This window comes from Rhipicephalus sanguineus, chromosome 2 (genome assembly GCF_013339695.2).
Source record: "Rhipicephalus sanguineus isolate Rsan-2018 chromosome 2, BIME_Rsan_1.4, whole genome shotgun sequence".
NCBI classification, from domain to species: Eukaryota; Metazoa; Arthropoda; class Arachnida; order Ixodida; family Ixodidae; genus Rhipicephalus; species Rhipicephalus sanguineus.
Window position 1 is genome coordinate 87753728 of NC_051177.1, and position 72089 is coordinate 87825816.

General features: G+C 46.0%; 2 protein-coding genes across 2 annotated transcripts; both read left to right on the forward strand.

Annotated features, from left to right (window-relative positions):
- The first annotated feature begins 6530 nt into the window (after positions 1-6530).
- On the forward strand, positions 6531-8235 carry LOC119383318 (elongation of very long chain fatty acids protein AAEL008004). Its single transcript, XM_037651397.2, has one exon. The coding sequence runs from the start codon at positions 6631-6633 to the stop codon at positions 7510-7512; it is 882 nt and encodes a 293-aa protein (XP_037507325.1). The 5' UTR covers positions 6531-6630; the 3' UTR covers positions 7513-8235.
- Positions 8236-27289: 19054 nt separating this feature from the next.
- On the forward strand, positions 27290-30250 carry LOC119383319 (elongation of very long chain fatty acids protein 7). The gene has a single exon (XM_037651398.2). The coding sequence runs from the start codon at positions 27486-27488 to the stop codon at positions 28431-28433; it is 948 nt and encodes a 315-aa protein (XP_037507326.1). The 5' UTR covers positions 27290-27485; the 3' UTR covers positions 28434-30250.
- The last annotated feature ends 41839 nt before the right edge of the window (positions 30251-72089 follow it).

Below are 72089 nucleotides of genomic sequence, written 5' to 3' on the forward strand. Positions count from 1 at the left end.
GAACCCCGTTTTTTATGCCGGTTTGTTTCCGAGGGACGATATTAGACAGAATTTAAAAAAACAAAAAACAAAAACAAAAGAAAACAGCTCTACTCGTATCTCAAGGGTGCGACCTCTGCATAAAAAAGGGTTGAGCAGGATATTTTGACATGGGTATATGTTTGATACCCCTGTGCTGTGTCACGGATTCAAGTGACGTTTCTTAGCGGTTTTTGTAACAAAGTGGTCAGTAACAGAGTGATTAGTAATAAAATGAGCATTTTCGAAAGCCTTCCAGGTTGCTTAAAAAATTGGCGAAGCTTGCACTAAGTCGCGCATGGCTTGAAACACCGAAGCTGAATGATTCTGAATGGTTGCTTCTAGGTTGTTGCTAAGCTTTAGATAGGCGATGCTAGGTTGTTTCTACGTTGATTCTCAGCGCAGAGAGGCTCGAGTTAAACCACAGACAGTCGCAGACACGACACGGATGTCCAAACTCCAGAGACAGAAACTCGCGCTGAAACCGAGCGTTCGCACCTCCTATAGATCTACGGGCACGTCGTCATCGCTTCGAGGTCCTCTCGCAGCCGCCGTTGCCCTTCCCGTTCCCTAGTATTCTCTCGTTGTACGAACCGCTGAAGCATTCCGTACAGTTGCTTCAACGAAGCTGAGACGTGCGGCCGCGGTGTTCATCACTGGGTAGTCCCGCGCGGTTTATTAAAGCTTGTTTCAAATGCTGGTTACGTCTGTCTAGAATCTTAATCAGTGTTTGCCACCTCTCTTGCTTTCTTCATACTTGGTGGACCAGCGGTGAGTAGTGGGATTTGCCTAATTTCATTGGCACATACTCGTTCATGATGATGATCGTGTTTTGTACACACCAAAGCTTTTACGGCCGGTTTAAACAGTTTCGCTGTCAAAAACACGTGGAAAGCTACTTGGTATAAGAAGGAGACGCAAGATACGTCTATTCGCCCGGCAGAATGCGCCAGTGGGTTGACAGGCCACGGCATTTGCTGTTAGAACCTGTTGCAAGTTACTTGGGAACTTGTTGGATGCGAAAATTCGGTATTCATGTATTGGTTCGCTGGGCCACGCATATAGAGTTGAAGGCAGGGCTACATGCAATACATGCAAACCTTGCCGGCCATAGACTTCACAGGGAAGTCTACTGGAAGTCTTCCGTTATATGGGACATACGCATTTTTTTTAGACCACCATGGGACTTCTTGCGTTGTTTTAGTGTAATGTGCTCTTAATGTACTCTAAGAAGTTTATGGCTAAGAGTGGCTTTCACAAAGTCATTCTCCTTTCGAATCGAAATGGCTGACAACCCGTTTTGGGACAACTGTGGTAGGCGAAGAGACACTACAGCACATCTTCTGCGACTGTAGTCGCTACAATGCGCAGAGAAAATCACTCGCAGTCGCTCTTGCTCGTATATATATCCCAGACCGATGACGACAGAAACCATTCTGGAATGTCGTCCTGAGAGGTCATCGCGGGTGAACGCGACGAAGGCAGTGCTCAACTTTTTGAAGGCATCAGACTTGCATCGGCGGTTATAGACTAACGACGTTAGCATGACTGTGAGATGTGTGTGACTTTTTGTGCGTGCGTGCTCTCCTTCTCTCTCTATCTTTATATCTCTCCCATCCCTTCCCCTAGTGCAGGGTAGCATACCGGTCCCTCTAGACTGGTTAACATCCCTGCCTTTCCTTTCTCTCCTATTCCTCAGAAAGCTGGCATATAAGTTGCTCTAAACTCTTATGTTGCCGCCCACGCTGCGTGTGAACTGTTGAAACTCCTATGTATAACATCGCAAGCACAAGTTCTTGGTTTTATCGTTTAAGCCCATTAGCGAACTAAGCGAAAATTTAACGTGTGAAGCTCCCGTCGAGTTGTCGTTCGCAGTGACCATTTTTCTTGGCTCAACCTGCACGTCTCACTTTCTTTTTGTCGTCTTAGCGCGCATTACACATGCTGCAACCGTGTTAACATGAGATACGCACGCGCTTCGCCGACAATGCGGGGACAGCAACAAACAATGCGAAGGAATCCCCGCGCCAGGTCGTTGACACCAGTTGGGATTGCCTGAGCTTGTCTACATCTGTACACGAAGGAATATATAAGCATACGCATACAATATAACAAAAGCAACGTTTACGTGAACGCGACAGCAAAGCGTCGCATTTTTTTCCTCTCTAGAACATGACATGACGGCATAATTACCATGCGTCAGCGTTTCCGTGTGCCTCATACGCCTTTGTCCTTAAGCTCACAGGGTCCCTTATGCACTCACCTAAGACGACTCGAAGGCGAAAGCCATCTTCTTCTTTTTCTTCTCAGTCATGTATTGATTCTCCCCCACCCCTTCCGAAAGTTTTCTGCGTGTGCGAATAGTGAAATTTCATCTCGAATCGAATAGTGCCGAATAGTGGCAGAAATATCGAATCGTATATTTAAAACGTATACCACCAGTTACAACAAGAGAAAGGAAAAATCAGGGACGCTGCGGCGTATGACAGCTTTATTAAGCGCTTGTTCGGGAGGGATCATTTTTTTTCCAGCTTTTATGGGTGCGCAGGCATGTTGATACAAGAGCCACCATTCGAGTCACCAACGGCACTCCTAACCTCTTAAGGGCTAACAGGGGGGGGGGGGGTGGTTTCTATTTTTTTCCCCTTATCGTTGCTCAATCCGGCTTATCTGACAACGGTAATGTTGTGCTTCCTCCTCATGAGTGCTCCGGGCCCAACAAACTTTGGGAGTCCGGCCTCGCAGCAATGTCCGTTTAGCCTCATTTTATAAACATAATAAATGCCCTCACTTCTTTAGCATTTGCGCTATGGCTTATGCTGCTGGCCATATGTCGAAGCACCACAGTACTTGCATAATAGTGATCTCACAAGCGATGTACCTGGAGCACTCCGTGACCTGGATACAACTTAGTCGCGCCATGAGGACTTGTGGTCGCATAAGAAGACTTTGTCTTCAGAAATAAGCATATATTGTCGAAGCGTTAGTCTCAGGGACACCCCTCGTTCGACCACACACTGTTGCTCACTTGAAGAGCCCATCTTCCTGTCGCGTTTGGAACGGCAGTGACATGTGCATGACAGGTCAATGCCACCACGAACTACGTCCTGTCATCTTCGAACGCGTTGGGCCCGGAATGCGTCGGTAACTTTGATTGCAGCCATCGCTTGGAAAACAACAGGAGTCGTGGCTATGGAAATCTGTGACTAATATGAGAGTCGGCCTCCTCTTCCAAGCGTTATCAGGCACCATACATTAACAACTGTTCGAGCCGGCCACTGTATGCGTGCACGAATGCGCGTGTTCTAGTAATGCTATTTCGTGACAACGTACTCGCTTCCCGCGAGCGCGTCTGTCATACGGCGCCGCTGCGCATGAACGCAACTCGAACGGGGAAGACAATGCCGGGAAGCACGGGGCTGCGGGTGTATTTACATTGTGAGCGCGAAGCAATGACCTACTGAGTTAAAAGGTGTGTTGTAGACGAGGCGTAGCGACGATTCTGTCAAGACAGCGGGCTGACGAAAAATAAGAGACGCGGTGAAGATGGGAGTGGCCTTGGCAACTTAACAATGGCTACCGTACTCGCCGCAGCCGCATGAAGAATGCGCACTTCCTCCCACTATAGTCGAATCGGGCCGCCACGTATCTGTTTATGCAATTAAACCGGAATAACCTACCCGTTGTTTTCAAATGCGCGGCCATTTCCATACTCTCTCACGCGAAGTGTGAACACGCAAGCACCAACTCGCACTCATTCACATACAATCTGCTGCTTAGTCCTTATATACACGAGTGTGTAGACACATGGTGTACACGCGAGAAGTTTTCTTAGCTTTGTATAGAATGTCTATCGAAGCAGTTCTACATGGACCGGTCTGCACACGAAGCACAGCGATACCGCTACGACTTCCGGCGCATTGGCTCTTTCGATGACGCATTATGGTTAACAGTATATTCTCCTGCGCAACGCAGTCCATTTTGACCATAGTCAGCGTTGACTAACAAAAGTGCACCTGTGAACGGAAGCAGCACCGTGCTATACTGCATCCAACGTGAGGAGGTCCCACCATATGTGCTATAGTGTGACAGGAGATTCAGCAGGACTTGTTTAATCGGTCGCCGTCTTTATATTACTGGCTTGTATATACGTAAAAATTTTTTACAGCTTGTACTGCCCTTGTTGCTGAAATGTGCCTTTGTAGCCCAAAACTCGATTAATCGTTTCCGTGATCGGTCTGGTCGACTAAGAGACTGGTCCTTCAGTGAACGCTATATCTTGTTGAAAACAATACCCGAAACCAATTTTCGCACGCACATTTCTGCAAGGCGACAAACATAATCCTACCGGAAACCCCAGTGGTACCGCTGAATCTTTGGAACACTTGTACGTGGTCCATACAAAGTCAGTTTAGTGAAAAGACGGAGATAGTTGAATCGACTTGTCTGTAGACGAAGGCAGTGTGGTATGCCCGGAAAGTCCTTAACGGCCCTTCAGTGTACGGCATGGTACTTGCCCAACGTGGTGATGTTTTTTTTCCCTCACAGTTCCGGACCATGTTAACGCTACTACTCTGCGTTAGCGCTAAGAGTGCTAGGAACCTCACAAAAAATAATTTTGGCTCATGTCTTCTCTGGCTATTTCGGTTAAAGACGGAGGTAGTTTCAGCCAAAGTATGCACCCTCATTACGTGCCAAGAAGCTCCGGGATTATAGTCGCCAATTAGCTAACGTAGAAGCTTCAGCGTGTTGGTGAAACATTGGAAAGAACACATCGCAATAAAAGATGGTGAGGAGGAAGAGCGACGCACGCGCAGCGCTGTTTGTGAGTCGTCCTTTCTTGTCCCCGTCTTCAATTGAGCTGTGTTCCTTCCAAATATAACGTTGAATTCTAGCTTTCGAAGCGCTTAATAATTTTAACAAATGAAATTGGAGTCTCTACATTGTTTCTGTGGGCAGAATTTAATCCAGCAGGTTAATTTACATTGGTGATTGGCGCAAAACCCGTTTGATTGACGAGATGGTCCTCTTTCAGCTTCGGAGATGTCGAGGAAAACATGTTTTTTCCGACGTCGAAGCACTGCTTACAGCTTCGCGAGAACAGAGAATGCAAAACAAGCAAATAAGCTCTAAAAAAAAAAAAGACAAACATTCAGGGAACTTCGCCAAGGGAAACTTTCAGACATTTTTTTATTGTTTTCTTTGGTGAAACTGGACAAGTTTCATCTAGCACTTTGACGTCACATTGCAGCTGGGTTAAGGCACACTTACTGCCCTTCTAAGTATAAATTACTCGAACAATGACGATGTTGACGCCTATCTTTAGGAAGTGAAACTTTTCTCTTTTGTTCTCGTGCGGAAGTTTACGTATTACCTCTTTTTTTTTAAACGTTTCATAAGAAGCTTAAAAACAATAGGCCTAGAAGTTGTCTCTCGAATCTATGTAGTCGAAGCTTCGACTTGTTCTTCAGGCACTATGAGAGAGAAGCTGCGCAATACTACGTTACAGATCCAAATTTTTATGACATAAAAACCGAGAGCGTTAGACCCCCCTCCCCCCTTGAACATAGCTGTCTGAAATTGGCAAAGTGTCAAGCGCCTCGCTAGTGGTGCTGGAGTGATGGAAACCAAATACGCCACATGACGTCAAGCCTCGCGTTTCGCTTCATGTACTTGAAAAATTCACATTGAAGGAAAGTTTAAAAGTTAGTTAAATTAGGCGTACTGGATACCACTAGGTAGGTAGACATTTTCTCAGACCAGTGGTGTCCATTGGTAAGAGCGGCAAACATCCTCCGGAGTGTTACATCGTGGTACAGGAAGTGAATACTGGAGTAAGGAAAAGTCCCTCGGGGAATTACAACCAACGAAATTAATTCAGAGGTAGCGTTGGCGTCACAAGCGCTAACGCTGGTTCAGTGACTGATACGTACTCTGCACTCCACGGTGTATAAGCGGCAAGTGAACTTTTAGTCGTCAGGCTCATGTTTCTACAACAAAAGAACAGAGATCACTCAAACGTTACGGACCCGAAATAGAGACGCTGAAACGAGCACGTCATAAGACGTGAGAGTTGCGTTAAGCCTGACATCTATTTATTATAATCTCCTTCGCGCGACTCTGCAAGTAAAAGAAAGACGTCTAGATGACGCTCTCCCTCTTTCACTTCCTTCGGCTAAACGGTCGGCAAATTTAAATCTCGCCGAGAGGAAAGAAAAAAAAAGTACGCAAGGCTTATTGTCTTCGAGGCGCAAAACGAGTTAAGCGTCGTCCTCGTGCGTGCGTACTTTCCAGGAGCACAAAAAAATAATAGTGCCTGTCCATGGACAAGCGTGTGCGCTACGCAAAAACACTCTTACCCAGTGCGGCTTTCTTTTGTTTGAAGCCAGCGGTGGCTGGTTGTTGGTGCGGCGCACGAGTTGGCATGTCACTGGCATAGCCCCCCCCCCCCCTCCTAGCTGCAATTGCAAGTGGTCATATAAGAGTGAGCGCTATGAATCTCTACCGTTGCTCAGCCCGCTTTCCTTCGCTGGGTGGACACTCGCGTGTCGCGGCAGTTCTCCAAAGTCTGTGACAGCTTGACGGGGCGCCTCCACGACCGCACCGGCCATCATGGAGCAAGGTATTGTGATGCACACCATACACCAGCTCATGACAATCAGGGATCCGCGCACCAAGGACTGGAAGTTGCTGCACAATCCAAGCTTCATCGTTGTCCTGCTGGGTGTTTACCTGTACATGGCCAAGGTGTGGGGCCCAAACTTCATGAAGCACCGGAAGCCGTACGATCTGAAGGGAATCATACGCATCTACAACCTGTTCCAGGTGGTGTCGAACATCTACTTCTTGTACAGGATCATCTACTATTCCTTCTGGGCGGCCGGATACAGTCTGTTCTGCCAGGGCCTGACCTACAAGGCGGACGAGAACTCTCGGAATCTCCTGAATGCCTACTACTGGTACTTCCTCGTGCGCGTGGCCGACTTTCTGGACACGCTGTTCTTCGTGCTCACCAAGAAGTTCTCCCACATATCGGTGCTTCACGTGACCCACCACACCATAGTCGTGTTCAACGGCTGGATGTTTCTGCAGTTCGGCCCCGACGGTCAGGCCGTGTTCGGTGTGTGCCTTAACGCGTTCGTGCACATCATCATGTACATCTACTACTTTCTTGCTTCCCTGGGTCCCTCCATCCAGAAGTACTTGTGGTGGAAGAGGTACCTGACGAGGATCCAGATTGTTCAGTTCTTCATAATGATCGTTCACGCTTCTATCCCCATCTTCGTGGACTGCGGTTATCCGGTCGTGTTGCTCTGCATCGGAATCCCACAAGTCATCCTTATTCTTGGCCTCTTCTTGAACTTCTACGTCCAGTCGTACCTGAGCCGCTCGTCGGGAGGTCCTCCTAAGATGCCGGCTCCTCAAGTGCACAGCCAAAATGGAGACAGTCATCACACTAATGGTGGCAACGTGGACGCCAAGAAAGAGCTGTAGAGAAACGACTCTCACGACGCGAGCACCTTTTTCTACCCTGTCCACTCTTTCAGTCAGAAAGTTCAAATGGGACCTGTGAGTTTTCACGTGCCGCTACGCCTACGGTCATGTCTTGTTTGGTGTTCCTTTTGTTCAGATTCTCCCATATATGTTCTTAAACCTGAAACCACCTAGGCATCGCCCAAGTGCTCTTGTGATAGGAGTGTGGCAGAACGTGTTTTACGGCCGTGTAAAACATTCTACGGAGCATGTTTTCTGTCGCTGCGACCGAATTGCGCTTGGACTCCTTGTCAGCAATATCCGTAAGGGAATCACTTCACATGTTATTCCCCATATGTGACGAGGCCACGCGGCAGTGTAAATAAGCTTGTTTTTAGCGCATTGTGGAAGGTATATTTGCCACAGGCACTCTTTGAGACAGTGTCATCAAGGTGATCACTGAGAATTTCACCCTTCTTGTGTTTTATCTATTATCCCACTTGAGCACTGAAGCCAAGATGTTTCGTGCATGCTGCAAATGGTGTACTATGGCTTGCCAAAGAACCGATGTAAAAGAACGACAGCATGGTTTTTGTCGCATTGTTGGGACTAATTTTCCCACTGAAGTAGAATAGTCAAGAAAAAAGGTTTGCAGGCTTTATAACTCCCAAATATTGTTTATTGAAGAGAGAACACTTCTGCAGCTTTTTACATTGCTGATTACAATGCTGGTGTCGCTGTACATTGTGGACTTCAATAATCCCCCGCGAAATATATATATATATATATATATATATATATATATATATATATATATATATATATATATATATATATATATATATTGCGATGAAATAGCCAGTGCAAGTTTGGCGGTTACAGGAACGATGAGCTTTACATAATGTGTATTGTGGCCATATGAAGGTCGATATTGACACCTGACTATGCATTGGCGATAGCTGTCAGTTGTACTGCTATTGTCGAACTTTGCTTACAATATCAGCGCTGCTGTTGGCGCTTGAAGATCTTTTCGTGGCTACACATTCGTTACGGAGTGAACGAAGGAAATAGTCCGTGCGGTGTTTATAGAGACTGTTCGGGTGATAGCGCTTCTCTTGCATTACATGTGTGATATGTAAATAAAATGTACATTAGCGAGTCACATCCTTTTTTAGCAGATAATATCAACGCATGCTTGCAATTACAGAGGAAGCATTCGGATACACAAACCCGTCCCTCGTACCAATCCCGTGCTCTGTAGCAGGAACTACAGAGCGGCGCTGTGCCCACTGATAGAATGCCCTTATCCTGCACGCCATATTCTAAGGAAACATTGCCGGAAGTGTTCTGAAATTACAAACCGGGGAGTGTTACTCATGCAAGGAACCCAACATAACGGAAAATAGCGTTCGTCGACATGTGACTAGCGGGACGAATGATAATAATGAAAACACGCACATTCATACACACACACACCCATAGCGAGAGAGACATAAAGAGAGAGAGAAGACAATTACGCTGAACTGTAAATGAAAAACAATAAATTTTTATACTTTCATAGAAGGTTAGTAGAACGCGATAGCGTAATCGGACCGTGTTCGTATCACTTTCCCAATCGCTAGCCTCGCTTCGCTTCTCGAGGGACATCTAAACCGTGGCCGCGAGGAAAGTCAAAGTGCGGACGCCCTCCGGCTCCTATATCCATTGATGCGGAGCGAAGAAACACGGCGAGGCGCTGCCGTTTAAAGTGAGTTATTCAATCATACCAGTTACGATACTGCGTTCTGAAACCTAGCCCAATGGTCGATTCCGCCGGGCTTGCAGACTGTCGCGCCATCTGGGCGCAGCAGTGCAAAGCATAAACATGCCGCGGCTTTATGCACTGCCATGTTGTTTGACAGTATGCGGCGGCGCTCACGGCAGCGCAACGTTAGATATACCGTTTATTAGCTTATTTTTTTGTCAACAGATGACGCTACAATCAGCATACCCCCGCGATTTTGGCGAATGGCGAGTTCGGATTTTGATACACGGGGGGCTCATGGCTAGCTTCGCAACTCGTATGATTGAAGAACTCTGGTTTAAAGCGCGCCCGTGGGCCTTTTGCGCCATCTCGCGAGGGATAGTCAAGCCTCTGCCACGCTGAAGCACCTCCGAGATGTGCGTACCACCAACGGTAAATGGTGTATATAGATAGCTCGCCGTTAGTATGCTAGGGGATGTATGCGTATTGGCCAGGCGGCGAAACTCATCGCGCCATGGAACGATTAGGTCGCAGGTTCGAATCCATGGTCCCGTTTGAACAGCAGATTTTTTATTAATTCTTTATTTTCATCTTTCTCGATTTTTCGCTCACAACTAACGACGCCGACGTCGACACCGGAATTTCTGCGAAATGAGCTCTTTACGCTATCGCGTTAAAACACGCAATAATAATTCCAGACACTGCAGCACCCAGCTTCACAGTGGCTGCATTGACTCCGGGGCTAGGCGTGTATGTTGTCCCCTTAGAGCCATTTCTTATACCGTTGAAAAAAAAAATGAACATGGAATTTTGCTGGAGCCCATGTTTCGACAAGCGGGAAAGTCCACTTGAACGGGACGTTGACTGCAGCGACAGTCCATGTTCAAAAATTTTGTCATCTTTTGAAGCCTCTGTCTTCCCCCTGAACTTCTGTCTTTGATTTTTGTACTGCTGTCGTTCGCTAGCACATTTTTATTCTGCGCCTGCTAACTCCTTAATATTATATCACCACCTTTGGCTCTGTCGCGCTACTGCGTTTTCCATACCTTGGCACACAGTCAGCCAGTCTAAAAGACACACTTATTCTCTGTTTAAACATTAGTTTTCGAGAAGAAAATTTAGCAGGCGTGCCCTGCACTGGTAAGACAGACATATTCCCTAAGAAGTGCAGACAGAGTCCGCAATAACAGAAAGAAAGAAAAGAAAACGGCGTTCTTCCCTCTAGCGGATATAGAGTTTCTTTCCATTATCTATTTTGGGCTATGAACGAATAGATAGATAGATAGATAGATAGATAGATAGATAGATAGATAGATAGATAGATAGATAGATAGATAGATAGATAGATAGATAGATAGATAGATAGATAGATAGATAGATAGATAGATAGATAGATACCAATGTGCACTGAAAGGGAGAACATGAGTGTGGAAGTAAGCATAAATAATTGACAGTACTCTTCCTCTGTCAAAGCGGTCATGTGTATTGAAAGCTTTATAAAGAAGAAAAAGAAATGCGAGGGTAAGGTATAACGAATAGGCACATGAAAGATGGCGATATCGGAAAAAGTAAGAACTCTTTTATAGTCATTTGACATGAAAACGAAGACATGATATGTTTTAGTCAAAAGTAATTGGGAAAGTAAGAGTAATTTTCTTGAAGTAACTAATTACTTTAATAAATTATCAGCCCGCTAAACTCATTCATTACAGCAGTAATTGCCTCAAGAACTTAATTACTGTACTTTAATTACGCTAATTTCATTACTGCCAAGTCGGTTTACCGCTGTATCGTGACGCCCCACCGATGTCATGGCGTGCATCGGGATCATGCATAATCACGCGTGTGTCCACCGCAAGGAGCGATTGTGTGGCTCATCGCGGTCCAGTGAGGTGGCGTAGGCCGGGGATTAAACGAAAACTGAGAATCCTGTCGCTACTTCAACCGTGGGACTTTCCTATGCAAGAACCCAACAGTGAGGCAGCATACACTCATCATAAGCGTGTATGTTGTCCCCTTAGAGCCATTTCTTATACCGTTGAAAAAAAAAAAAATGAACATGGAATTTTGCTGGAGCCCATGTTTCGACAAGCGGGAAAGTCCACTTGAACGGGACGTTGACTGCAGCGACAGTCCATGTTCAAAAATTTTGTCATCTTTTGAAGCCTCTGTCTTCCCCCTGAACTTCTGTCTTTGATTTTTGTACTGCTGTCGTTCGCTAGCACATTTTTATTCTGCGCCTGCTAACTCCTTAATATTATATCACCACCTTTGGCTCTGTCGCGCTACTGCGTTTTCCATACCTTGGCACACAGTCAGCCAGTCTAAAAGACACACTTATTCTCTGTTTAAACATTAGTTTTCCCTGCTAGACTCATCTTTTGCCTCTTAATCTGAGCGAGGAAGTCAACTACTCGCGTCTACTCCTTAATTCACCAGTGTTTCTCTTAGCCTTACATCTATGACATTTTATTACGCCGTACGCCATGTAGTCCTTAGCTTCCTAGAGTTCTTTGGTGTCGTCAAAATTTCGGCCCCGTAATTTAACGATAGGCATGCTTTATAGCTTCCTTTTTATTCTTTTGGTAAGCCACTGTGTTTGTGAGTCGGGATGCCAGGCAACGTGCTCCCCAACTAAATTTTGTTCGTCTGGTGGGTCCATACCCCCCACCCCCTGAAAGGAATATTTAAACTTCAAATCGTCCTCTGAAAGGGGTATTTATACTTCGCGCCTAAATTATTTCCCTTATTAATTGCCTACATCATTACCTTCATCTGGCTTCTGTCAAAACAGTTTCTATGATCCTTTTCTAGATTGCCTTGGTGAATAGTGGCAGCAAGGAGCAGTAGATATATCCATGCCTATTTCTTAAAGGATAAAGGATCGTTTTTTTTTTTTCGTAAATACCTGCCTCCATTGTGATTTCGTATAAGATTACCTAGCAGAGAGTGCCATCTGTCTACCCAGTATGGTGCTCGCATAGCTAGTAATACCTCCGTCCAGTGCTAAAGTTGCAACAGAACTAAGTCACTCGCCCGTAAAGCTGAACCAAATGACTGGAACTCTGCAGCAAGTTTTCGGTACGCAATAGAGATGGCGCCACAGGGGAGTAGGCTGCAGAGCCGTAAATTCTATATGGTCCTGGCAAGTCCACTATCATTTCTCCCTAGCATTGTTTATATTGCAGTTCTTCTTCATTAGTTTCAGTGTCTGTGGGTTCCTCTTCTCGTCCACGAGACGGCTTGCTGCATCATGATCAATGACGAGTGATAGGCAGCGTGTGACTGGAGCACGTATTTCGAAATCCCACTAACGAGCGAACCAAAGGGACAGGTTGGGTCATGTTTGGTACTATGCAAGGCGTTCACTGTAGTCCTCGCTTCCTGTGTTACTTACTAGGAATCTATTTACGTCTCCGAGGGCATGCGACAAGAATGGGTCGGAGGAGCGTTGGCACACGTGTACGTCTCTGATTGCATCAAATGGCCGCACGAAACTGCTGGCTAGAAGAAAATTATTTTTCCACTGTACCACACAGTTCCATGGAAGCCGGATGAAAAATAACTAGGTTTCGTAAGCTTTCTTCGTGTCGTTGGACGAACTTTTACTGACATTGCGTCAACCAGACGCACTCACGAGCCTCTCACGTGAATGCATGGTCGGTGGCGCACGCAGAACTCGATATCAGGGTGATTTGCATACAGACAATTGCGGCTTCAAGGATGACGTCATCTGTGCGGTGAAAATGCTAATCCGTGCAGTGTGAAAAACCTTTGTTTTCGTCCGTGTTTTACAACTCAAGATTCAAAAAAAAAAAAAAAGAAAAACACAGCATTGCGTTACGAGCTTTTTGTATCATTCTTTACCTGCTTTGTACCGTGCATGATAAGGGTCACTCCTGCGGTTTTACATACACGATCATGCAAATATCAGGTAAAGTGGAACAGGCTTCCTCAGTTAGTACAAACAAATCTGCCGTTTTTTGCTGGACGGGACTAATAACTGCATTATGTTTAGGCAGAAACGAATGTAGTACAAGGTTAAAAACTTAAGATAAGACGCCTCTCTTTGTCCACACTTTGCAAGAGTCTTCCGGTAATAGACGGCGCGCAATCTCCGTATTTTGCGGACATGCGTGATGCATTTCACGAGGCACGCACTTGTACTCGTTGCATACTTCAATGCGTGACATTTCTTTGTATGCATATGTCGACAGAAATCCCGCTTTTCGAAGCCAAATAAATCAGCGAGAGCCGCTTTATAGCTTACTTATTCTTGCGTCGCCGTTAAGCCAGGTGAATACATCTAAACTAAATACAGCCAATACGCGCTTCTTTAAGTTTGTGAGCGGCACGTACTACATGTCGTGAACGAAAAAGAAAATACTACAAGTGAAAAGGCCTGAACACAGTGCTGCAGTGTAACATGTAGCGTGTGATTAGAGCATTCGCTTCCTGTCTTACTCACCGTTCTCACTGTGCATAGTAACAGAGTCCTTCTAGGACTACACTCGGGGGTATCCTGAATATATACACAGCAAAAAACAAATCATTTACGGAAGCAAGAAATATCAGTTGTGCTATACAGCCTTCTGGGCATGCACGTATTCATGCCGCCTTTTAGGGAGCCATATACAGAACTTATACTACAGTATATAAATAAGTAATTACGAAGTTACGGAGATTCTGTGCTTACGGGAGATTTAATTCCGCCATTACAATATGGGAAGTAATGTCAACAACTAAAGATTGTTTATTATTGTTGCGAACACGAAAGTCATTGACCATGATTTCAATGTTTGTGAAGCTCACCGCGACTCTAATGCTTCCGAAAAAAAAAATGTGGGGGTTACTTATCTCCTGCCTTGTCTCCAAGAATTACTTACCCCTGCAACCTTGGCAACAGCGTCGAGTAACGCTCAATGTAGGATCATATTTTTCACGAACTGCCGATAACCTGCTTCGATCGCTAATGGCCTGTTCACCTGCCCCATAGGCGCTCGACCTAAATGTTGGCTGAGTGCCAGAATACGAACTAGCTCTCTAAGGCCTACAAATAATTGTCCTTGCTTGTGCCCTGAAAATAGCAAAAACTAAGCCTCGCGTATTTTCGTCATAGTGCCCCTCTTTCGTTTCCGATCTTAAAACTGCACAAGCTTCTATACTATTTGCTCGATCTCATCTCGGGATAGTGAGCGGGCCCTATTCCATCGAACACGGCGTTGGAGTGCTCCCAAGTACAACGTACGTGGCTGTCGCAACCGCAGCTATTTGTTTTCTGTTCGAACCCCCCCCCCCCTTTCTCCGTGCACTAGAAAAGGCCACTAGCCTTCTGTTTGGTAGGAGAATGTGCATCAAGCAATCAGCTCATTAATCGCCTCATACGCCGCAGCGCCGCCTGTTCCCTCCTAAAGAATCGATACATTCATTTCCGCGAGGTAATCAAGTGCGTTGTGACGTCAAAGCGTACAACTCCGGCCACCGCTTGCGCCAACGTCTCGGAGGTGAACAGCCCCGTTTGTAAACGTTGCTTCAGGCTCGCAATAATCCATCCGTTTGCCTTAGCTACGCGAATCCGCCGTGGCATCTTAGTATAGGTAAAGTGTTAACGCACGCTGTTAAGCTCGAGGACTCGGGTTCGATTCCCGTCCCCGGCGGCCGCATTTAGATGGGGGCGAAATGCAAAGAACACCCGTGCACTTAGATTTAGGGGCATATTAAAGAACCCCAGATGGTCATAATTAATCCTGGGTCCCCCACTGGGGCGTGCGTCATAATCGTATCACGGTTCTCGCGAGGGAAACCCAATAAATTATTAAGGCGAGAGCTTTAGATGCCTCGTTAAACATGAAAAGTAAAAGTGACCGTCAGCGTAAGTGTCAACACGAGTGATGCAAAAAATCATCATGTGATGAAGTCACTTTATCGCCAGAATCTGTGACATCATCATGATGTCATAGGGACGTCACACGATGAAGTCATCACATGACATCTTCGCTTAGTCATGGGAGGGCCGATCCCGGAGGCACGTGAGGTGCAGAAAGCCTGCAATGCCTTCGATCCCGGAGGCCGTTCAAAATCACGCTATGTGCAGAAATCTTTCGGGGGGGGGGGGATATAATTGTTAGAGTTTAACGTCCCAAAACCACGATATGATTATGAGGAATGCCGTAGTGGAGGGCTCCGGAAATTTCGAGCCCTTGTGGTTCTTTAATGTGCACCTAAATCTAAGTACACGGGCCTCAAGCATTTCCGCCTCCATCGAAAATGCCGCCGCCGCGGCCGGGATTTCGGAGATGGGGACATCAATAGAATCGACGGAGAAGAAAAGAAGGTGGCTTTCGCCTTCGAGTCATCTTAGGTGAATGCATGAGGAACCCTGTGAGTTTTCAATCTTCGCTGCACGCGATGAAGAGACCGTCGCCAAGGTTTTGCTCGTTCGCGCCAACCGTAGTGTGAAGCACCTCTCAACGCTTTTCCTAAAGCTTTATTGCCTCGAGAAAGAGAGAGGGAAAGAGATTAAAAGACAGGTAGGCTAAGCATGCACAAGTCTTGTTTAATGCCATGAGTTAGAGGGCAAAGCGGAGAAAAGTGAATGCAATGTAGAGACGCAGCTTACAGTAACTTTATTGCGTGGAAGAGGTCCATTTAGTGTATGATCAGCCACATGTAATCGGTGTTGGGCATTTCCAGTTTCAGTGCTCAACTAGGAATGTGGTAACAATATATTCGTCTGCGTCTGAGCTAGAGTACTTGCTCGCACGTTAGGCGCTTATTTATTTAGTTATTTATTTAGTTATTTAATATTTTCCCAGCCTGAAATATTTACTTATTAAAAACACTTTCAGGGCCCGAAGACACTACAGAAAGGAGTAGGCTGTCGCACATAATGAGAAAAAGATATCCAGGACCAAGCGGGATTTCAACCCAGGCCCCTAGCGTGGCTGTCGAGTATTTTACCACGGAGCCACGCCGATGCTCGAACCTCCTTCGCAAAAAGCTCCTCTACAGGCATCATGTCGGGCATGGAATTGCGTTAAAAAATGCAATATAGCATGGCAGAATAGTAACTTAACAACCAGGTGTCACACAATATGAATTGCCTAAGGAGTGTGTGGATTAAAGCCTGTCATCAATTACAAAAGGGTTAGCCATAATTTTTCATCATCACTAGGCACAGCATCAACAAAGTGCATATAATGCCCTACAGGTGTTTAGCGGGTACCTCGCGTCTCCGTAGAATGACGAATAATGACCTAGCGGATACTTCCAGCGGCGTAGGTAGAATGTGGTTCGGGGGCGGGGGGGGGGGGGGGGGTGACCCCCATGATACGACGTGGGGTCCGGGCAGGTAAGTGTGGTCGAGTGTCATTCAGTGCTCTATCCCACGGGAGAAAAATCCTAGAGGGAGGGGGGGGGGAGGTGGAGGGCCCGGACGCGGTGTGCCGTCCCCTTGCTACGCCACTGGGTGCTTACATAGTTTGCAAAATTATGATGTATGGCGTAGTGGGTACCCTAACTGTAGTTGTAGCAGTCGTTCCAAGAGAGTTTGCAAATAACTCTAGAAAGGCAGCTCCTCCAGCTTTTGCTGTGACTGTGCTGCGTGTTCCACGCAAGTCTGGCATTTTGTTTCTTTTTTGTTTGTTCATGACTAGTTCACTAATGCGTAACAGCTGCGCTTGTCCGGATTTCTTTGCAAGTTCTGTTAGTTTCCTCGTCGAGTTTCACGTATTTCTGCAAGAAATCTTCGCTAGCCGATACACCATTTCCTTTGAGCTCGTGATTCGAATCACGAGCTCAAGGCTATCTTGGCGCAGATCTGCGCCAAGATAGCACTCCTGGCTTTAGGCGTCGAAAATTTGATGATAATTGGTCGAGTCTTAATCGGCACATGACTAACCTGTGCGCTCGACAAACTTCCCAGTGAGAAATTTGCAATTTAAGATGACGAGACAATACATCGTCAGGAAGGCCTTCCGACTGGACCTGGGTATCCCAAAGAACAGTAAGTTATCTAAGTTATCTCGTCTGGACCTTTCTTCAATATCGTCCAGTTGTGCATTGAGTGCCTGGCCTTGCATCCTGACAGTTTTAATGACTAGACGTGGTACCCCAGGGTGTCGCCTGCAGAACCTTGAAATGATTCAACGAAAGATCAAACCACCCATTACTTTACTGTTAAGTCAGAGACAGTTTGTGCTAGCGCATCCTGTTTTGTCTTAAGGTCGGCAAGAACTGCCATTACTTCATCATGACGGTGGTAAACTTTTCCAGAAAGTCTAGCGATGGCATCTGGGATTTCTTTGTTAGTACTTGCGGGGCCGCGGTTTAGTTCAGCGTCTCCGTAACATAGTAGAAGCTTTGTCATAAGCACGCATGCGCATAAGCGCTCAAATAATACATCTGGGCACGGTAGGAGCAGCAGTCAGACCTTGCTAGTCCGCTCACTGTAAAGAGAGGGAGGTTTACTAACCTGCGCAAAAAGCAAGAACGGATTTTTGAGCGCCCGCATTGTTGCAGCTCCACCATGCCCACTGAAGAAACAGAGGAATTCTGTGGTGTTTATATCCTCTTCCGTCGCTGTAGGCGCCAGCAGTGCTGTCGACCAGCTGGCGATGGAAGTAAGGTTACCGTTTAGACAGGGCTGGTGACACGAACGCGTATCATCGAAGTTCGGGGCCGTCAGCAACACTGGCGTCGAGTAGCTGGCAGCCGTTGGAGCTGCAAGTTCTAGCCACGTAACAAATTGGGATATAAACTGCACAAAAAGCAACATCGGATTTTTTAGCGGTCGCATCTTGCCGCTTCACCATGCCCACTGAAGGAACGGATGAATTTTGTGGGCTTTATATTCTACCGCGTCGCTGTTGTCAAGGTGCTGTAGTCGCCAGCAGTGTTTTCGACCAGTTGACCATGGAAGGAATGTCACCGTTTTAATTAGACAGGCCTAATGAGACGAGGGTGTATCAGTGAAGATCGGGGCAATACTGGCGTCGAATGAATGAATTAATTAAAAAAAGAAAACTTTATTGCGGCAAGGAAATTATTCCTGTCGACTAGTCGGCAGTCGCTGGATCCGTAAGTTGTAGCCACATGCCATCTCTGGCGATAAAGAGCAACAAAAAGCACGATTGGATTTATGAGCGGCCGCACCGTTGCATGTCCATCGTGCTCAGTCCATAAACACGATAGAAGTGCCGCATTACCAATTAATTTTGCTCTTCAAACGTTAATTGTATAAAATAAAGAAAATTTTTTCCTCTGCATGTGTCCTATGTGTCCTTGATTACCCGTGCTTTTTGAATGGTGTGGTAACATTGCTATTCTAGGCACCTACGTGCCGCGGTGGTCGAGTGGTTATGGGGCTCGATACTGCCATGAAGGGCGCAGGATCGAATCCCAGCAGCGGTGGCCGCATGCCATGGAAGAAAAATGCCTGAGGCCCGTGTGCTTAGATTGAGGTGCACGTTAAAGAACCCCAGGCGGTCGAAATTTCCGGAGGCCTCCACTACGGCGTCTCTCATAATCGTATCGTGGTTCTGGGACGTATAAAACCCCAGAAATCATCATCTATTCCTGACAGCTGTGAGTAAGGGCCGTAAGGCTGGCAACCTTCTTGGGGATATGAACGTCTACCGTGATTGCGAAGCTCGTAATTAAGATGGATATTGTGATTCACCGGTAGATTGCCTGCCATGTTGTTTCACCTGCAACGAAATTGAAATGGACACTAGCGGCATCAAAAAGTGGGCATGTCTATTTGTTCATAGTGATCACCCTGCAGAACGAGCGTCTTGGCGTCAGAGTAGGTTATTGCTTGCATGAGCAAATATTGAGAAACGAACTGAATGCCGAATTATAACGGCGGTGCGCAACGGGCCTGTTGACTATCTTTCCCATTAACACTTCGTCAGTGACATGCACAGCTCACAGAGGTATTAATCAAGTGCCTCTTCTGGACAAGCCCACGGTGTAATAGAAGTCTCTTGACTCCTTTCTGCGCGAGTAAAATGATTAAGTTGGCACATCTCGCGGTCCGTTTGCGATCCGTTACCCGAAGTGTGGCATCTGCAACGAACACTCGAGTTACATTCGGCCGCGTGTCATGTCGTTTTATAACGGTCGTTCGAGTCGTAATGTAATCGCCACAAACTAAGCTAAAACGCAGAATTGTTGATTCATAACACAGATAAAACGCCATCAGTTCGATTGCTACTATACAGAAGTGCACCGACATTCCACCACTGTGACGTCAGAATGTTATCTCCTTTCGGACATGCCTAGAATTTAACGGTCGGCACGAGACTTTCTTCCCTCCACACAGAACACGTGGCATTTATAATGGCCTCATATCTTCGTTGCCATCGTTACTCTTCGCCACGTGGTTGAGATCGAAGTTTCTCGACCTCCCATAGGAGTAGCTGCCGTTTTGTCTTTGCGTTTTTTCGCAGTACGGTTAAACGTTTTGCAAAACACGTGCTGTCTTGTTTTCTATGTGTACTGCGGAGAAAAACAAGGCGCAGGCGAAGACCTCCATCGCTCGGTCATTGCATCTACACGCACGTGGTTTTTTAAGCGTGCGATGGTCGTACACACGAGCCGACGTGAGCCATCACACGGAGGACTCAATGACACGACCTCTGATGGAAACGGGTAGCAACGAAAACTTCAACTCTGTTATTCAGCGATTAAAGGAGAGTGATATCCAGCCTAAGATGACCACTGCAACCTTAGGCTGTTCACCCGAAAGAGCGCTCGACTCGTGTGGTTTGTGTGGAAATTATTCGGTCCGGAAGGGGTATGGAGCAGCACAGGGAGAAGGTATCGAGATTGCGGGCGTGATACGCAAGCAGAATTTCGCGGGGTGTATCGCCGAGGTAGGGGCGGATGAAAATTCATGCCTCGTACCTTGTTTGATATTTCGTGACTTTAAAAGGCATCCGTCTCGACGGCAGCAGATATAATTCGAGTCTGCCTCAATGGTACAAACAGTCTCGATAGCAGCAAGTATAAGAATAATTTAAGTCTGCTTCGACGTACAAAGAAGAAGAAAAAGAGGACTTAAAATTACAACGCTGACTTTAGGTTGTACAGGGCGCACTCACATTGTGGTCTCAAACTTGGTCCCAGTGTTATGATGTGGGACAGGCTGTTTCCTCAAGTGTTGTCCTACGTGACTTCTTGCGCTGTTCTATACGTGACCGTTGACCGGTGTAAGACAGAGCGGATAGTTCCTAAAATATCTTTTTGCAGTCCCTTGCAGGGACGGCGTTCATTCTCAACCTGAAAACACTTCTAGACGGATAACCGAAGCTCAGGATCACGAAGTTTCATTTGGGGAACTGGCTAACAGAGACGACGAAAGAACAGACTGGGATATAAGCGCACACTAGCTACTGAAATTTCGTTGAAGAGAAAGAGACAATATAAATAAAAAAAGTGCAGCGGCAACTGCGCTGCAGCATAATTGACAATAGGTAATCTAACATACCATGACTGCACTAACCGTGAACTCTGGGCGAAGCAAAAAAGACAGAGCCACAGATCCATAGTCCACACATCCGTAAGTTCAGTCAGTGTTTTTAAGAGAGCCCACCATAAAGGAGTTCTGACCCTTCCCTACCTTCCGTGAAGCAGCCATTAGTAAACACCTTCGCAGTGAACGCCATTCCTGTGAAAAACGTTCTGTAAAAGTTCATAAAATAGTTTGTTCATTTCAGATCAGGCTATCTGGATTAGACCTGTGCACGGGCCGTATTTCCGAGCCCGAGCCCGGCCAGGGCCCGCTGACTTTGTCGAAGGCCCTCCCGAGCCCGACGGCAAAGGGCTGCGAGCCCGCCCGGCCCGGCCCGACGTTCGAAAACACAATCCCGGGCCCTGCCCGACTTTTTCAACGACATTTGAACGAGCAGGTAATGCATTTCTATATCGAGCGATTTTTTCACAGAATGAAGGCATTTTTTTTTATTGTCCTTTTTACCGGGCTTGGCTGGCAGAGGAAAAACGGAACGCGAGACAGCCGGCTAGTCACATCCACTATTCTTGCGTGCTGCCAGAGTTCGCGTAGAGTAGTTACGAGCAAAAGCCAAACCCCATATGCGCCAAAATGCACGCGACAGCGACGAGCGACGAAACGGGCCGTTCGCGCGATGTATCGCGTGCTCGAAATCGCGCGATCGCTCGGTTTTTTCACATTTGGAAACCATCGCTCATCACCCGGAAGTCACAAAACACCCGAACCGGATGTACATCAGCGACGTACTAAGCAATGTACTAAGCACATCAGCTGTACACCAACAAATAATGTAATAATTATCCCACGTGCATATAAAAAGTACTGCGAGGCAACGGTAAACGTTTTACGTACCAACATGCAACAAATATTTTATTTGCATTGCATACCTGCGACAGCGCGGCACTTTTGATATACAAGTACACGGCCCCATGCCAGCAACAATGGAGTTCACTCGCCAAAGCCGTCACGAGTATGGGGTATGCCCATGCAAGCGTCAGCTTGCACGAAGGCGATCTACATCGGGTCGCTCGTCGCTGTCGCGTGCATTTTCACTCATATCGGATTTGGCCTTAAATCTATCGCGAACAGTCGGGTGGCGCCGTCACTAGCTCAGGTGGTGTTACTTCTCTGTTCGTCGGAGTGCAACAGACGCAGTGCTTTACCTGCTCCCCTTTTGTTTAAAGCAGCGAATGGAAAAGAAAAGCGGTAAAGGGCGGTCGCGGAAAAGGCGCTGTGCGCGTGCTGGAAAACAATTCCCGCTCATTCTCTATATTTCGGGCTTGAGTCGGGCTTCGCGCCGCGCCCGAGCCCGGCCCGATGAAACTCCAAGTAGCCCGAGCCCGGCCCGGGCCCGAGGTGAAAATACGTCGGCCCGCCCGAGCCCGGCCCGCGGGCCGGGTCGCGCTCGGGCTTTCGGGCTACCCGGAGCCCGTGCACACCTCTAATCTGGATACAACCGGACAGGCGGTGAAGCAAAGCCAATAACTGGCGGCTAACGAGGCTATGCAATCAGCGCACGTAGAAATAGACAGTCCATTTAGCGGACTCTCAAGGAGTTCCGCCCCAGGTGTTTGAGTACACAAAGTCAAAAGACATTGCTAGTGCCAGTTAACACAGCTCTATTCTTTGAACTGGATCGTTCAAAGAAGTGGACATGCACAGTAAATCAATGCATATTTCACTCATGGTTTTCCTAATTAGATCTGCAACTATTTATATTGCGTCACAAATTGTAACTAAAGAATTGCAGCCCGTAAGTTTGCATGGCATGTGAACCGGGAAGTGTTTCTGGGGAGGTCACTGGTTCCAAGATATGCGCTGTCAAACTGCACTAAATGAGGTTGTTCTTCCACACACTACTTCGGTGAAAGGCAGTTTTATGCAATGGAGCACAAAAATAACTGAAACACTAACGTATTTGGTCTCACACTTCGTTAATGTCTCGAAAATGGCGTCATCTTGAGACTATAATCGAGGTTCCATAGCCCTACTACCCGGTGTTTTGTAATGTTCTTTATTTTTTGTAAGTGCTTCGTTAGCACTTTTTTCTCTCTCTCTCTATCCCAGAAGCCAGCAGCTCAGAATACAAATTCGTAGACCTTGACTAACCCAGAGCGTGCATCGGGCGCAGTATATGCTTCCCTGCTATTATTGACTCGATTTCTAATATTTGCATCATATTTAGCGTCATATTTACACTGACGGCTCTGTTACGCCTACATCATCTGTCAATGGTGCGTGGATTCCGTCTGCGAATGTCACCGTCTCTGCCACTCTCAGACACCGCACTTCATCTACAACCACTTAACTGACTCTTTTAACTACGTCGTAGACCAGACAGCTGAGTCTTGGGTCATCTTTACCGACTCAAGAGCGGCCCTGCAGTCCCTGAAGTCCCCACGCGCGCAGCAACGACTCGTAATGAAAAAATCAAACGCCTATGCAACAAAGCCTGCGAACTGCATCGCCGCATTGTTATGAAATGAATGCCAAGACACTGCGGAATACAAGGCAACGTCCAGGCCGATCGTGCTGCCAAAGCTGCAGACGACGCCTAGGGACAAATGGTCGAGATATCTTTCTCGATAAAAAAACGCGGCGACACTCGCATCGCACACGCTTGGCGCTTCCAGCGATCCCTCTGGACAGATCCAAAATTGATCCATTGTGCTACTTCTACATGCCGCGCTACTTTAACAGACAAGATTAAACATGCCTGCACTGCGTCAGATTAAACGTTGCCTATACGAATTACTTTAAGAGCAAGATTAAACTGTCTGACTCACCACTATGCATTCAATGTAACGCCTCAGAAGACCTGAAACATGTCCTGTGTGCAGGCGATAAGTATCAGAGAGACAGTCTCTGAAGGCGGCATCACACCTTCGATGAGACTCGTGCTTAGAACTGAGACGTATGCTGGGCCCACGGCAAAGCACCACCTGTGCGTTACGTGCAACGGGAGCGCTGTTGACTTTAACGAGGGCCACGAACCTGAATGAAACTTTGTAAACCGCGTAATCTATGTGTGTGTGGCTTTATGTGCTCTTATCTGTTTATCAGTGTATATATCATAATCATCACCCAGCACCTGGAGTAGCATGTCAGGCAAATAGCCAGACTAACATCACCAGCTTTTCATTAAAGCATTTCTCTCTCTCTCTCTCTCTCTCTCTCTCTCTCGATTCCTTGCATAACCGTACTAAATACTGACTCTACACGCCCAACGTCACCAGTACACCACACGACAAAGCAATCTGCTTCGATAAAAAAAATATACCTATAAATTCCTCTAGGAGCTTCGAAGCCACGCGCAACCATTCGCGCACTTTTTGCTTTCGTTAGCAATAGCTTTTTTTCTGTATTTTCTCGGTGCGATACCAGAGGTCATTCAACATCCTGATCGACACCACACAGATGCATAGAAGGTCATTGGGATCGAGCCTCCACATAGATGAGTGGCTGTGGATTTCACATCCACAGTACATTGGAAGTCATGGGTTCGACAGTACAGGAATTCCGGCTCGTAAACGCAGCAAACACACAGCAGGGATACGGCGAGACAGAGCATTAGCAAGTCAATGCAAGCGCGCGCTTTGTGGGAACATGTGCCAAGTGCATAGCTCGCCGTGCTGAACCTTGCGCCCCTGGAAAGCCCCTTTGTTTAAAACGCACGCAGCAATATAGCACGCAGGCGCGGCACGAACTTTATTCGCCACAATGAACTCTGTACGCTGTCTCATTTGAATCAACTTACGTAATGTGGACGTAAAGCTGGGCGCGTTGACACGGACAAACACATATGTCGCATTATTCCCCAGAGAGTGAGTGAAACAACTTTATTCGGTCCACAGTAGACGCGAGTAAACTCAACGTCACCTGGCTAGGCCCACTCGGTTTTTTTTTGTGCGTGTGTGTGTGTGAATAGCGCTTTGAGGTTCACAGACTCACAGGAAGCACATACCACATAGTCGAGCGCAGACACAGCCAGAGTTGAGTCTTTCGCTAGATTGTTCACAAAGCGTCGCTTATTTTCGTTTAATTTTGTTTCATTACTTTCTTTTTCGCTACTACAGCAGGTCAGCGCCCTCAAAAAATGGTTTCCCGCAACCGCTCGTCAGTTCTGTGACACTAAACAGAATGGCATTCGTGACCCACGTCATTTCGTCATCATCAGGCCTCCTCTTGAGCTTCATTGTCGAAAGGGGTGAAGGAAATGAAATTTTGTTTACAAGAACCATTACTGGGCGATTCCAACTGCAGCCACTGCAGCTTTGTGCACTTCGAAGTAGAACACGTAACTCTTCAGCATGTTGCGGAGCAACGTGAATTCTTGACAATTAGTGCTAGAGATCGACTCTTCATACAGACTCTGAGAGCCATGGCTTATTTTCCTGTGTTTCGGAAATCAGAACGAGCGATATGGCAGCTGACGGGGTTGACATTGTGTGCATGGTGTCGGATATGTCCTTTACAGGATGGCGGCACGCTGTCGTGCGATTCATCGCTGTCATGTTCCTGAAAATTACGTCAATGGCACACAAAAGACTCACATTACAGCAATTATGATGGACCTGGAACATGTCGCACGTACCCACAATGGAAGTGCAAATCTAGGTCGTTGGAATCGATGGATTCGATGTTGACAAACAATGACGTCGCAATGACAACGCCACGTAGTGTCTCACCTAGTAGGGTCATTCATTTCATAACCGCAAAGTGTCCTGCGAGTGTAGAGGATGAAAAAAAAAAAAAAAGATCTGTCGCTCAAATTTCTAAGAGGCGCAGTATATAGCTTCGCTTTTAAAGTTGTTTGACTTTCAGAACGACTCAGGGAGCCCGAAAAGCAGCAAGCCCCTAACGCAACAACCTCCTCATTATCACAACGATTTACAATGTTTGCGCATGTATTCGGACTTCCCCATATCGGATTACTGTGCCACGTAAAAATAATGTTGCGTGGCTAACTAGGAAGGTAGGGTCACATTGAGTCGCTTTTGCGCCCCCAATATCACATTATTCATAAATTCATTTAAATAATGAGTGGTCTATTTCATAGTGATCCCATTCATTGTTTCAGTAATGCATCATTCATTGACCAAATGCCGCTCTCCGCCTTCCCCCCCTCCCCTGAACCCACACACACGCACACACAAGCACACACTCCTATACTCACCAGCTGCCATACATATCCACTGTCTTCATGGATAGCCCCTAGTAGAGAACGAGTTCAAAGTTCTGAAAAATACGCAAACAGGCAAGAAAGAAAAATGTGGCAGTATTCATGCTTTTTTTATGCTGCTGTCACAGCGCATAGGTACTGAGCTGAAGAAGTCGGGGAAGCCGGCGGTTTTCTTTTTTTTTTTTGCCATTACGTAGAGAGAAGGCGGAAACAAAAACACAGCTCGTCGTACTGGGCGAGCGTGTTAACTGGAATGTTTAAATAGCCACATAGCGATCACCGGCTATGGTTAATACGCTCGAGTAATTTTGCTGTGAGCTCTTATATAAGCGCACATAAGAGTGAGAGTTCAGATTCTTCAGCTGACGGAGTCGGCTAAATCTTCGCACATGCCTCTTGGAGGATCTATCTTCTGCTCAGCCAGCTTCTGTTTTATCGCTGTCGAACAAAAATTCACGGCCAAAATAAAGTTTTCTTCTAAGTTGTAAAAGATTGCGCAGTCGATGCGTAGAGTGCGATCGAGCTATTGGCTCATTTCGCTGGTGAACGTGTGACTTTACTAGGCATGCGTGTCGTTTCACGGCGGCTGGTCATTGATCCTGAGACTGCTTTTACACGTGTGAAACCGGCCCGCGCCTGCCATCCTTGACCTCGAGACTGCGTGATGTTGGCTGTTTGGAAGCATCAGATGTTCTACTTTTGTACTTTTTTTGAAAATGCAGCAGCGATCAGCAGAGGAGCTGAGTGATTGATAGAGAGATTGGAGATGGTCTCACGTAAGGAGGATGGCCGATAACGTCGCTCCAAGATCGACAGCGTGCTGGTAGTGGATATTACCAATGCTGCACTCTCTCTCTCTCGTTCGGGATTCGGAGAGAACCTATGAGCAAGGATTCTGATGGAGAGGTCTCCGAACAACTGGCGCATCGCTCCCCAACTTCTCTCGTCGAAGATCGTGATCGCTATTGCTTTTCTTTTTGTATGTGTGTGTGTGATATACCAGCTCAGTGCCGGCACTACTGTTTCTTTATCCGGCATCGCCAAGAGGACTGCTGCCGGCCTGCGGATTGTCGTGCGTCATTTTCTGTCCGAGAAGCAAAAAACAATGCGAGCTTATGAGAAACGAGAGAAAAAAAAAAGGACCAAGGTTACGTCGGCGCACGCACACAACTCTGGGAAGCACACGGCTAGGCGAGGAGGGAGGGAGACGGGCGACAGGCCACTTTCACTCTCTCTGTATCGCCCTTTGTCCGACAACCAAGATTTTCTTTCCCCTTCCGCCACCAACGGCTGCAATTTTGCTGCTGACATCAGCGATCACGTGCTTACGCAGGTGAGTTCCCTTCCCTCTATTTTTTTAAGCTTTTATTTTTCGTGCACCGCCTCCTCTGGTTTCCAATCTAAGTCTTTTCGACTCCAATCACAGCATACGCGCGTCCCTAGTGGTGTTCCGGACGACGCGCCTACGCTTGGAGCATATATCCCGAGCTCAACCGCCAAAACCCGGGAGACTGCTGCCGCGCGTCGCGCGAGCTCCGCTGAGCACCGCAGCCATGGATTCCCTGACCCTGAAGCCGGCGAACGCCATCGACACGATCCTGGCCCTACGGGACCCGCGGACCAAGGACTGGATTACGTTACAGAACCCCATGTACATGGCGGTCCTGCTGGGCTCGTACTTGTACGTGGCCAAATCGTTCGGGCCGCGATTCATGAAGCACAAGGAGCCGTACTCTGTCAAGCGGGCCGTGATGGTGTACAACCTCTTCCAGGTTCTCGCCAACGTGTATTTCATGTGGCGCATATTCTACTACTCCTTCTGGGCAGCCGGCTACAGTGCCTACTGCCAGGGACTCACCTACAGCTCTGATCCACACGCGTTGAACCTGCTGGACTCGCTTTACTGGTACCTGTGGGTGCGCGTGGCCGACTTCATGGACACCGTGTTCTTCATCATGAAGAAGAAGTTCTCGCACATTAGCGTCCTCCACGTGGTGCACCACACCATCGTGGTGTTCAGCGGCTGGATGTTCATGCAGTTTGGCGCCGACGGACAGGTAGTGCTGGGCGTCTGCGTCAACTCGTTCGTGCACATCATCATGTACACGTACTACTTCCTCGCCTGCCTCGGGCCCTCGGTGCAGAAGTACCTGTGGTGGAAGAGGTACCTGACCAGGCTACAGATCGGGCAGTTCATACTGCTCATCGCGCATGCGTTTATCCCCATATTCGTGGACTGCGGCTATCCTCCCATCCTGCTGTACATTGCCATCCCACAGGTGGCGTTGGTTCTCGGACTCTTCGTCAATTTCTACATCCAGGCGTACAACACCCGAAAGACGGCGGCCGCCGCTGAGAAGGCTGAGAAGGCAGCGAATGGACATTCCAAACATCCCGAATATAATTCGTCGTCATCCGTTGCCAAAAACGAAGCTGCCAACGGAACTACTAACGGATCAGCAAACGGAACTGCGAATGGCAATGCGAAGAAAGTTGCTTGACGAAGATGCGTCGGTGTTTTGTAAATAGAAACGAGAAAGTTTGAGCGAGAACTGCCAACGTGCTGTTTGTCTTTTGCGGGACTGTTCCTTGAAAACGTTTTTCTTTGATGTGTGAGAGTCGCTGTCCGTTCGGCATGTCTTACAGGGTCGTTGCTCTCTTAGTGTCGGAATGAACTGGATGGGCTGCTGTGAAAACGTAATTCTGTCGGACGAATACCGCCTAACTGTACTCAGTATGGCAGTTTCTCACTAGAGAACATTGCGTCAATGCACGTGCGTGTGTCCTTGCCGTGTTGGGCTTCTCGTGTCTCAAAGTCAGTCTGTAAAATCTTACGGGAAGTATTTCTCTGTTATGGGCATCTGCGGCAGTTGGTCCAGATCCGTGAGAGAGCATGAGGAGACAAATAGTCGAGGGAACAGTGCAATCAATTGAACCATTCGTTGAAGGATCGAAATGTCGTTGTGTGATTATTCAGTTGTGCAGGCGAAAACGAGAAAACCAGCGCCGAGCATTGTGCCTAATACAGCCATCCGTATCAAAGTAAGAAAAACTAAAATACATTAATTTAGTTTGTATAGACATAGTGCTTCAATGTACCTGCGGTTTTGTTTGGATTGTTTTTATTTAATGTAATGTCAGAATGGCGCAATTCAGACAAAAATTATGAAAAGTGTGCCATCGCATTAACGCTGGCTCGCTGTCGCACAATTACCTCAGATTTTCACTTTTATTTTCTCCAGTCGACACTGGGCAGATACGTTCGTTTAATCGTATTTGATATTGTTATTACGGGTGTAAGTTTATACAGAAAGTTGTTTACACTCCTTCATGCATTCATGTACACATTTCAGAAGCAATTCTGCTCATTCACGTTATGCAATTTGTCATCATTATAGTCTGCTGACTAACGTCTTTCTCTTATAATGCGATATCAGCACTGTAATGTATATACCTCTAACCAGAAAGCAAAAAAAAAAAAAAAATCAAGAGAGGCAAGGCTTCTCATGACGTTACGATTGAGGTACACGTCTTGGTGGTTTAAGCCTGTGTGTCAAGTTTTTCCCCCGTGTATTCAGCTGCCGAATGATATTGATTGCGATATGTGGCTCTCTTGCTCGGAGAACCAAGTAAAAGGGAAATTATGGAGAATATATGCAGTATTATAAAAATGAAAGAGGTTGCTATAGCGTGGAGCCCTGCTCGAATATATGGTAGCAATTACGTGCGCGGTTATGCGAGCCTGCCGTAGGGCTGTGCAGTTAATCTCACGAGGCGCTCTTGACGGTGCTAGCATTTTGTTCGTAACTGTTGTTTGTTCCATGCAATGAGTGGTAAGAACATGCTTTTATGAAGACCTTATGTAAGAAGTCTTTGCAAATTCGGCTAGATTGCTTTATTTACAACGTCAACTGTTCTGGAGTGCGCGAATCTCTACGAGCTCCATGGCACTGCCACCAGGCACTACCGGTGCCGGTTTTTACAATGAAAGTGCCAACCATACCCGAAGGCAACCGTATTATTCTCTGATATAATGTTAAAGTCGTAACATGTGCAATGCTTTTTGTTTTATGCTACCGCGTCGACCTTAGTGCCTCTAGAGCGTACTGGCACATTGACTGCTTTGTTAAGCGGAAATGAGCTATCATTTGTAGATCATAACTACCTTTCCCTTTCATTGCTGTTCATTTACGTGGTGTAATATCCACGCTGTGATGATTCACTTCATGAAACTTACTTATTGTGTATGTCGTGTCCATCAGTAGATTCTTTGTGTATTTGCCTGTTTTACAAGTTGTCAATAAATGTCTTGTTTCTACGAAAATCGACATGTAGGACCTTCCTCGTTTCCCCCTCGAGAACACTGCCTCGAGCATAATGAGAAGAATTCTCAACATTTGTCGCTGTACGTGCGCATAGAAAGTACAGGCATATACTGACATGTTAACAGCGGCTTCAGCTCATGTCCACCTCTCCTTGGCGCATGAAGTCCAGTCATTGCAAAATGTAACGGTTGAAACTCGTTTCAGGATTAATAGGGCTTCGAAGGTGGAATAGAAGAACCAAAGCGTGTATGTGGCTCTGACGCCAATCTGATTTCATGTTACATCATGACGTGTTGTTCGTTTACATGCGATTCCAGTGACAACGGGAGAGGAAGCAAAGTAGGGCGATGACCAGAGAGATTCGGCCAAGACCAATACAAACTCCTCCGGAGAGCAAATGACTGCCGACTAGCACTGGGCACGTCTTCCTAGTTTACTTTTTGTCTGTGTTTCCTTTCATTTGTTCATTTCTTCCCTATTTCTTCCATATCCTCATTTCCTGTTTCTGTCCCCTCCTGCCGAAAAGTTAGACCCATGTCGGGGTCCTACCGGTGGCAGATATGCCAGCATGCTCCCTCCATATTGCCTATTGGCCCTTTTTTATTTACGTTGTTTTGTCAAAGAATATTAAATCAGTGTTATGCTTCTCGAGGTTGTTTGCACAAGGTGACATTGAAGTACCCGACTAAGTCGAGTGGTCTGCTTTGGATGCTTCGTGCCTCAGCTGATGACCCTGATGGCACCTTAGATGCTTGCAACTGGGTGATCAGCAGCAAGATATGCCCGAATCGGCTGTAGTCGTCTATTGGAAATGGTTTCTTCGTCCTCCACCCTGATTTTGCTCTTGAAATCACACCGATCATCAGTGGCTGCCGGTCGGCACGAACTATGTTGTGAACTGCAGTACTGGAATTGGACCTCATACGCTTCTCGATGTTTCTGTTCACTTTATACAACGATCACTTTATACAACATGTTACTAAGTTGGGATACAAGTTAGTAACAAAACCTGAGCAAGTAGCTCATACCCGGACTGATAGTTCACGCAGGTAGACATAAGTGATAACGTGTGGAGTTACACTGATACACCAACGCTAGTACGCTGGTAAACGTACTTTTAACGTTTGAGAACAGGGGCGTAGCCAAGGGGGGGGGGGGGGGTTCAACACCCTTCCCCCCCCCCGAAATTTTTCAGTTTTGCTTGTGTGCACGAACATATATAAAGTATGGTTGAACCCCCCCCCCCCCCCCCCTCCCGAAAAAAATTTCTGGCTACGCCCCTGTGTGAGAACAGAGATTGACGCCGACAAATAAAACATCTTGTACCAGAGGGGTAGGTTTCCACTTGCCCGGTGTGAGGAAGTCGTGAGAGACAAACAGTACTGACTGTGCATAAGGGTTCGTTACACAAAATAAATATCTCATTAATGTGGTTAAAAGTTGGCGATTTGTTTACGTCAGGTTCATTCCAGCATTAATATGTACGTCTATAAGAGGGGCTGCTATAAGGTATGCGGATCGAGGGGGTGAGTAGGGTTGAGACCCCACCCCCCACCCCTTGTCCCTCCTAACTGACGCTTCTGCCTTATACCGATGCTCATGACTATAGCTGGTAGGCCGAACTAAGCGGTGGACAATGAAATTGATAAAACAGCTACTACCTGCAATTATTAGAACCATGCTCTGGTAGAATTCGGACACTGTATACTGGTAAACAGGCGCTGTAGGATTGTGCGATTATTTACTCATCATATATAGTACTTTCCGCTCATGTCCGCGTATTTCGATCGGATTCGATAGCTTAATAGCTATCATCGGCATATCATCAGGCGCTCTGTCAGAATGAATATTTGAAATGAAGGCAGGCTTTAGAAATAAAAAATAAACAATGAGGAGAGGATCGGTTGCACTGCGATTTTTCAAGTTTGCAGGGCGCGCGTGTACCATTTCTACATTTCAAGCAGTGTTGTACTCGTTCCTCTAAAACAGGAACGAAAGCTCGTCCCTCGTTCCTTCCCGATCTTGGAACGAGTTCCCGTTACAAGTTCCTTTAAAGCGAAAGGAACTCGTTCCAGTTACATTTCTGAAATTGGAACGTGCCGTTACATTAACATTACATTTTAATTTTTAATCAAAATATAGCGCCGGGCACTGCCGGGTAATCCTGAGGCGAAATAAAGTGAGCAATTTAAAGCTCACGTCAAGCTAGATATATTTTACGAATTTGACATCGCCAACAGCAAGCTATATGTAGGTAAAATGGATGAAAGTGAACGCTCCTAGACGAATTTTTAGAGACCACCGGCCATACTAGAGACATGTCTGACTGCAGCTTTCGTGCTCGTCTATCACAAGTGCAACACATGTGGTACTTTCCACGTCATCCTTCAAATGCGCAGTCAGAATACTGCGCTTCAGATATTCAAATAGATATCTCCCCACACGCATCAATATATGTTTCTTGCACAGGAAACCGCATCGAAAGGAACAATACATGGGCGTTTAATGAGTGCCGATTCAATATTGCAATGTTACAAGAAAATAATGTCCAGGATACATATTCGCAACTTTGTACCAAAGTCCCTTGTTAGCACTCAGCAAGAGTTGCGTCTCAGCAAGAGTTGGTATCCGACAAACGAACCTGTTTTCTCGTCAGAACTTCGTTGGCGATGTTGAAGAGCCGTTCCTTGAGGGTACTGCTGTTGCTGCTGTTACAAGATGTACTGCAGTACTGCTGTTACAAGCAGTGGAGGGTACTGCCGTGTTGTACACAAATAGGAACAAAGTCAACCGATGTCGTAGGAGCAAGGGCAGACTCAGCTGGCGCAACAGCAATGTAGCGCTGGATGTACGGATATCCTTTATTGCATGGAAGACGCTATCGGTACGGCGGCTGTCGAAGTTAACTATAATAAAAATTATAGACCGATAGCCGCGGAGATAACTCGCATGTTGAAGAGATTCCTGCCCGAACGCAGCCATCGAAGGCACCGGACAGGCGCCACTGCAGCACCCGCGTCCACTGCGCCACGTTTCTCTTCCCCGCCATCCATGCAACTGGGTGTCCAAAGACAGATTTATCGATAGCTGCCGGCGGCATGCTCGAAATACTAAAGGATCGAGCCAGCCGCTAAAGACCACGCGACGAGAAAAACATTCCCAGGAACGCTGAAGCTTCGCAGTCGGCGAGCGCGCGAACATAAAACCAATAAAGCGTCGGAAATGTACGCTGCACGCGGCAAGGCGCTCACTCACAAGAGATAGAATCAAACTGTAACTTCGCCTTGGGGCCTAAGACCATTCATGCGCAGTGGGAGGCCACCGCGCGTGATTTCGGTGGTTAGCACGTCGGTGCTTCAGTGTTGCGATTCTCTGTCCTCTGTCCCATACGCGTCGAACACAAGATTCGCGACGATGATTCGCGCCGTTCGAGGACTCCGCGGAACTACGCGCAGGCGCCTCGAGTACGGTAAGTCGGCTCCATTTTCCCCTATGCCGACAAGGCCACGGGGACTTGTAGCAGAACCACCCGAATACGAAGCGACACACACACACAAAAACAAGCTACTTTCCAGTTGGCCGAACAAAAACGTCACCGAGGTAAAAAAAATAGCGCGCCGTTTCCTGGCGGGGCCTTACAATGGGGTTCGATGATTCTCGAATGTCAAGTAAAAGTTCGCCAAGGTGTGCCTGCACTCCGAAACTGCCCTTGATTGCGGTCCGACTGGCTGAGACAAAAATGTAAAAAAATCTGCTGTTCCTCCCGCGCATGGTCGGTCTCGGCATCGCGCGCTTCCCTGCGGGTTAAAGTATCCGGGTGCAGCAGAGTCAAGTGACTATGCTGCCTGATTTGGCAATTGACAGGCTCGCGGTAGATTTTTGCGCCTCACGCGCTCTCCCATCTGCGCTGTTCTGTATGTTGTGCTGCGTGCGTGTGCCTGTTCAATGCCGAGGAACGTTTACAGAGGAACGCCGCTGCCGTTCCTACGTAAACGTAACGAGTTACCGTTACAGTTCCACCAATTCCTCAATGGAACGGAGGCGTTACTTCGTTCCCCCCAAAAGGAGCTAGTTCCTGGAACGTCGTTCCTTGGAACGCCATTCCGTACAACACTGATTTCAAGAATGGTCGCCCCTTGAACTTCGACGGCTAGTACCTCAATCGAGTCGCTACGTGGTCCCTCGTCCACGAAAACGCGGATCTACAAAGAAATACAGCATACCACTTTTATATCAATTGCCAAATCATGCTTACGTGATCAGGCCTTTTTAATGAACAAATGTGATGACTTATCAACGTCGCTTATCTCTTCCTAAGCAAACCACCTTGGAAATCCTTTGTGAAGATTTTCATTTCTTGAGAAATGAATTGGTTCTATTATACCGAGTTTTTTTTACTGGACGAGTTGGTACGTACTCATGAATGAACAGGAAGCCACGCTCAGGGATGCTATCTTCAAATGGAATTTTAAAGAAACACAGCACGAGCGTGATATTGCCGAAGCTATCACGTAAACAAATGGAATCATGAGACATGTGTGAACTGAACCAGGAAGCACACAGTTTGATCCTTAAATGAGGCGGTGGGTTTGTAACCGCAGGACTTTCAGGCGTTGATTGAAAGCTCCAGCGTTCTCTTAGTGTTTGCCCATTGAGAGGAGGAAAGAGAGAGCGAGACAGATGAAGTCCCACTTCCTTAACGACGTGTTCGCTCCTATTACGACGGCACTTAAAGAAACGCTGCCCTGGAGAGTGAAGTTGGAATGACGGAAGAGAAGGAAGAAGATAGATTGCAGCCAGGTTACAAGCGTCAACACGTGGCTTGAAATAACAATGAGCCTGCGCCGTTAAACTTTTCGCTTGTCCTCTCGCGATTGTTCGCCGTGCCCACATAGCTGGCGCGAGAAAGGGGCTGTCCTCGAGATGCGTGCCCAACTTGAAGGCCTTATTATTTTTCTTTGTTGTCCTTCCTCCAAGGGTGCGCAAATTCTACGAATCCCCGAGACAACTCCAAACGAAAAGCCTTAACCGCGAATTTTCAGCGCACAATGGGTGTAAATGAACCACTGCCCCGAGGTGGTGGCGTTGCGCGCCTTTTTAGGAGGAAATCTTCATTGTCCGGACGTCCAAGGGCAACATACCACGATCGCCGCGTGAGCTGAGCGCGTACTGTAGCGCCATCATCTCTCTGCTAAGTGGCAGTGCTACCGTGGGCAGGCGCAGTTTAACGCCTGAAGTTGGAGCACATGAGTTTTTCCTTCCCTGTTTATAATCGTTGCCAAATGCTCATAGCCTGTTTTCTTGTCACTTCGGGGAGGTAAGCGGTTGTACACGTCATAAGAATCCTACTATGCAGAAGGCCTCTCTGCGAGTCGCCTACTTCTTCTTTAGCTTTCAACTCTCGAAACTGTTTTGATCTAGGCATAGATGTACGATAAACGTTTTATTTATATCATTATTACTAGATTGTTTGTTGATCCGCCTTTTCCGTGCCCCGTCGTCGCCGCTGCCATGTCATTTGCTGTTTCAATATTAACGTCCTCATAGATGACATTGCCCAAATTAAATGATATATTCAGCTTACCCCTCGCCATATGCAGAGGAAAGCAAAACTTTGCTTAGCACCGGGGATCGAACTCGTGGTGCTTTGGCAATGTGCATCCCAGCAGGGCGATATGATTCGATGATGTTGATGTAGCATTTTTAACAGCGAAACTCTTAAAGTTAGCTATAAGACGTCTGTTAACAAAAACCCCTGTTGCGCCGTTGCCATAGCAATCGCCAAGCCTCCCCCGAGCCGTCGACATACCAACCCCCCTTTTTTTTGTTGCAGCGCGAACTTGGCACAAGGACACGACTCACGAGAAGGAAGACGACACACGCAGCGTTTCCTTCTCGTGTGCTTGTGCCAAGTTCGCGCTGCAACCAAAATGCGTCATCACTTACCAACAACCCCACTTCGCAACTCTTGTTGCCATACCAACCGCCACAGTTTCTTACACCGTGTCTCAGGGACAGCGATGTTAACACATTCATAGTGGTAAGCTTTGCGGGTATTCGGGATCCACGCGTCGCCGTCTCTTGGCTGCCGCTTCGTCGGTCAAGCAATCTGGATCCAATCGCCGCCGGCGTTGTGATTCCAGTGCTGCAGCACGAGCTGAGGATCAACCAGCTTCGCTGTGCCAAGCTTTGTGCAACTTAGCGCAAACTTCCAGCATAACGGTGCACTTAAGCTTCGCTTATATTGAAATAGTGCGGTTTAGCCGACGGTTTATTCCACGAAAAGCAAGATGGCGCCGACGGAGAAGCTCGAGCGAATGACTGATGATGATCTTTACGATGAGGAAGACGAAGTCCAATAAATGCCTGCCCTAATTTCCCCCGTTGACGGAAGCGGCCAGCTTGGCCGCGAATTACACTGTGGAACGCAGATGAAAGTGCTTGAGACGCGAAACGTGCACGACCTCTTTCCCGCGGCAGCGTTGGTCAGTGGGAGCATGAACAGGTGTGAAATGGTAGTTCACAGGCGAGGTCTGGTCTATAACTTTGTAGGGGCCAGTATAGCGAGATTCAAGCTTTTCGCATAAACCAGGTGTTCGTGCCGTCGTCCATAGGAGTACATCGGAAACGACGCGGTGAGTGGCATCGTAACGATGTTTGCGATCTTCTTGGCTAGCTTCGGTGTTTATACGGGCGCGACGACAGCATTGTACAACACGGGACACAAGCTGGTTGCAAATGAATGGTGAAGAGTTGACGAGGCCAGAGAAGAAAGAAACATCGAGCGATGAGGTTGATTGGCGTCCGTATACTAAGAAAAACGGAGAGTAGCCTGTGGTACGTTGAACAGACGTATTGTACACGAATGTTACAAATGGGAGAATTGCATCCCAGTAAAGATGGTCAGGTTAGATATACATGGGCAGCATGTCGTACAGCGTGCGATGAAATCTCTCCGTTAGATCATTGGTAGACCATTGGGTGATAGCTAGATGTTGTCTTGTGTACTGTGTTTGACGCTTGGAGAACTTCACTGAGTGTGCTTGAAAGAAATGCCTTGCCTCGGTCACCCAAAGGAACGTGAGGGGCCCCGTGACCTATGTAGATAGCTTTCAAGAAGAAGGCTCCTGCTTCGGAAGCAGTTCCTGAAGTGATCGAGACCATTTCAGCGCACCTGGTCAAGTGATCAACAGCGGAGACGATCCATCTCTTGCCGTCTGTGGTAGTTGGGAGGGGCCCGAAGAGGATGCCATTTCCGACGACAGAGAACGGTTCTGCTCGTCAAGGAAGTGGTTGTAGGGTCCCGACTCTGGCAGTAGTAGGCCGCTTGCGGCGTTGGCAGAGTGCACACGAGGCAATATAGTTAGCTGAGCTCGTGGAAAGACCTGGCCAGAAGAATCGACTGCGGATGCGCTCGTGGGTTTTGTGGTAACCAAAGTGGCTGACGTTGGGGCGTCGTGTGAAGCCGGCAGAACTTCAGCGTGAAGAGCGCACGGTACGACGACGACCATCGATTGCCTTCCGGGTGAAAAACATACCGATAGAGTAGACCGTCTCCCAACTTGAATATCTGGAGCTGTTTCCGTAGCCTGGCATAAGGGAAGACGAAGCACCGCTTAGGTGACTGACGATGTCACTGCAATAAGAACCGGCACTTTGGTGCATGGAAAGCACTGAAGGGCGGGTCGATGAAGTCAGGAAAGAAATGGATGTGATCGACGATGCGTCCTCAGTGCGGCCAATTTGACAAGGTGACGTGACCTGCTCCGATGATGGCGGTAATGGACATCGTGGCAGAGCATCGACATCTTCCGGTCTGCTTCCTTCCGGTCTTGTAAATGACGTCAAAGTCATATGCTTGTAATCGGCGAATCTAGCGGCCAAGGCGTCCCGACAAGTTTTTGATTGTCGACAACTAGCATAGCGCATGGTGGTCTGTCACAACAGTGAAATGTCGACCATGGAGGTACGGACGACATTTTTGGATGGACTAGACAACATCCAAGAACTCTTGTTCGGTTATCGAGTACTTCATTTCTGCAGACGTCAGAGTGCGACTTGCATACGGGACAACTTTCTCGAGAAATTCACGGTCGCGCTGTAAAGTACAGCGCCAGTTCCTTGCCCGCTAGCGTCAGTGTGTAGTAACGTATAGGTGCCTTGTCATCGAAATAACAAAGGACCCGTGGGAATGTCAGTGCGCGCTTGAGTTCTTGGAATGCGGCTTTGCACTGCTCAATCCACTCGAAGGAACCGGTACTAGCAAGGAGCTTGTGGCGAGGCGAGGCAATGATGGCAAATTTCCGGATGAAGCGTCGAAAGCACGATGCGAGTCCAAGGAAGCTGCGCAGTTCTTTTGCACGAAATGGGCGTGGAAAGTTGAGTACTGCGGAAATTTTGTCCGGATCAGGCTGGATGCCTGATTCCAGCCGATCGGGCTGGGAAGGAGATATCCGAGAACTTTGATCGTTGTGCTACCGAAGTGGCGCGAATTCTTTGTGTTTAGTTGAAGTCCATCATTGGAGAGGCATGTGAGCACTTCCTCTAGACGTTTCAGGTGGTCAGCAAAAGTGGAGAAAGACACGACGATATCGTCCAAATAGCATAGAGAAGTTTTCCACTTGAGGCCGCGAAGAACAGTGTCGATCATCCTTTCAAATGTGTCAGGGGCATTACATAGGCCGAAGGGCATTACGTTATAAACTTGTAAAGACCGTCCAGCGTAGAAAAGGCGGTCTTTTCTTTGTCCGCTTCGTCCATTGGAATTTGCCACTATCCGGAACGAAGGTCAAGGGTGGAGAAGCATTGCGCCCCTTCCCAAGAGTCAAGTGAATCATCCATACGGGGCATCGCATATATACATCCTTTCGGGTGATCTTAATGAGTGCGCGGTAATCAACACAAGATCGTACCTATTCGTCCTTCTTTTCTACCAAAACAACAGGTGATGACCAAGAGCTGGCAGAAAGTCGTATGTTTCTTTTGAGCATGTCGGTTCTCCTCGATGATTTTGTGTTCGGCCAAAGAGACTCGGTAGGGACGACGGCGTACGATATTCTGACCATCACTGTTGATACGATGAGACGCAACTGTGGTCTGTCCGAGTGACGAAGTATTGGCGTCGAAGTAGGCCTGATGTTTCGTTAGTAACTTCAGCAACCCCTCAGGCTTATGACCAGGAAGGTCAGCATTTATCCAGGAAGCAAAGGTGGACGAATAGACTTGCCCTGTTGAGAATGAGCTTGCAAGGCGTCAAGAGGGACGAAAGATACCGGATGAGTATTCACATAAGAGGTCACCGCACAACCTCGCGGTAGGAGAATAGTCTCAGTGGTGGTGTTCAGGTCTGTGATTACCGCAGCACCTGCTTTGAACCGCACCAGGCTAGAGCGGAATACAATGTCACGTGCTAGGCAGTGGCCGTAAGGAGTGATAAACGCTTCACCATTGGCAATGTGCGTGGAAGTAATCGTGATGAGTTGCTCCTGACCCGGAGGCAGCACGGAATTGGCGATTGGGAAAGAACACAGTCGTTTCTCGTCGATACTCTCGCTGCAGTTATCTGTTTCGGTCATCTGGGGCCGAATTCACAAAACTCACTTACGAGCAAATTGTCGCGTAAGAGAAATTTTGTCGCGTAAGTCGATTCACGAAGCGAAAAAAACGTCGTAAGAGGCCATCGTTATCACATCGGCCGCTGCGGTAAAGCGCGCTGTGACTGTCCAGGAACATGTCAGCGATGGTGATGCAGTTGCTATATTTGGTGACGTCACTGAAAAAGGCTCGTAAGTGGATTCACGAAGCAAAAAAATTGCGCGGAAACAGCGTGGCTACGAGAAAATCCCAAGAGTGGTCCGGACCACTCTTACGAACAATATGGCTGTTTAGAACATGCAACTGCGGCGGGTATCTGGGTGCCGTGGCTAATTTTGAGCTAATTCACGGCCATTTAAGGCTTCTTGATGATTGCTGGTACGTTTTAATTTATTTCGGTGCTTTGAGTTTCGTGTGTTGTTTCGCTTGCACGCTATGGACTGTATTGGCACTCGTAGTCGTCCAGTAAACTGGGAGTCGAAGTAATTAAAGAAGCCTATTGGGTGTCAATGGCGAAACATTATGCATGCAAAGACTTGTGGTTGGATTAAAACCAAAGGTCTACATGAATGGTCGATGAAGTCGAAAGCGGCGCGGTATTTGGTCAACATTTTTTTGTTATGTTGTTGTGTTGCGTCCGACTTCCTCCAATGAGACGTCCAACTTATCATGATGTACGCAGCATTGGTCGAAACCACCACCAAAGAGGTTCAGAGGAGCACATCAGCTGCACGCTATTGGAAACAAAATTGAGCGTAGCATTTCAATTAGCCGTTATTAAAGCCTATTATGTGATTCCACAACTTGTCTAGTTGGATAGGCTTTAACTGCCCAATAGGCACGATCGCTGAAACGCAGTTGTCGCTATGCGCTTTGGGTCGATCCAGAGCGGGCTCGTACATTGCAAAACGCAGCATATTATAGATGTGCGAGATTATGCATGAAATCTCAAACAAATCAAGCTTTTCGATCTTCACTGTTCGGAAACCAAAACGGAACGCGTTTATACGGCGAGCAGTCAGAAGTAAATGGATCCAGTAATTTGAAATGACATCAAAAATATGTGCGAAGGCTCACGATTCTCGAGTATAAACAAGCCTTTGCCGGATTCACGTCCCTTTGATTACTAACTGCCATTTAACATGACGTGAGAATATCAATTGAAGGTGGCTTCACCCACTAATAAATGTATTTTGTGCTCATAAGCGTCAGCTTGACCTAGAAATCATCGCGTAGATAAGGCGAAACCCCCGCAGGAGGCTACTATCGTAGCAGACGGCAAACGATAGCAGACGACGGCTTGGGCGAGAGGTGCAACACGTGATTGGTTGGGAAGCAGTACTCTCTACAACAGCCCATCTTATGACGTTGACAAAACACTTCTTTCATCGCGCGCTCCTGTCGTGTTCGTCATATCTTCCCCCTCGCACATAAGAGAACTTTTTATCTTCTCGCGATCAACGCGAAAGAGCTTTTTCTAAGTTGTCTTAGCGCCTACCCCCTGCTGCGCAGTTTCTAAGAACAACATGGCGCCGTAAACTGTAGGTGTCGGCGCCGATTTTCGCAAACGCATGAGTTCCTTCAGCGTTCGACTCGATGTGCTGTGAATACCGCTGCTTTTCCGGTGCGCGCAAGCAGTGTGAAGACCGACGGCAGTGTCTCTTGGTGTGCCGTGAAGCGTAGCGAAGCCTGTGCCACGGAGTGTTTATGAAGCGGGGATCGGCGCCTGTGTACCGACGGTAACTAGCACTGGAGGAGCCTGCAATGTGTGTTTGAATGTCGGTAACACAGTTCGTTCGCATCGCTTTCCAGAGTCTCAGTAAGGTGCAGTGCGGCATTGCGAATTGACAGCATTTTGGCGCGTTACTTGAGTGATTCCGTGCTTCCGTGATTCCGTACGGTAACGCATGAATTACGCTCTGTATTTGGTTCTTGCTGCGCCAGTGGTTAGCCAGTGCGCTTCTATTTTCTTGTGAGCAGTCCAGGCAAATGCAGTGTTCGGGAGTGAAACGATGTGCGTTGTGAAGTGGTGCTGTGTTGACATTTCCAAGACTTGTGAAGAGGCTGTGCCCGTGTGACAGAAGATTAAAAGCGTTGATAACCGTGTTTTGTCCTACGAAGTTGCGATGGTGCTTTATGAGGACTTTAAGGATTTGGCGCTGGGCTTGGCGCTTTCTTTTTTAACTCGTTGCTTCTCCTCTTTGTGATAACCGTAATTCGAACGTCATAACGTGTCAAACCGAATTCGCTCGCCGAGACATTGTGCTGTAAATGTGGCTGCTTTGGCAGTATGCCTTGACTGTTCTCCGGTGAAAACTTGGACTTGTACCTGGCAGCGAAAGCACGTTGACGTCACGCTTCGCTCCGGACAGAACACAATTCTCACTGGTGCTTTGCCTTGGATGAAGTCGTAGACCAGCACCTGCTAACTACAGGTTTTCGAGCCCATCTGTCGTGTCGTTTTGCACGGCACTGGAGCCTTGACTACAGCGGCCCACGGCGATTTCTCACGCTTCACCAGTGGACGTGCACGTCTTGCTAGCGTTGCATTTCTACGTCAACGGCAGCTTCCAGTCCACGGACGTCTTTTGCCTGTGGCTGCAGAGCACATTCCATTCCCGATGACGCTGACGGCTGCTAATATCGTTGTGCCATCGGTGAGTTTAACTTGCGCAACTAATTTCGTTGCTATTCGTGTAGTGCTATAACGTACGTTTGTAAGTTTTTCATCCCAGCAGATGTACTGTCACCCCATGTTAAGTTCCAGTACGAAAAGTACTACTACCGCTTTGTATATACGTATATATGGCCAATATACATATATTGCAATATGAGCAAGTACACGAGCAGTTTTTTATGATTTTGCTTAAGCGGGCTTTTATCTGATTATTAAGAGGAGCCTGTCTGTTTACCACGCTTGACAGTTGAGAGAAAAATATTTGATGCGAATTTATCTTCCAGGAGCTATTTAGCACTTTTTCAGGAATTCCCTTTATATTGCAAAATTACTTTTATAGAAGATTGCCGCTGTGGCAGCACTATACTTTACCAGGACATATACATTACAGTATGTAAAGCTTACATGGGGCTTCAGTTTGTTTCATATTGAATAAAGCATATTTGATAGCTATGTATAAATGATAACTTTTGTGTTTCTGCCAAATATGTATTTAAGAGCGCTTTCAATGATGTTTTTTTTAATATATCCTTTATGGCCTCTTCACAGATTGCAGATTTTCGTAAGGTCGTGGGATACATCGATTGCGAGCACTGGCAAATCAAGCCACCTTATGACTTGGAGCACCTGCACAGAAATAGGAAGGACTTGTGCTCCCTAAATCTACAAGTCTTTTGCAACGGTGGGGGTGTCATCATCCAGCCGACCTCAAAGGGGCCTGGAAGCACGCATGGCAGCCTCATCTGGATGGACTGTGCTCTGCCTGGGAGCTTCAAGGGTAGAAAACTGCATAATGGCTGGTTGCTAGGTTAGTTTTTTTAGGTGTTTTAGGTGTTTAACCACAGTAAACACTGGTTAATGTACACATTGTTACTAACAGTGGATGCTTGTATTATTTTCACACAGCGATGCTAATTGGACGCGTAAAGAGAAGCAAATTATAATAGAATTGACAATGTCGAAAGTGTAAAGTCTACAGCTTATGAATTTTACTCCACACATGTGAGACTGGAAAGTTGTGCTTTTGAAATAGCACAAGTACTTTTATTGCTTATTGAGCTCTTGTGCTTGTCACTCACACAGTGTATCAAGTGCTCTGCATGGAAATAGCAAGCGGGAGAAAATCGCCTGGCTGTTCGCAACATGCAGGGAGAAAGAACTCTAGTTCAAACCTCAGGCCACTCAGGAGCAGTAAATGCGTATTTTACCTGCCGTAGCTTATCTTTTTTCAATGTTGTGGCAAGTTGCATTTCTGCCATACATGTTCTCAGCACAATTGCATAGTGGCACGGTTATTTCTACAAATCGTATGTGACCTGAGTACACGCTTGTTGATCTCTGAAGGTGACTCTCGCTATGCCTGAGAGCCATGGGTGCTCACCCTCCTGTCCGTGGCTGGCCCAGCTGAGCAGCAGTGCAGTGCAGCCCCCACCCATGCAAGACAAGTCATACAGTGCACCTTTGGTGTTCTGAGCAGCACACAGCGTATCCGTCCGGCATGGCAGTGACATCAATAATAATTATGGTGAGTGTTTGTGGAAGCCATAAGAGCCCATTAACATGCATTTATGGATTATGAGTGTGTTTGTTGCGCGCAATCATTTCTCCTAATCAAGTGCATTTTTTTGCAAAGTGTAATTTTGTTAGGAAAAACCGTTTCGAGCAACAAAAACACACATAATCCAATAATGCTTTGTGTTTTCAAGTCTTCAAAATTGCTCCTTCACACTGTATGATGAGGTGGCTGTGTTAGATAACTTTAAAGTGATGAACAATAGCTGTTGTCTTGTAACATAGAAATACATGAGTACACTCTAAGAACAAATCGTGTATTTGGGAGTATTTCTGCTACACAGCGATAATCAAAGTCTTGCTTGCTCGCATTTACTTTTTTCAAAACCCCGCTCTTGGTACTTTTCTATCAAGAATGCTATGTCACTTTGATAACACGCGCGTCATTCGTGTCCGGGAAGTCCCGGGACCGTGGTGATAACGCGAGGAAAGTACGTGAGATGGATGACGGTTATAGTTGTGGGGTAGCAACACTCCCCAAATACTTGTTTTTTTTTCTTAGATTGTAGCATAGTGCACTCATTTTTGGTCGGCTTCTTGCACCTAGTGTAAAGTGTCGAAATAGAAGACAATTTATTGGCTTATGTCTAACTATTGGGCAGAAGTTTGTTGTCTTCAAAATGAACATCGTAGTTATAAATTTATATCATGAAATACTTTTTTAAAGTCTTCATTGTTGATGGTTCTATGTTCAGACCTTTTTTCTTGTTTTTTATTATTTCTTCATACTTGTCATCGGCTTCTGAAAATTCGACAGCTAGAGTTGTTAGCACATATCAGCTGTCCATTTTTACACATATCACGGTTGTAACAATCATCTGTATTTTTCTATATTCCAGCAGTATCACTGGATCAGCTGCCCCACTGTCATGTAATTGCACAGTGTATCTTGGACAAAACACACAAGGCCAACAAGTAGAGAGCGACTACCAGTGACTGTGTCCAGCTGTTCAAAGTGCACGTCAACGGAAAGAATGCATTGTGATAGTTGGAATAGCTTGAATTGTATGGTGAGAATCTGCACAGCTGCAGTTTAATCGTTGAGCAGTGCATCATTCAGCAATTCCTTGCACCTGAGGATTCAAAATTAATTAAATTCTGCATTTAATATACCAAACCTTCGCGTTAATGTAAATCACACTGTAGTGGTAATGTGCAAATTAATTTCGGCTACCTTGAATTTTTAACATGCACGTAGCTCAAAGTGCATGTGTGTCTCTGCATTTCACTGCCATTAGAAACAGCAGCCATGGTCGGCAACCAAAACCGTGTTTTCATGTTTGGTAGTGCACGAATGAAACCATTGAAGCGCGTAGTATTGCTTTCAGGATACACGCGTTATTATAGCACAAATGATTTTATGTATATATGAGCTCTGGAAAGTCATTTTCCGCGGATTATTTAGATGCAAAAGGAGCGTCACTATTCCTAGTATGTCCAACAGGCTTTAGCACCTGTGTAATGTTATCCTATCGCATGCTTGTCCTCTTCAACGGTCAACCTTTCTGCATGTACTGTGTAAGTTTTAATTTTTTTCATATAGTGTTTGCTGCCATAGGTTTCTCCATAATGCACTTGTATACTCTGCAAATAGTTTATCATCTATGCAGCTTTGCTCATATTACTGCTGAAAGTATTTATTGCTTTTTGTATGGTGACTATGCATGCACTTACTTATGCCTTTTGATGCGCCTGTGCAATGGTTTCGCCTGAAGAGGGCTGCTGGTGTGCTCTAAACTTGAAACTGGCGACTTCGAACAAATTTGAAGGCTGATAACCATTACTACTATATTCAGACAAGCTGTGATAGCTCCATGAAAATGTATTTAAGATTCTGTAAACTGTGCCAGGTAAATGTTTTTTAATTCCTTTATTGTTGTCCATGTTTCATGCACCTGAAACATAATTACTTTGTCGTGGCACATTATAAAATGTTATTCTGCCCATTTGTGCTGATCAACATTGCAGCTGAGGCCAGCAGCAAGATATACATGCAAGGTACTGAATCTTTGCATCACATTCCTTGCCCAGCAGTGCACTGAAATTTTTTTCAAGCGAAATGAGAGACTGCTATACAGCAGTCTCTCATTTGAAGGAAGTCAGCACATGTGCACATTTTGAAACCTTTTTGAGGAGTGTTTTCAGAAGAAGCAATAGGGTATTTACATGTCAACAACAGCATTATTTGTACCGAGGAGCTTAGTAACAGTGAATTGTTTTATTTATGTATTGTCCAGAATTTGTCCGAGCTGTGCCAATCTTCCAGCCCACGTCACCTGACATGGCTTGTTATAGTGTTGTCAATATGCCGGACTATGTAAATAAACTATGTGTCATCTTGCAGACATGTACCAAAATGTGATGCATTGAATTTTTCCTTGACATCACATTGTCGGGGGCTCTTTTCTTATATATCGTCGTAGGCTGCCGCCCACGAAAATGTATAAAAACTGCTTGTGAGTGGGCAGAAGCAGAAACTATACATGAAATTGTTCCAAGAGGGTTCGAGAAATGCCGAGTTGGCACATAAGAGTGGTGAGAGATTTCTCTCGTAAGTTACTGCCTTGAAACCGCATGTGCTCAAGACTGCGTGTATCAGCATTGTTGTTTTATAGCAGTTCATCCTATTAACTACTACTCAATGTATGTATGTATGTATGTATGTATGTATGCATGCATGCATGCATGCATGCATGCATGCATGTATCTTTTAAACAAAAACTTACGTTTTTTTGTTTAGTGTAACTTTCATAAAAATTTTGCTATTTGATTTCTAGTTCTTTTTCTATCTCATTTTCATTTCTCAAATATGTTTTCTACTGGGCAAAAATTAATGTAACCTTACAAAAAATGTGTGCATTCAAACAAGATGTTTCACTTAACAACGTACAGTTCTCAGCAAGAAGTTGGGAACTATGCAACCAACCAGCAAAAATAAGTTTATAGGACAGCTCCTCTGTGTAACATTGCTTCTACACATTGCGTTTGTCGAATATGTAGAATAGACTAGTCGACTTCAACCAGCAGAACCAAGCTTTCGCCCATGGCTGTACATACTTTTACATATGTGCGTGGTATTTCTACGTATTGTCATACGTGTTGCCAATTATTATTAAGGGCACAAAACTAGTCAAGCTGAATATGCGGATTTTTGTCTGTTCACCTGTCATCTGTACTGTAACTGCTGTTGATAAAGAATAAACTCGCGTTGAAAATTTTCATGTACTTACCAAGGGAAGAGTAGCCCTTTATGACGCAAATGAGTTTGCCGTAATCTTTTCCCAGGCGTACGGTTTTGCCCTCTCCTCAGAACTCGATAGCCTGCTGGAGTTCTTTATAACCATTGACAGAGGCATTACACGGAGCTGCGCAACACGACAGAGATCGAGAGAGAAGACGCAAACACATCACTGTGTTTGTGTGTTTTCTCTCTGTCCCTGTCGTTTTGCGCAGCTGCTTGTAATGAATCCCACCTAACTAGCACGGAAACGTGTCCCGACAATGGCAGTCATCTTGGCTGCAAGCATTTTGGCCGCCGCGTGTCTCCTGATGTTCTTGAAAACACCGCGATGTCTGACCGGCGGTCGAATAGCCAGAGTCGTGAAAAGTAATGCCCAGGTATGATAATTGGGTTTCGGGACTGGGCACCCTTGCGATAGTAATGGTTAGACTAGGGTAGCTGTTTGGGCTTGTTGGTTTGGCATGACACAGGTTGAAAGCGCAAAAGACGAAGAGAGAGAAGAGGCTTGACACACACGAGTGCTCGTGTGTGTCAAGCCTATTCTCTGTCTTCGTCTTTCGCGCTTTCAACCTGTGTGTAGTGGTTAGAGCAAAAAAACGATACTCTTATTTCTATGATCCGTGAGGGAGCACGGCGCAGCGCATTTGGGTATAAAGGGGCGTGAAAGAAGAGAGCGGAAAGACCACCTTCTCAAAAATAGAGTGCTCGCGACACATAACCTCAGGCCGTGCTATCCATTTTTCCATTAAAAAAAATACGTGCGTGCTTGGCGCCACTGCGAACCGAACCCAGTACCTCCTGCATTGTAGTCTGACGCTGTAACGACTCTACCACCGCTGCAGTGTTTCAGAAGAGAGCTGGCCACTGTAACACTTACTTCATTGTATATATATTATCTTTTCCTCGAAAGACACGTAATTCAAGACGTCCGGTGAAAGTCGATCAAAAAAAAAGAAGAAAAAACTCGGGATCCTAATGCATTCACCTAAGGTGACTCGAAGGTTAAAGCCATCAAATAGGGCTATATTACCGTGCACTTTGTATCGAGTGCGACATCACTAATCAACTATCGCTAATTGACTGTCACTAATGTCACTTTCACTAATTGAATATTCAATGTGTTTCGATTATTGTCGTTTAAATAAACTTTCACTAAACAAATCACTACTCACTTAATTTGCTTCGATTCTCATATATAAGCACAATCACACGTTCGCTCGCTTTTGTATGGCTTTTGCTCCCATAGACGTTAGTAAGTAACGCGAACGCCGTCTCTTTTTTTTTTTTCTTATTAATCGTGCGAACGCGCAGCACGCGCGCCCTGTGAATCCAGGCGCATGTGTATAGTCATGTCACTTCAGGCCGAGACAACACCGCTTCTTTTATGTTTGCTCACGCAAACTCCGCAAGGACGAAGTGACTGCGCCGTGTTTTCTGAAAAGCATTAGCACGTAGAAACCTCCCGACGAATCTTCCTTGTTTTACGCGTGCAAATATCTAAGCGTGTACGATTGCTCTCTCATTCCAGCCCTGTCAAAATGCTGCGGTGAATGGGACCTGCGGCATTACGCTCTGATACCTTTCTTACTGCTGCTTTGTATTTCTGTACAGTTCTCCGTAGGCTCAAAAGCCACTCTTATGTCTTGTACTGAGATCTTTGTAAGAAATGCAAAATTTTACGTATAGCTACAAAGCACCCTAATGACAACCACCATACCGTGCTCGAACATGCCTAGTTAGTTTAGTGGCAGCGCAGCTTCATGAAAATGTAACTAAACTGGTTGTGGTAAACAGGGGGAGACGTTTCGGTCACATCTTCAAACCTTCAATGTTTCAATTTACGCATGGTTTAAAGATGCAGTGCGTCTGGAGCGTTGTTCGCCTGCACTTTACGGGATAGCGCACGGATTATTAACGCCATCGAGCAACTAAATTTTTGTTAGCTATAGTCATCGATGAAACACGAGCACTGGGCTTCGCGCAAGACCCCAGGACGTCTGCGGCAACACGGCAACGCGTAAGAGCTGTAGCAGACGCCCGGAACTGGAAGCTGAGATGCAGCGAAAATACATTGGCTATCATCGTATACCCTCGATGCTAGACGCTTCGCGTGCTGCCCCTCTGTCACCTGCGCGCACTTCTTTCATTCCTTGTCGTTTGATCGGCTTTCGCGTTGCCTCCTTGCCCTCAAAAGTGGCTGGTAAGTTAAATTCGTACCATTGCTATCGTAATCCCTCGAGATACGAGAATTCTTGGCTAAGAAATTGCGTAGGCAAGAGAAAGCTTTGTGAATTCGGGCCCTGGACTACACGTTGGCGGCAAGAAATTAAAGCAGACGCTGACGAAAGTCCCAACCTAAAGTTACTTCACGAGCACACGAAAGTAAAACTGCGAAATTGATGTGATGATGCATACCGCCAATGAAGACGCGTGCTGTGCATTGAGCAAATGGTCGAATGATTACTCCATTGGCCCCATTCAAGGATGACCCAAGGTGGGGCGTCTTCATTTACGATCCCTTCGGTTTCGCCGCTGAATGTGGTTGAATTTCATTACTGCACTATTATTACTAGAGGCCGCTTTTTCAAAATTTTAAAGCTGGAAGGGGTTCTTCGCACGAAGGACTTCAATTCTCCCACCTGGCATAACCGGCTAACTCAATTAATTAAAAAGTTAATTAATTTAACTTTCTTAATTACTGTTCCAAATGATGTGTTTAGTTATCTTAAGATGCCTGCGGCTACAGAAGAAGTAATTGTGAAGGCATCGAATAAATATCGCATTTCCATGATATTTGAGAATTTTGGACACATTTCTTGAAACGCCCGGTATAATACGTATTAGGGTAACAAGCATAAAAATGATAACTAAAACAACGATTTTTCCAGTGCCGCTTGAAAATTAGCCTTCTCAAAAATGGAAATAAGAACGGCGTTCCAGTCGGAAATAGTTCGTGGAAAAAAAGCTGTGTTAAAATGCATGAGTTTTAGCAAATATCGGTTTCGGATCGTGGCCATTATTTTGTCGAGTTTTCCTGGTGTCTAAGGGTTTTGCGTATGAAGGTATCGACATGTCAAATTTACCTTTTAATATGTTATGCAAGCTTACTATACGGGCATATATGCGACGCATTTGTAATGTTGGAATCCCGTGTTCTTGCATAAGTTTGGCAGGGCAGCCACATCTTTTATGTTTGCCACAAATGAATCGCCTTTCTGTGTGATGAAAAACGCTTCTGATAGTTCGCGAGCTAATCTATCTTTACTTCTGTTTAGGATTTTTATTTTCTCAAGCCGTGGTTCACAGTTTCTGCAAGCGCTGCAATGGGCGGGTAGATTCTGGAACGACGCTGACTCATCGCCTAGCGACCATTCATGCTACTTGGCGCGCTGGTTGATGCAGCGCCCAGTCTGACCAACGTAAACCTTGACACATGAAAGGGGGATCTCGTAGACCACACCCGTGGCACACCGCACATACGGTTTGGCGTGTTTGGTGCTACAGCTGGGAATCAACTGGTTGCTGTTGCAGACCTTGGGGCACATTTTGGCTAGCTTATGTGGAGCCGAGAAGACGATTGGGACACCGTACTTGTTGCCAACCATTTTTAGATTGTGGTTGACCCTATGCATCTAGGGTATAACCACAGGATTGGCGTCCCTACGTTCTGGTCTCCGCGGCTTCTTTGGTCTCCCCTTGAATTTCTGCAGCAGTGGCTCCGTCACAGCTGTTAAGATGTGGTCAGGGAACCCTGCTTTTCGCAGTCTGGCTACCTCACCCTTAAGGCTTGCTTGCATCACGTGAGGGCAAGACTTGATTAGTGCTGATTCAAGCGAGAGGTTCGCAATTGCCCTCTTCACAGTTTTAGGGGCGAAGCTCCTTAAGGCGGCACCCGTTCGTCCCTCGTAGTCGTCGTGATCGTAGTAGTGAGTAACAAGTCTTACGCTTTGACCTCCAAGGTGGTGCCGGTGGGAGATTTCTCCTGTGCGTTGTTGAACAATAAAAAATTCGCAGCGTGCGCGTTAACTAAAAGCCGAATTCTTCTGTCTCTCATTCCCCATTAGCAGCCATTGGCATGTTCCAGTAGGAAACGTTAGTAGAAGTAGAAGTGTAAGTGTTAGCTAAAAGCCGACTTCTTCTGTCTCTCATTGCCATTAGCAGCCATTGTTTACCTCCAAGGTAGTGCCTGGTGAGATTTCTCCTGTGCGTGATTAAACAATAAAAATTTTCTTCAAAACGCCGTTGATTGATGAAATAAACCAACGAAAGACGCCAGATGTTTTGTAAAAGCAGAACGAAAGAACGCCAGATGTTTTTCTTAAAGTGTAGTAGTAGTAGTTGTATTTAGCCACCTTGCCCGGCAACGGCGCGAGGACCCTGCCGTACGAGAGTTAAATCACACTAAAAGACATACTTTGCGGGCGATACACTCTAGTGAGCTTTCAACTTTTCGTCTTAATGTACATGATAAAGAAATTATTTCTACGAAAAACGCAAGGCACACCTTGAGCAATATGTTTGGTTTTGGGACGCTAAATGGAACCATGAGGCGATGCGAAGCCGGAGCACTTGCACGATCGCGTTCCGTTGGCTTTCCTTGGGCATGCTACCGACCTCGCGTCGTGGACCGCGCGTCCTGTCTTCCCTCTAGCCTTGCCTTTAATTCGCACAGGGCGAGCGGGGAATGCGGTCGCTCTTGGCGCTCTTTCGCTCGGGAGCGGACTTCTTCCTTGCATTTCACCGATCACAAGTGATAATGAAGGGACCACGTAAACCAATAGTACAATAAAAGTTTGATGTTTAATATACACACGATGTTTCACACTCTTTATATTATGTACTGGGCGCATTTCACGGAAGAGTTTCACGGTTTACAGATGATTCCCTCCGTAGCTTCGCCCCACTCATCATCATTCACCCCGTGGATATGCTGTGATTTTTTGACTGGGCCGAATCAAACAGTAAAAAATCTTTCTTAGCTCTCGGTCGATAGCTCCAGCACACACATCGTTCATCGTACTTGATGTAGAAGTCCAAGAATTGTAGGCTATTCTCTTTAGGAAGCTCGTATGTGAATTTGAGCCCTTTGCCATGCTGTCCAAACATTTGTAAAGTGTCCATCGCGATGTCTTCATACCGGGATAGAATGCCTTTTCTTAGTATTACCAAAAAATCGTCGACATATCTAAAACTCTGTAGGACTGTACCGTCGTCAGTTAGTCGTGCTAGTGCATTGTCAATAGTTGCTAAAAAAAATGTTACATAAAACTGGCGCAACACATGACCCTATGCGAATTCCCTGGCGCTGTATGAACCGTCGGTTGTCAAATTCTATAAAAGTTGCATTAATATAAAATTCTAACAGAGACATAAAATTATCGACATTCAACCCAGTGGCGTTCTGAAAGGCAATCGTATTATTGACTTCTATACATTCGCGCACTGCAATGAACAGATCCTTGTGGGGTACTGAATAGAACAGGTCTTCTACGTCTATTGAAAAGGCATATCCAATTTGTCGCTCTCTTTCTAATGTGTTGACAACAGTCATTGAACTTTGTGTCGCAAAAGGGTCTAAAATTTCCAATTTCTTCAGATGCTTCAGCAAAAAACGACTAATATGCTGCTGCCAGGCTCCTTTTTCGCTGACTATTGTCCTGAAAGGTGCATCGGGTTTGTGTGTTTTAACAGCGAAGAATACCGACAAGCTATTCCCTCTGGAATCTACAATGGCTCTAGACAGGTGCTGAAGTTCCATGGATTTGCACAAAGACACTGCCTTGCCTTTGATGCGTGTCGCGGCCCGCTTCACATTGACAAAGTTCTTTGAGATAGCCTGTAGTGCCTTCTCCTTGTAAAACACGGACGGTATGATTACGAAGCATCCATCCTTATCGGCCTGCAGTAGTGACAAGTCATTACACCTGCAAAACGAGACCACCCTATCAGTCCCAGCTTTTCCTTTCGATGAAGGTTTCTTGTGCGTGGTCCTTCCTCGTCTTCCTTTTCTGCCTCCCTAGCTGCCCGACGGTTAAAAGCCAACAGCTCGTGCACTGGAACGTGTGGTTCAAAGCCGTACTTCGGTCCTTTTCCCAGGACGTCCGCTATGTCATTTCGCAGTGTTACGTCGCCTATAACCACTGGTTGCCGCCTAGTTTCCTCTTCTAAGGGGGTCTTCACGGTAGAATGGAGCGTTTGATTTAACATGTGGCTCCACAACACTTCAGTGGTCTGGGCTTCGACAATTCGTCCTGTAAAACAACATGATCATTCTCACAAAATATCTCTTTGTATATAGTACAATCTCCAGCAAAAGCTTTTGTACACACTGTATCAGACAAATGTTCAATGAGATCTGTTACGTTGGCAGCAGAGACGCCACCGGAGACATGAACATGTCGGTGTCACCAGGCAGAAGACAAGCGTTTATTGTGCGCTTCTAACTTATATCATGAAAGGAGGGGAAGGGGGCAAGGAGGGAACAAGGCCAGAGAGAAGAAGCGTTGCAACAAGATCATTCACATAAACCAGAAAAAGCAGGGGCCTGAGTACACTGACCTGAGACACACCAGAAGAAACAGGGAGCACATCGGATTCACAATCATCTACTACAACAAACTGTTTTCTGTTATGCGAGTATGCTTCGACCCATTTCACTAAGTAGCAGGGAAGCCCTGTTAATTTCAACTTATGTATTAGTTTCGTGCGCGACACCTTGTCAAGCGCCTTGCTAAAGTCTATAAAGAATGCATCTATTTGCCCTATGTGGTCTAATGACATTAGAAGGTCATGTAGTGGTGAGTAGCTGAGTCGTACTGGATCTCCCCTCGGCAAATCCATGTTGATAAGGAGATAAAACTCCTTATGAGCAGAGATGTATCCTGGCCTGGTGATCGCCTGTTTGTGGAGTATTTTTTTTTTTTTCACTTGTCTCGAAAGGTAGCTCGTCCTTTAGGGACAGCGAGATACTAAGGATGCCCCTTGTTCTTGTACCTTCTGGCCCCCCTACATCCGTGACCACGGGACAGTTCAGAGTACCTGTGCACGTGCAGTAGACTTATGATGCCTTTGGTCCTTTCCCTTCTACAACAAAAGCAACAAAACAACAGTCGCAACTCTCTGCTGGGCCAACTGCGTTGAGAGTCGACGGGAGCCTTGTGTGTCATCCTCACCATCCTCCTCCTCCTCCTCATTATTATTATTATTATTATTATTATCATCGTCATCATCATCATCATCATCATTACTGTCTTTGTTATAAGCAGAGACAACAGGAGGAGCAGGACGAAAGCAAGATTGATCTGAAAAAATCTGAAAAGGTACATGGCTCTTTATTGAACAAAATTAATTAGAATACGAACTGTCCATTACCATATGTTATGTTATTTATTTATTTCAGTTCGCTATATGTGTTTTCCTTTCTTTTGTTTTCTTTCTTTTTCTTCTTTTTTTTGCGCTGCAGAACTTATAGAAATGGAGTTGGAGAGGCGATATAAAACTCAACCTCTACACAGCAAGCCAGCAAGAACAGAACAAAACAAAACAAAACAACACAAGACAAAACAATGCAGAATCGAGGTCCGACCATGCAGAAGGTCAGGATAAAGCTTCTGCTCAGCCGTTTTGGCTGTTTCTGTGATAGTGCGCGACACACGTCGACGCGAGCGAGAATTTCCTCGAGGAAACGCACGACCTCGGCGATCCTCGCGGCGCAATGTTGTTTTTGTTTCTTTTCCTTTCAATCTTGGGATGCAACGGAAGTCTCAGAGGCCAAGGAGAAGTCTCTGTTCCTTCGCAGCACGTTTCCTAGGTGGCGCTCCGTTACCACAATGCTTCTCGCGGGGTCGCTTCACTGCTTTCCAAGGGACCTGCAAGCATGACCTTTTTATAACTCACAGATTTCGCCGTTGTACGCAATAAATTCGGCGCTGACGAGCGTACAGTTATGCGACCCTCGAAGTTGCACCGGTGACATGCGTATTCGTATGCTCCGTTTCCCAATAACTGATGCTCTCTCGATCGTGGACTTGTCAGCTATCAGTCGTTTCTGATACGGCAATCTGATCTTTTGTCGAGGTCACTTGTCCTTTCACGTTGTAACTTTCATTGTTGCCTGAACGTGAACGCATGGCCGTCGCTGTTGCCTGTAGCAACTGAAGTGTTGCGCTGCTAAGCACGTGGGTGGAGGTCCGATTCCCTGCGTGGAGGAAGGAAGCAGTTAGGAGGGAGCATTGTGCAATGTGATATAAAGAAAGAAAAAAATTCGGCAGATCCCATATACCGTGGGAATCGATGCTATGCGAAGCATGCGCGGGATGGTGACTGTGGCATAATTTTTCACATTGAGCGAAACGTTACGGAATGACGCTAGACAAATATGGAAGTGGTATACGCACACTCATATGTTCAAGGGTCGCATATGTATTACATAACCTGTTTACAGTTGCGTAACGATGGCAACAGAAACATGGGTGTTACCAACACCAGACGCGGTAAGCTGATATGTAGTGCTTATATTCTTCAATACTGGATAGCACGAATCCGAACAGGACAAAGAAGGAACACAGACGCACAGGACAGGCGTTTCTCGCAACTAAGCTTCATTAAGGAAAGTTTCCCTAGATATATATACAGCCGAATGGCGCGGGCAGGCGCACTGTACGTACGTTACAGTCACAGTTGTTATGATTATACTTGTCCGTCGTGACGGAGACCGCACACAAGTATCACGAATCCGTGTGTATGTGTAGAAGGGGTTCTTGACAGTTCTTGAACAAAGTCATCATCACCGTGATCAGTGAGCACCAGCAGATGGACCGCACTTGTTAATCGGATCCGTTCGTGATCGCGGCTACGAGGAGTCTAAGTGTAGTGAAGTGCGAGGTATTGTGCAGCTAGTGCTAATGCCTCTTACGAAGAAATGATCTTAGATGCCTCCTGTCGTGAACGTGGCAGCGAGGTCTTATGATGCCCTCTCAACATCCAATGCCTCTTTCACGCAGTATAAGGCCCAAGTGTTGTTGTGTCTTGATAAATCAATGTTGAAGCCTTCAGTTATGATGAGAGGCCTGGTTCTCTCAGCAGATTTATTGTAGGAAGCATTGACACAGGTTTTTGCGTAATCCGAGCGGATGGTATTTGAGGGGTGTTCTGTCTTCAGTTTCTTCATTTTCCTTGCGTCCGCCGCAGTGGTGTAGCGGTTAAGGTGCTCGGCTGTTGACCCGAAGGTCGCTGGTTCGATCCCAACCGCGGCGGTCGTATTTCGATGGAGGAGAAATGCTACATGCCCGTGTTCTGTGCGGTCTCGGTACACGTTAAAGGACACCCGGTGGTCAAAATTTGCGGTGGCCCTCGCCGCGCTCTCATAATCATATCATGCTTTTGGGACATAAAACCCCAACATCTATTATTATTATCACTTTCCTTGCGAGTCAATGTGTGGGTTCGCGGCTACTGTGTTGGTTGAGACTCTATCACCTGTGGCACATACCCGCATAACATTAACTCTGGTTTACGGGTATGTGCCACACGTGACCGAGAGAAAGGGTTTCATGACGTACACGACAGGTATTTTGCGTTATCCATGTCATGTCCAGTGAATCGTGCTCGTCATACTCTGATCCCTTGCTACGGCAATTTTGGTTTGTTACAAGTTAGGGAGACGACCAGGAGAGCGCCCAGACGTAGGCGGCTAGATAGATAGATAGATAGATAGATAGATAGATACGTAGATAGAAACGGCCAATGTGGCTGAGGTTCGCTAAGAAATGCTTCGCATTTAAAAAATGGGATGAAGACAGTCATGTACGCGCGGAGAGCCGCTAGCGAGAGGTCCGCGAGCCGCGTGTTTGAGGCCCTATATAGTGCGCTATATAGTGCGAGAGCTACATGATACTGCCACAGCAGCGTTGGAATGTGCAGGAATAGAACAGGTCCATTAGACAAGGCGTGGGGTGAAGTATATTCGCTTGGCGAAATATCTGGCTTGAAAAAGGATAATGACAGATTCCGTGCCGGGTGATGTCCCCTTACCTCGAACCATATGCATCCAATGAGTAAGCTTCGAGAAGCTTAGTCGCGCATTTATTACCAAACTCGAACAAACCCCGAAAATATATCGAAATTGCTTCGTCCTACTCCTGCCAGTCCTAACCGCGTAGTCCAATGGCCACCTTCTACCGATACAACATCGCTGGGAAGGCATAAACCATTATAATATGGATAAAACGAGCACGGTGGAAACCGTGCATAACATACACTGCTGAAAACTACAAGGAGAAGGCCTCAAAGAGGAGCTTTATAGACGACATTGAAGAGTGGCACGACGTTCGGGAACGAGAGAAGTGAAGGGATGAGCTGGACAGCTATGGTCATTCTGCAGAGGCCCACAAAGACATCCTAGATTTGCTCCAGTGGTGGAAGCTAAGAACAACGACTGCCGACGCCTTCGCAATTGGCAAGGCAGATGTGGTGCGCCAGTCCGGCCAGCGCTGGCAGTGCAAGAAGCTTTAGCGCGGCAGGATATGTGATGCAACAGCGCATGGCGTGCTTAAATCGGGAATCTCTTGATACTTTGATTTTTCGCTCAATAACATGCGAATAAGTAAACTTACAGTCTGTGAAGACACACTGTAACATGTGAAGAAGAAACTTAGTCTGTATATACAAGCAGTGGTATGGTATATGAAAATAGTGCTATGACAAATGGTTTTTTTCTTCCTTTCGGCTGATTATACGCATACACGCGGTGCACGCGTGTATGCGTGCACCGCGTGTATGCCATACCTTTGCCCAGATTAGTGTATTTACAACAAAGGTCACAAATTTGTTTTTTTTTCCCTGTTTCTCTTGCTCTGGCAAGGTGCTACAATGGTGAAGACGGGTACTACATATAGAGAAGGGTGCATGGTTGGTTTTGTGGTTAGAGCATGCTATAAATTTCAATAGGTTATAAAGTGCAATAAAAACAAAGTGAAGTGAGCGTTTTGTTCTCTGCCAAGCCAATCTAGAGCACATGCTCTGCCGGTGCTCCGTGTTACGCGGCGGCGAAGCCATCACGCTGTCCAAATGGGAGGCTGCTATTATATACCAGCTCCGCGCTAGAAGAACAGCTATATGGGCAGGCCAACGGGCCCGCGACGCAGCAGAGAGACTTGGTCTTTCTGTTCCGATGTCGGAGCGGCCCGCAACGTGCTAGGGCGCGTTCCGATGGACCATAATAAAGTTTATCCATCCATCAATCCATCCTTTGTTGTTATTGCGCTCCCTATCGAAACTAAACTCGTGCTGCAAATAACTTTTCTTGCTACAATGTCTGCTACTAAACACCCGTCATGATCCCCAGTGTATTTGCAGAAAAAATAGGTACAGTATACCACTGCCGAACAAACATTCATTGTATTCAGTTTGTTCGCTCAACTGTTTGCACCGTGAGCCCCCTTTTACAAGAAATTACCGTAACTATGTTAAAGTATAATTGTTAGCAAAACATGCGCCAACAAAGCGTAGATATTTGCCACTTAAAACACCCTGCTGTCGATTCCATGTTCGGGCATCACCACCTAGATTACTGGGTCGGGCCTCAGTTGGGCCTGATGTGTGGTCGGGCCGGGCCGGGCCGGGCAGGCGAAATTTTTTCTCGGGTTCGGGCCGGGCCCGGGTCTCATTTTGAGTCACCGGGCCGGGTTCGGGCGGGTAAATTTGAACGGAATTTGAATTACGGCCCGTGCAGTGCTCTAGTGTGGGCTAATGGCATTAATTGAAGTATGAAGACGACGGCGTTTCTTTGAAGGGAACTGGCGAAAAGTTATAAGAAATCTGAAGCATGCACGAACGTAAATAACAAAAACACTAATAAAAAGTTCAATAACTAGCTCTTAATTTATTCGTCAAAGTTTCTTTTGCGACAGACAATGGAGTTCGATTGCAATCCGTAGATGGCTTTCGGGATGAACGATTTTACGTGAATCATGCTGTAGGGTAGACGGTGACAATAATTGGCTTGCGTTTTCTGTCACATAATTATTACACGAAGAGATGTAGCTAGGTAGTTAGGTAGGTAGGTAGGTAGGTAGGTAGGTAGGTAGGTAGGTAGGTAGGTAGGTAGTGAACTTTATTCAGGTCCCCCCCCCCCCCCCCCCCAGTCGTTTTTATTGAGGGAGGACCGCAGGCCGCTCCCACGTCGGGGAGGAAAGGCCATGCCTCACCGCTGCATCGTGGGCCTTCTAGAAAGCCGGCGGTTGATGGAACCATTTGTGGCTCTTGATCATTGAATAAAATAATAAAATGTGTCTTGCAAGATACCTTGATCCGCCTGGGGCTGTAAAGAGGGACACTCCCAGTGCATGTTGTTAATGGTTAAAGTCGCTGTATCCGCCGCAGTCGGGACAAAAAAAAAAAGAAGAAAAATAGAGAATGAATAGAAAGGTACACACAAAACAAACGAATAATCGTGAATGTATTTCACTGGAGTACGCCGACTGCTTACTGAGTCATATGGACCAAAGTTAAACACTAAAGAGAAAGACAATTTTTCTCCTATTAGTAAATTACTCTTTGATAATTACAAAATCAGCACGCTTGCTGCGAGAAGACGCCTGATAGGCGTGAAAACGCGCAGTAAAGGAAGAACCTTGATATTCCTGCACCAAACGCCGTGACGTCATAGATTTTTACGGCGCCTACTAGGCCCTACGTAGTTCCTAATCGGTAAAAATTAAGTACATTCTCTTCTGAGGAGCCAAAGACTTAACATACCAAGTTTCACGAAATTCCGTTGAGCCAATGCCAAGAAGAAGAAAAAAAACACTCTGAAATCCGTGACGTCACCATCGGAGATTTCTGCGGGAAATTTAAAGGTGAAACTTTTGACACTGATTTTGTTATCTATTATTAAAGATATTTGGGTGAAATCAACGGCACTAGAGCTTTCAGAGCATAATTTATTAGTCTAAACTAATTTATTGCTGCACTTTAGGGTCCCTTTAAAGTGCAAGGTGTCTTTTTTAATATCCATCTCAAACAGTTAACAAAAAAGACACAAAAGTAACAAAAGACTGATAATACACACACACACACACACACACACACACACACACACACACACATATATATATATATATATATATATATATATATATATATATATATATATATATAAGTACACACGGTTCACATAGGCACTCAGCCATTGAAGCATCTGTTTTTTTCATTGTTGTTCTTACGAACTGTATCGGTGTATTTTGACCTATCGACCGGTTGGATTGGTCCGCGTGCCACCAGATCGCTTATGACATGGGAGACACACTAGAATTGAACTGCCGTCAAAAGCCGCAGGCGCTACACCATTCGCATTTTAAGCAATGTATTTATAGCCACGTAAATCAATTAATAATTTGCTAATTACAAAAACCGTTTTAACACATTTGCACTTTTCTTCTGCCGCCTCTGTGTGGTATCTATATTGAGAAATGAGAATATTAAACGCTTCTACGAGAAAAGTATTGTTTCGCGCTTATTGCTTGTTGAAGGAATTAGGAGGAATATCCGAGAACTTCGAATGCGTAATTGTCGCATCAAATATGAATCAAATAGCAAGGTCTATTAGATTGGCGTTGAGATTTTTGAACATTTCTACGCACCTACATTTCTGTGACATCTTGCGGCCGAGCAATTCGTACTTGTTGGTCGTGATTTCGTACAGCTGGTGACGATGACGATGTCTGCGGCCCTTCCCTTTGCATCGGGAATCGATGGTATCGCTCGGATCTCGCCAGTTAGCGAAAAAAGAGGACTAATATAAAATAATAAAAAATAAATGATCTCTTCTTCGCTCCTAAGGCATCTACGGCTTAGCTGATGGCGCCGGTTGGGCGGCATCTACGACGCGTTCGAGTAGCTCGAGGGCGTAGCCAAGGGGGGGGAGGGGTTGGGGGGTTCAACCCCCCCCCCAAATTTTTCAATTTTGCTTGCGTATATATATACACACACATACAAACGCACGCACGAACGTACATAAAGTATGGTCGAACCCCCCCCCCCCCCCCCCGAAAAAAAATTTCTGGCTACGCCCCTGGTGCCCGCCTTCCCCGGGACGCCTCGCGAGCCCAGTTCCATACCTACAGACGGCGAAGTTCTTGGTGCCGCGCTTGCTGTACGACGGGCTCTTCAGATTCCTGGAGGGGTGTATGTATTAACTGATTCGCAGCAAGCATGCCGAGCCTTACTGATAAGACGCGGCATCTCCAAGGCAGCTCACCGCATCCTACACAAGACACCAAACATAGATACATCCAGCCCACAACGTGTCCACTTGGTCTGGACTCCTGGCCATGCCTCATCGCCGGGTAATGATCGCGCTCACGCGGTCGCTCGAGAAATTACACACCGAGCTGCTCGGGATGACGAGGCCGAGAGTCCAGATCAAGTGGGCCTTCCACTCACATACAGATACATATCAACGTGCTATACGAGAGCTAAACACACCATGTACCCGCCACCACCATCGTTCTCGCTAGAGGAAGAGGTGGCACTCCGCAAACTTCAAACTAATACCTTCCCCACTTCCTCTCCATGCATAAATTATATCCTGACCGCTACGCAGACTCTTGCCCGGGCTGTGGCAGCTCCCCAATGGCGTTCCATGTCACGGTGGAGTGCGCCGCAACATTATTCTCTCCCCTTCCAGTCATCCAGTGTCCCCCCCCCCTCCGCACCATAGACCTCTAGGACGATGCCCTATGCGACGGGCCTCCCGAGGTCCGCCAGTACTTGGTTCAACGGGCCCCGGTGGTCACCGAGATCATCAGAGGGACACCGGACTGGGGTTCCCTCCCACATGCTTGCTTTATATATTTTTTAATAAAATGTTTTCACTCTCTCATGAGTCGCCTCTTGGCAGCGCTAGCCGCTTCCCCATGTGGGTGCTCGCCCAGCTTCTTCATGCCCATTGCCATCGCGAGCCAGCGCACCTTCGTCAGCCGCCGGCTTCTCTTTCAGTTCTATTTAGCCTGTTACTGTTTCCTAAAAAAGATTAAAGCCAGTTTCACGCCTGTGCAATCTAAGTAAACAGCGCAGCTGGCAAGCAAGCGCCACCACCTGGCGAAAGAAGATCTAGTTCTTTCTTCATCATCCTCTTCTTCTGCTTTTTTCTTCTTTCTTTCTTTATCTCTTTCTACATCTTCTTTCTTGTTTCTTTCATTTTTATTTATCTCTTTCTACACGGCCCTGTAGTACAGCTCATGATTACTGAACTGGATACGGAAAGTAGAAGAGTAGGTCTGAAAATTAATATGCATAAAACTAAAGTAATGTGGAACAATCTTGGCAGAGAACAGCGCTTTGCGATAGGTGGCGAGACACTGGAAGGTGTAAAGGAGTACATCTACTTAGGACAGGTAGTAACCGCGGAGCCGAACCATGAGAGTGAAAAAACTAGAAGAATAAGGATGGGATGGGGCTCATTCGGCAAGCAATATCAAATCATGAATGGTAGTCTACCATTATCCCTCAAGAGGAAGGTATATAACAGCTGCATCTTACCGGTACTTACCTACGGAGCAGAAACCTGGAGACTTACAAAGAGGGTTCAACTTAAATTGAGGACGACGCAGCGAGCGATGGAAAGGAAAATGATAGGTGTAACCTTAAGATACAGGAAGAGAGCAGAGTGGGTCAGGGAACAAACTGGGGTTAAGGATATCATAGTTGAAATTAAGAAGAAGAAATGGATATGGGCCGGGCACGTAGCACGTCGGCAGGATAACCGGTGGTCATTAAGGGTAACTGACTGGATTCCAAGAGATGGCAAACGCGGGGGGGGGGGGGGGGGGGGGCAGGATGAGTCGGGTGTGGGACGTGGGACTCGGGGGTAGAAAAAAACGGACACAGTTTCGCCTCAAGGGCGAAGCAATGAATGCGATAGCTACTAATTGGAATGTCACACAAAGAACGGCAAGCAGCTCAAAACTTGCTGCGCGCTGCTCAAACACAAAGGACGTACGAAAACAACACACACAGGAGAGTGCGAACTAACAGCTGCCAAAGCTCGACACTTGCAGGGCGCTGCTCAAGCACAAAACAAGACGCATGAAAACAACGCACATGTATACACAGGACAAGCGCGAACTGTCACAGTTGTTACTTCAACTAGCCTCCACTTTGGCTCTTCTAGATAGCAGCTCACACCTTCAGCGAGCGAAGTGACCTTCGTACGGTCTATAGCTTCGACGCAAACTTTGCGGTGAAATCACAAGACCTACAAACCTTTCCCCTCAAGAGATAAGCGCGCGACCACGGGCGACCACGCCCTGTATGTCAAAGTACAAGTGGGAGGCGCACATTCCAACTCTGTCGAAACACCACAGAGCTTTATAATTGTGGTCCCGAGGAGCTAGAAGACCCAATAAATTTTCGAGCCGCCAGGGCGCATGCGCAGAAACCAAGGCACTCTTGGGCTCTTGCGCTCGTGTTGTCCCAAGGCCCAAAAATCGAAAACTAGCGTGGGTCGTCATCGAGACGACGCAAACGCAGCGCGGGCAACGACATAGCATGGCCCGCGTCTCGTATAATTTTGATTACGCCACGTGTAGCGTCCCGTGCGTTTGACCCAATGCCGCATGCGTTTGATCCAACTATCTGACGCTGCTGCTCCTCCGAACACAAGAGCAGCTTACTCAACGCAGCTACTAGCGAGGCGACGGCCTTTAAAGCCGTCGCCCCGCTAGTAGACCCCGACGTCATCTCGGTCATCTCGCGGGTGAGAATGAGCACGCTGAAGCGCCTTCGAGACCTGCGTACAGCCAGCGGTAACTGGTGTATATTAAATAGCTCACCGTTAGCGTACTGTAGTATGTATACTGCGTGGCTCATTTGTCTTGCGCTTCGGAGCGAGGGGTGACAGGTTCGAATCCCTGGTCAGGCGCAACCGAAAAGTTTTCTTCTGAATCATTTTTATTTGCGGTTTTCATATATATTGCATACATATACATATACGGGACATGACGGCGACGACAAAAGCCCGCCGAGAGTGTCCAGCTAATTGCTATCGCAATAATGTGATGAAGATCCAATGGACATGCCACAATAACTTGAAGCGAAGCTTCGGTCAAGCGGCGCGTAAAACATTGCATATAACTGAAGAAGACGTGTGTAGCTCTGTTTAAATTTTATGCAGTGTGCAACCTCCTGCAATGTTTATGTTTATACACTGCAATTATCACAAATTATATATGCCGCAATGCAAACGTTAAACCATTATGATGTCCCCTGAGAGAGACAGACGAAACTAGGTTATCACTGTAAAAAATCCACCGTAGTTTTTACGGTGAAAGTACTGGCAGCTGATGCTGCCAAGCTTTTACCGTAAAAAAATTGTGACCCGTATTTCAAGTTTACGGTATGCATGCCGTCTATATAATGATATCGTGTAGAAAAAATCTAGCCATTGTTTTTTCACTCCACAGTACTTTACCAGTAAAAATAGACCACAACCAGTAAAATCTACGTTGCGCCAATTTTGTGTTTTCTAGTGTTTAAGCTGTTAAATATACGCTGGTTACACGGTATATTCATCGTTATTCGTCCTTACACAGTGGTGTGTAAAACATGGTCGTGTATAAATTCATCGTTACACAATGGTGTGTAAAACCTCAGCAGCAACGTTTTCTCGTGTTGTAGCCGACTGTAAAACATGGAGTGCACTATGAAACATGCATACCAACATTTTCTGACTTTCTAACCTTTAAGCCGTAATATATGGCAGGCCCTGTGAAATGAGCACAATGGCATTTTGCTGGTTTTCTAGATTAGCAGTGCAAAATGAAGACTAACATCCCTTTTGCGTATAGGCAACTGTCTACCCATATTACTGGAACGGAACTCATGCAGATTTGTCAAATTAGGTGATTTGTAATGTACACAAAAAGTATTCTCGATCTTCAATGCCCAAGCTACCTCATGGTGTGAAATTCGTTCGACCTGATTTACACAGTTGCAGCGCTGCTGTTTTACAGCGAAAGCTGTTATGAGATCATTTCACCGGCCGTTTTTGGTGCCGTAGTTGTCCGCCGCCGCCGCCGCTGCCGCCGCCGGCGCCGCCGCCGCCGGTGTCCGTAACCAGTATCGCTCGAAATAAGAAAAAAAACTAAATAAGAAAAAATTCCAGGATGGAACGAGGTTCGAACCTGGGCCCTCTGCGTGGGAGCCCAGTATTCAACCTCTGAGCCATGCCGGTGCTTGAAACTGCTTTGCAAAAAGGTCCTATACAGGCTTCATGTCGGGAAGGAACCACATTAGCATATGCAGTATAGCGTGGTAGAAGAGTAAAATAAGCACCAAGCGTCGCACAATGCGAATTATGTAACCAGGCGTCATACAATGCGAATTGCGCAACGAGTAGGTTGTTGAATGCTTCCAACCCATTACAAAGAGCTCTGCCATAATTCTTCATCGTCATCACGCACATCATCAACGAAGTACGCATAATGCCTTACATGCGTTTAGCAGGTACCACGGCTGTCTGTAAAATGACGAAAAATGGCACAGTGCCTACTGCCCTACTTCTGAAAAATTACAATGATTTATAGCGTAGTGGGTTCCTCGCAAGTGCACTTCTGTTGGTTGCCAAGGAAGCCCATAAGGCTCCCATGATCCATTTCCTCAGGGTCTCAATAAAGTCAATTCTCTCTCTCTCTCGCTCTACGTTTCTCCGGTTAAAGTGTGTTATAAAGCATGGTGGGACAGTTAAATAACGACCGGGCGTCACACAACATGCATTACGTAACTACTGGGTCGTTTAAAGCCTGAGGGCGCAACCATAATTATTCATCGTCATCAACCGCCGCATCAACAAACTGCACATAATCACTTACATATGGTACCTCGCTTCTTCGCAGAACAACGAATAATGTCGCGCTGGGTGCTTCCAAACTTCCCAAAAATTACGCTTTGTGGCGTAGTGGGTACGTTGCTAGTGTACCTGTATTAGTTGCCACAGGAGAGTTTATAACGCGCTCTAGAAAAGCCGCTCTTCCAGCTTTCGCTGTGACTGTGCTGCGCTTTCCGCGCAGGCCTGGCGTTTTTTTTTTTTCTGCTATGCAGGTACCTATGGCACTCAGACAAAGCCTAAAAACTGCATGCTTGGATTGGGGCACTGCTTTAAAATGTGAAGTGTAAATATGCTGACAGGAAGACGATGCTGTGGAAATGGGCAATAATGCTATTTATTAAAGTTCTCCACACACCTGGATTCTGCATTTGGCATATGTCCATTCCAGGCAAAAGAAATAAGGTTATCATAATTTCTTTGTAACAGTTTGGTCCATCTTGTACTTATTTAAGTCTTCACAAATCTGCAAAAAAGAAACAAAAGAGCGTAAGACAATACAATATTGTGCTCTTCGTGGAGAGACTATATAACACTACTTACGATGGGACGTTTAGGCTATGGAGGTTTAACTTACAGTACTCAGGCTGTTAGTATATAATGAGCGGCCACAGCAGAATATAGAATTGAAAGAGTAGAGTGATTTCAGACAATGATCTTCTCACGGCACCTTTATATGAAAGAATAAATCGGTTATAAACAGACAGTTGTCTGAGTACCTCGGTCTGTGCTTTACTTCTATCATCAGCCTTAACATGTCCGCTCTGAAACAAGGCATCTCCAACTTTCCTTCTATGAACCGTTACCAAGTAGCTGCACCAGCCTCAGCGCTCTAGATTTCATAATTTCAGCTTCCCGTGTCCTTTGTGTCTCCACTACAACACTTGCTATTGCTTCGAATCCACACCTTCATCCAAAGTGACGATCTGTTTATTTTTTACACTTAATGCACTTCCAATTCATATATTTTTCTTGCTTTCAGCGACTATATCATTACCAGCATTTTTCTCATAGTTTATTCGGTTCTCTTCCGGCCATTTCATGTTAATTTTTCATTTAATCTCGAATGCATCTATTATCCTGTCCTATATAGTTGAGTATTGGTAAGATATAGCTTGTGCAAGCCTTCGTCCTGACAGATACCGGAAAGCCGCGACTATGAGTACCAGCGAAGTGTATTTCACGCGATTCTTAGCTTCTTTATTATTTCACTCTTATTGGCTTAGTTAATGGTAACTCCATGGCCAAAGCAAATGAATTTATTTATCAGTTCTATTCTTTCATGTCTTAGCGTTAACTGGTGTTCTATTCCTTACCATTTGAACATTAGGTTTTCTTCCAACTCCTTGTTAGGACCACCCTAGTGTTTCACTTTTTTTGTTTCATTATCATCCTCTGAAGCTGTCTCGTGATTCAAAAAATAAAACGTTATCATCACAAAATTTCAAATCGCTCATAGCTTCACTATAAATTTTTATTTAAAAACTCTCCAATGCCATTTCTCTGATGCCTCCTGTAAGTATGCAGTGAATACCATTACATAAGTAGTCGCTCTATACCTGACACTTGTGCTAATTGCAATTTTCCCACTTTTTCAAGGGGAACTTAGCTTGGGGCACAGTCACAATAGATATTTGACATATGCCTCATCTGCAGTCTAGTTGCTAAACGATGACCGCCTATTTACATTGCATGAAGTCCACAAAACATTTTGCCTTCTAAACAGGCAACGCAGCTGCTCTCAGCCACTGCACATCAACTACTGTCAACTTCTGATGAGTGTAATGAAAACGAAGTAGGTAGACGACGCTAACAATACTGTGTGAAATTAAATTTAACAATAAGAGGTACAAAACTAATGCGGCTAGGAAAGCTATCCAGATGACAAAGTAATCAATGCGCCCCTCAGTAATTTAACAGTAGAAAAGCTATAAAGAGAATGTCCGAGAACAAAATGGCACAGGCTTAATTAGTTTATCCCTCATGGTTTCTATGTTGCTCTAAACCAACATTTCCCTCTCGAGGTGTCTTCATAGCAACATTGGCCAGCAAAATAATTTTAGGCTAGGTTGTATTCGCAACATTGTGCATCCATACAGAACTCCTGGAAAATGCACAAGTGACATCTCCAGCATTAGCTACTCGGGCATAGAGCGAACCAAGCTGCCCAAAAAAATGTGTTTAGAATGTTGGCTTTATTTTGGTTCACTTATAAAGCTAGACTTTAGCCAGAAGTTTTAACATGTGAAGTTCGTTTGCTGTAGTAGTTGGATGGACAACTGCTATGGTCCGTTGTATTCAATACTTCTACCTCAAGGAAATGCAGCCAGGAATTATGCTACTCACCTAAACATTCAATTCAGAATCCCTGAATGTTTTGTCAAACTGAAGACTTTTGGGTTGTCCTTCCTTGCCTTTTTGTCAGCCTTGCCTCCATGATCTAGGTTAATACCAGAGGTGCCCTGTACTAAAAGTAGGAAGAAACAATGCTAAATATTGCAGTAATGAAGCTGCTCATGAGCTTGTACCCAGATTCGTAGTAATTTCCAAAATACATTCCAAAAGTTATGCAGGTTCTAAATGTTGAAATTTGGTGTCTAAAGGCTATCCATAAATGTTGTTTATACAGATATTGCTCCTTCTTATAAATCACCCAATCTAGCATAAATGTTAACCACTAATCTGCAGCAAAGTTTCACTGTATTTGTACTGATTTTATGCTGCAGCAGTGGCTTAGTGATTAAAGCATCTCCCTCACATGCGCATGGGGCGAGGTTCGATCCCCAGTGCGACTGGGCGTCCGTCAGTGATGCAACGAGTACAAGCTTCCCTTGGCCTGCTGCTCGGCATATCTGCGGTATATGTGGGAACACTTGGAAAAGAGGTCTTATATTTCACCTTGAGTTCAGAAACATATCATGAGCCATGGTCCTCTTTGGCTAAAGTTGCCTTTGCCCCTATAAATTTTTCCTCATCCGCGGCAGCATTACACTCTTGCCACGTTGCTGACTAGTTTCACGCACGCTCACTGGCACCATCTGCCAACTTGAATTTGAGGATGAAAAGACCTTAAGCAGAAGTGCTACATGATGGTGGGACGTCACTGGGACGTTAAACCCCCGACACCCCTCAATAAAGGCATAGTCATTATTTTGTAAAAAAAGACGTCTCTTTACTGCAACAGCCTAGGAGATAGCATTCAGGGCACGTAGTATATATTTATACACTAATACACCCCTGTATATGTGGATTATGGGACTATTGTAAAGACCTGATTTTTGTTTCAGCCCACGCTGACAACGAGCATCGAGCATGAACGAGAAAGTACCGAAGTTGGGTGCTTTAACTATGGAACACTGATGATAACTGGGAGCTTCAAATAAGGCACTCAGGGCAAAAAGTTGGCGCTCAATGGCAAATTATTGCGCCCTGAGATCGTTTTGTTATAAAAATGGAGTTTTTGTAAGCTAGAAAAGACAAACGTGTAGTGGAAACGTCACCATTACCGGCCATCTCACAGGTGCCCTGCAATAATTGTGGGTGTGGATCACAGACGGTGTCCAGGCTTTTACCGCCACTTATTTCAAAACTAAAGTCACGGGAACCATCCCCTCATAGAAGTATGAGTTTGAATCAAATCGGAGAGTTTGAATCAAGTAGGAGGTCAATCTTTTTGAACAATTCTCACAGTAAACACGTATTTTGACAAGAGTATGAAGTTGGGCATGTTGGTAATGCATAACTGATCACGTAGCGCATCACGTAGCGATCGTCCCTCTCTTGTCCAGTGTCAAATCTTGCGCTACGTGATCAGTTACGTAATCTGCTTTCAGACAAACGGCCGCATGGTCAGAAAGGGACACAGGTGATTTTCGCTGACAATAATCATGTGTCCTTAGAGCTGCTTTGAAGTGCCAGGAGTATAGGCACTATTGGGCTACTATTGGGAGGTATTTTGAAGAGAAAATTTGTAGGATGCTTGCCGATGCCACAGCAAGGACGAGACACCATCTTTGCAGATCCCTTGACACCAACATTAAAGAAACAATGCTTATGCTAGCAGCTTTTTTTTCTACAAAAAGGAGAAGAAAACGCTATCCAGAATGATTTAAATACACACCTTTGAACAAATTCCAGAATAGACTACAATCTTTCAGCATAACAGGCATGAAAGGAAAAATAACAGATGAATAACATGAAGATGTGGTGACGTTCTCTAGCCGCTCCCAACACGTGGCGATCAACAAGAAGGTACTCCTCTGAGTTCCACAGGTCACCACCTAGGGTTGAGAGCACTGACAATGAAATGGCATTCTTAACAGTTGAAGCAGTTCCATTTTTCATTGCAGCATGCATGTGCCAATAAATGCAGGAAAAATGAAACTAGTGCTAATGAATTGTGCGTACAGACACGGCTCCTCTATGATATGCTGATGCAACTGCAACAAAATGATGCTAAGTGGCCTCAGATAAGATCAGTTTTTATTTCATAAATTTTCGTCACATTTTGGAGCTTCGATGAAACGCAACGTATATTCCTCTGCTTAGTGTGCTAACAGAGGAGGTGCACATTTTGCAACAATACAACCATCTAGTGCTGAAATACAAATGTATTTTGATAATCTAGGTTAAATACAAAACCAATGAATTATTCAAATCGCAGATTACAGTTGCAGCCATCTAACTTGTTCTGCATGACTTCAACAAACATCTCATCCAATCGACACGCATCCAACAGTTAGGCATACGGGCATGCAGTTCGGAAAAGTCACCCTGCGAGCTGTAACATTAAAAAGCGTACATGCAACCTGCAATAAAAAAAACGTCGCTAATGCCGCAGTTAACAGAATATGTACTAAGCGAAAGACACCTTCTGAGCTCTTTCACTGCAGCCTCAGAAAGTCAACGCAAAGCAAGAAAGTTCGGAACTCGAAGCCGTAGCGCAGCAAAAGCGCGCACACGTGGAAGCTCAATCCTCTTTAAGCTGCTGATACAGAAAAAGCTATTAAATATAACTATACAGCATGAAGCAACAAATGTTACAGCACTTCAACGAAGAAAAAAGTGCTTCCGCAACTAGTACCGTTTCAGGCTGCTTTTCGTAATGGAAACAGCGTGAACTCGAAACTGCAGCGCACCAAAAGTGCGCACAAGTGCGAATTTCAAACCGCATTACACTGCTGGCACATATTTGAAGTTTTAAGGCGCAAATAAGACACGGACGAAGAATAGGAACACACACACGGAGCGCCTCCGTGTGTGTGTTCCTATTCTTCCTTCGTGTCTTATTCGCGCCTTAAAACTTCAAATATGTTAAACCAACAAGCCCAGTCTGCCATTCTCACTGCTGGCTCGCAACGCGCCGTTGAAAATAACTACATACCTGTTGAATGTAGCGAATACTGACGGCGTGCTGTGTGTGGCCGGTACAAGTGGTACCGCTTCTGGACAAACGCCACCTTATAACTGTAACTCTTGAAGGTTCACATTCATGCTGTCTTGCATTGGCACATACAACAAAAATAATCGCGCATTTGGTCGGCGCGTACCCATGCAAGGCGAAGTATAGAGCAGTGCATGCGATGCAAAACCAAAGAAAGACGTCTATTCAAGAAAGTAATGCGAGCAAGTGCAGAAAATCCAGCGCAGTCAAACGAAATGGCTTTCTGATACTTCCAGAGCACACACATCATTCGCATGGGTCACTGCGCGATTAAGTTTTGATAAAAGAATGCGACGTATACAAAACCTTAACTGCTTCGAAATCAGCACCGATTGCAGAGCCTTCAAAATGGCGAGACTGGTGACGCATCGGGTGCCAAGCCGTCTGTTCCTTGCCGTATACGCGCCGCTCTGCGCATGCCC

Coding starts and splice junctions, on each gene's coding strand:
- LOC119383318 (XM_037651397.2), top strand. CDS start 6,631: ATGGAGCAAGGTATTGTGATGCACACCATACACCAGCTCATGACAATC.
- LOC119383319 (XM_037651398.2), top strand. CDS start 27,486: ATGGATTCCCTGACCCTGAAGCCGGCGAACGCCATCGACACGATCCTG.